Raw genomic sequence first — 71,003 nt, 5'->3', positions numbered from 1 at the left:
TACCCAGACATGGTGTACCCATCACTTCTCAGGCTGCTTCTGACATTGTTTGTCTTAGTTACTTGAGACCAACAAATTCCACATCACATTTGCACGAGATTTCTGGTGTGACAGAGCTTTTAATGCCAGATATATGCACAGAGTCTACTGGTGTAAAATATTTATATAGAATTTACAAAGGCCTAGACCTAGACTTTCATTCATTCAGGCACCACAAGTGTGGCTCAGGTTCTTCTTGTGAAATATGCAGAATATTTACCCCCTCAAAGGAGGAGGATGGTGATTGCTGGCTCTCTGCTCCCCAGCTTGCCCAGTGAATCACTAAAAGGTGCCAAACAGTGGGCACCAATCCACAGGGCCCAGCAGTGCCAACATCATGGCCCAAGGCATTAACAGCATTAGTCACAAATACCACTTCAGGGAATTGAACTCATTCTTACCACAGAACAAGAAGCCAGCTAGCTTGTGTTCATTATCTGCTCACTGTTTTACTGCAGATTTGAAGGTGTAACTCCTATTATCTTTCTTCTAGAACTGGGAAGAAGACAGGAGCTGTGAATCCCTGGTTTATGACAGCATTGAATATATTGCCACCGTAAGTCTTTGATCTCCTGTGCTCAGGACACCCCAGTATTTTCCCTTAATGAACACTCCTCCAAGCTGACCTTCATGTTTCACATATTCTCTGATCTCTCAGCCATTTTCACAGATCAAACACTGGGACAGGGACTTTCCTGTGTATTCAGTTCACCAGAGTGAGTCACAGGCTTTCATTTCCAATTCTTATTTAAATATACTGACAATGAACAAAACAGCTGGGAAGATTGCTTCTGTTTGTTCCCCAGTTTTGAAGTAAGCCTTAAACTGTCCCTGTGTCCCAGCTAATCTCAAGAGCTGGCATTAGAGCTGATAGCAAAAAAGGCTTGTCTTGCACATGTTCCCCCTCAGCAGGCATCCAAAGCATCTTCCAGGCAAAAGGTATGTGAATTCCTGTGCCTGCTGATGGCTGGAGCTGTGGGAACAGAAGTGAGAAGACACTCCTTCTGCCCTCCAGAATCTCTTTGAAAGACAAGGAATTAGCTGGGAGCTATTCTATTGTGCTCCCATTACACAGGCAGCAGCAGTAAAAGGGGAGTCACAGGCAGTTGCCCCTCCGGGGTTTCTTTTAAACTACAGGAGATTGTGAGCATCTGCCTGCAGGATGCTCTGGTGGGTACACATTGCACCAGGCCAGCTGCATTCTCAGAATTTCCACAAAAATTTTGAACAAGTAGCTTAGGCACTCTCTGCTTCAATGACATTTAGACTCAGTCAATTAGAAATAAAAGAAGTAGTGATATGGTTTCTAAGGGCAAGAAAAGACATTTCTTCATGGCCTTAAAAACCTGCAAGTGCTGCCTAAATAGCACCATTCACTCCAGTTAAAATCTGGTAGAATTCCCCTTGCAAAATAGGAGTAGGTGAAAAGACTATGAAAATCAGCACTTCCCTCCAGCTCTGCTGGCTCCAGCAAGAGGAGTCATCCATCCACCTGCACTCAAAAGAGCACCAAGTTCTCCCTAAAGCAGGCTCCAGAGAAGAGCCCTCTCCAGGAGTGAAAAGCCACAAGTGCAGTGGGCAGAGAGCACGAACCCTCGGAGCCAGGGCCTGGCAGGCACACGGGGGATCCTCCATGGCCCCTGCCCCGCACAAAGCCACCCTAATTGCCTCACACTCCCAACCAGTAGCTATGGTTACCAGATACAAAAGACAGTCCTGCTGCTTCCCTGTGGCCAGAGGAATTCCAGGCACTTGGAGCAAACACACCAGACAAAGAAACTGGTACAAGGGAGAGGAAGAAAAAAAAGAAGACAAAAATCACAACATATTTTGACTTTCACATTCACGGTCTGAGGTGGTCAGAGCAACAGAAATCTTGGGAGGCTTCAGAGGGAAAAAAAGAGACTGTTGGGGAATCAGAGAAAAAGCTGAAAACTTTCTCCAAATCTCAAAAATTACATAAACATCACCTATGAATGCAAGAAAATGCCAAGTGCCACGTTCAGCAGGCACAAGCAGAGAAAAGGCTCTGACAGTATTTCCTCAATGTTCTCCTATTTCACATCCATTTCTTCATGCCATGGATCATACTTTACTTGCTCAGAGGAAACCAAGCCTGACTTGCACCTACAGGTAACTGGCGTGGCGGTGCTGAGGGCAGGACAAGGAGACCACTTCAACCCCAATCATACTTTCCAGTAAAAGGCTGGACGTGTTCCTGACATGACCTTATAATCCCTAGATGACTAAAACAGATGTCTAGGCCCAGCAGATCTCTAGGCACCTATTCCAGAAGAAACAGAGATACCTATTTTTCAGGAACATAAGATATTGTATGTAAACAAGGGTGTCAATGGAAACCAAAGATAGCATTGGGAATTTGGAGAATCTCAGTGTACTCAAGCAGATTCTTTGGCTATAAAATAAGTTTTCAGTGTGGGAAAAAAACACAAAACAAAGCATTTCCTCATAAACTCTTTTGTTACCTCATTGCTTCTTGCACTTTGAGGATGGATCTGCTTTTTTCAAAATTTCTAAGTGGAGACACTCCTGTCCTGTGATCTCCCTCCACATTTTATACCAGATGGATCTGGCACTACACTCCTCAGGGTACCATCCTCTTGTGCTCAGATGTCTTTATTGAGCATACAGGATGGAAATAAAGGTCTGTGTTTCTTCTGTGTGGGCACAACCAAAATATTCAAACCTTTCCAATGGAGAAAATGGTTACTATCATAACTGAATACTTAGTTACATGAATACTTAATTACTTTCAATTCTTGTGAATAAATGCAAACATACACGTGCACAGGGAGAAAGATGAAAAGAAACAAGAAATAAATAGAAGGAACAACACGTCTAGAATGAAATGCCTATTTATCTTCCTGACAAAAGTTTTCAGGCTACAAATCGAACTGTAAGATGACAATTTGTTCAATATAAGGGCAGGTCACAGATTTGATCAAAGTTACTGCATAGTAGCTGGGTAAGAATCAGGCACAGAAGACAAAAACTTACCCCAAAACAAGAGGAAAAGTGGCAGCAGGAGAGCAGCATGGTACGGCCTGGAGGTAGTTTTCTTTAATTCCATGACAAGTGCAAGAGTGGCCGCTCTAAAGCCCTCCGGGGAGAGCCAGGAGCCGGAGCCCAGCAAGCCCCTCCTGTGGCCACATCACGGTGCGGGGCGGGCTCGCCCCGCGCTGCCGGGCCCACAGCAGCACCGAGCCCGCGGACAGAGCCCGCAGCGGAGCCGGGAGCGCCGGCAAAGCCTGCCTGGATCGCGCGGAGCGGAGCGGAGCGGAGCGGACTGAGCCCTGCCCGCCCCCGGGCTGCTGAACGGGGCTCCCTCTGCCCCTCGGAACGCCGGACACACCTGGGCTGTTCGCTGTCCCCGCAGCCGGGACAGGGCTCGGAGCCGCTTGGGACCCAGGCTCTTGGGAGGATGCCGAGTTCTGTATCGGCTCCTACTGACCAAGTCCACAGCAGGATCGAACACAGCTTCCTGAGAGAAGTGGCTTTGTTCAAAGAGAAATAAGACAAAAGCACTCTGTTTACCCCAAAAAGCAGAGTTAGTCCACATTAACCTTTACTACTGTCTTGCCAAGGTGGGGTGATACCACAGGTCAGGTGAACTCACAAAATGTACAGGAACCCTCTTCCCAACTGAGGAACAGTTACAGAGATCAACAGAGGTGCAAAACCCAGGCACCAAATCACATCACCTTTAGATACATGGGTTCAGTTTTACAAGTGGAAAAAGTTATCAGTGTGCATGTTTAATGACAGTACCTGGAAAAAGACAGCCCACACTCAGCCGAGACCTGCTAAGTCTCTCTAAATCCACATCACAATTGGATTAAACTAACTGCAATGAGAATTAAGTACATTGCCTCACCCTTCACTAACAACTAAAAATAGAACACAGGTAAGATGCCAGACAAATTCCTGGTTCAAACAAGAAATATGCAAGATAGCAATGCATTGGTGCAGACACACCTAGGCTGCACATGAAGAAATCAGGAGCAAAATTACAGTGAGTAATCTGCATGATCCCAGCATCCTTAAGGGCAGCAGAGGCTGGTGGGATTTGTGCATGGAAAAGGATAGTTACTGCAGGGGGTTTACCTTCAGTGCAGAAGCAGAACAGCCACAGCAAGAGCCTTTCCACCACCCAGACTCTGCAGTTCAGGAACAAATGGTTCATCTCACTGTCCTGCCTTGGAATGCTCCAAAGATGATATATCATGTGTTATCAACCTTATCTGGACCACCCTGCCCCCCTCTTTCATCTCTGGTGTCCTCAGTCTGTTTTCTCAAGATCAGCCTCAGTATTAGTTTCTTGCCAGTTACCACAACCATCTGGAACTCATTTCTGTCTCCTTAGACTCTGCTTTGGCTGTCAGGAGATGTAACCAAACACTGACATGTGTAGAGTCTTTCTGCTCAGAGTATTTTTGCCTCACCTGTGTGAATTAAGCTCTCAACAATCCACCTTTTCCAAATCCCAGCAAATGCCTATGAATCATTGCACAATTAACATGGCAACAAAGCACCATTCTTAGCCAGGCACTGCTGTAAGTCCAGTAGTGCAACACTTCACAACACCTGGAAAACACACTTAATCCATGGTAATTTATAGCTTCTAGGACTACCTGAAGGACCTGCTCAGCTTTCATGAAACAGAATGAGTATGACACAGAAAGTGGAGGCCATCCCACAGAGGCTGAAGTCTTGTGCAGCCCTGCTGTTCCTGCTGGGCTGTGTGGCCTGTCACACCCCAAACTCTGGACAGAGCCATGACAGAGTCTGTCACACTAGCCAGACTGAGGGAAGAGGAAAACAATTACATCCAACTTCTTCAAAATAATCAAAATACCTTAATCCATTGTCTACCTGTGAGGACATTAGAATTTAATTTTATCAATGTTCATGGTTGCAATTTTATGAGATTTTGTCAGCATAAATAGCAAACCATTCCTGTGCTGCACCCTTGGGCATACAAAAGCCAATGTGGGTATTAACCAGCTTAGTCCAATTAAAGGACCCTAATGCAACTCTGTTAAGGCCCTGATTTGTTAGGCTTGACTACATTTCCAAAAGAGCACAATTGGGTGGATTTGTTATCTAAAGCATAAGCTCCAAGCCCTTAGTCATCCTTGCTAAAGCCTTGCCCAAACTGGTCATGGTTTGTGCTACCCCCGCATCGCTGCCACCCAACGTCACCATAATCTGCTCTTTAACATAGCATTAAAAGCAGAGCCAAAGGACACAGCTGCTTTCCTTGCTGTAACACTCATTATGGGAGATTTAAGGACAGCATAACAGCAAGGCTTCTATTCTCAGCCTGAAGCAGGAACCTTGGCAAGCCGGAAATGCATGCCATGGAAATGGGGCAGCAGTGGGCAAGCTGGATTAGAGGAAAAAGGAGAAAGTAGGTTGGGGTACTCAGGAGAACCTTCCTGTCCACTTATTCTGCACTTTTCTCTACACTTGGCATAAACCAATCCTATACATCTTTGTACAAAAGTTCAGAGAGAATCATATAGCAGAGTACCTCGGCAAGTCTGCTTTTCACTCAAAGAACAATGTACACTCGCAGGAGTTTCACAATCTTTCCTCACACAGGGCTTAAAATAATCCTAATACTGCAGATTGGATACTGGGGACGTGTGAGAGCCTGCAAATATCAGTGGTACAAATAAAGGCATTCCTCTCTCCTGTCATGTGCATGCTGTGACTGCCACAGAGGACAGAGCCTCACCTTCCCTCCTCACTGTCTGGAACCACTGGGCACAAATCTATTTTACTGAATTGAACAATGGAAGCCAACAGCATCAGTCATGATTTTTTCCCAGCTTTATCCTCCAAGGGCCATTAGGCACAACATTACACTAAGCAGTCCATACTAACAGTGGCTGCAGGCTTGGGAAGTTGGGTAAATAAAGAAAAAACCTTCCAGTTCCACTCAAAAACTGTGCCAAATCTGAGTGCTTCCATACACTCTCCTGTTTTCTGACACTGCTGAAAAGTGTCAGGAATATTTTTTACTCCATAAGTTTTGGAATTTCAAGCCTCCAGACTCGCAGGCCAATTCTGTACACTGAAATGTTTAAACACATTTTGGTGCTGTAATGCTCAAGCGTTCCCCAGAGCCCAATCTCTAACTGGAAATTGGCTCTGTCCTGCTGCCCTGAACAGGCACTGTCCCCACTCTCCCATCAGCCCACTAGATGTCCCTTCTGCACTGCCAAAGTCACCAAAGGCCCCTGTGGGAAAGAAATGAATGTTCCAGCAGCCCCGGGGAACCGGAGCAACTGGACACATCCTGCAGTGCTGCAGAACTGTGCCAGCAGCACCCTGGACACTGCAAGACCTATTGCAACATCCCACAGCGCAGCGGCCAAGGCAGAGCTTGGGCTGGGAGCCAAAGCTTTAAAGTTGCTTTTAAAACCTGGCAAAATCACACAAAATGTCCAGTCTTGAGACACCCTAATTACATTTTTTAGACACAATAAATTTAGTTTCCTATCACTACCAATCAGAACTGCTGGCAAGCAAATCATGCTGCCTGATTAACACCACAGTCCTGAGCCTGTGAGACTGGTCAGTCCTGGGCAATGGCAGTGGGAAAAGTGGGCTCAGGGCACAGCAGGAGGGTCCTTGTCTGGGCACTGGCACGGGTGTGCAGAGGTCTGGCACAGCCTCACTTTCCTGCAGCATTATCATCAGCTTCAGATAAAACTGCAGTGCTGAGGAAGAGGAGGGGGGCAGTCCAGAGGACAAGGGCAGAATGAACATGTTTGCCTGAGGTCTGAAATCACCTCCTCTGCCTTGCAGCACTGGCTGCTTGTTCAGAGATCTTTCTGACACTCCTCATTCCAAAAAAGAGCTAATTGTAAGGACCATAACAAAGATATCCAGCATGTGCAGATAAACCATTCAAACACACCCAGATGGTAAAGGCAGGGCCACACTCCTGCCAAGCTCTCTGAGGAAGTCCCAGAAGTCAGGCTCTGACCATGGGTGCACCCTTTGATCTACAGAGACCCCGCTGGATGCTGCAGGTCAGCCTCGTGCCCTTTGATCCTCTTCCCTGCTTACATACAGCTGCCTGGTGGAGGTGAATCCCTTCCAAGGGGCCTCTCTGGCAGATGGGAGGATGGGAATGTTGATCACCTAACGGGAGACAGCCAAAGCAGTGTAAAAGGGGTCTCAGGCAAGATGTTCTGCAGTAAAATGTTATAGCAGGAAGGATGTGCCCAATACATTGCCAGGATCCGAGGGTGTTTTGAGAGGCCTTTTTGCTGCTGTTTGTGCCACAAACGATCCAAGGCGTTTGTAAATAGCTGCTTCCCGGCGGGGCTCAGGGAGCTGTGGCGCCGCTGGAGGGCAGGGCTGTGCTCCCAGCCCCAAAGCCCGCAGAGGTTGGATCAGCAGCGTTTGCTGCAGAGCTCCGCATTGCCAGAGCCCCGGAGCCGGGCTGGGCTTCAGGGGAAAACCGAAGGGACCGACACTCGAGGCTGCCCTGCAGCACAGCCCGGCCGAAGGAACTTCCTCCTGCTGAAGTTTGTATTCCGGGAAGGCCAAACAGGGGAGTGGGAGAATAGGGAATTTTGGACCTGAAAAACAAACACATCCAGCTGCACCGTGTGAGTTCTGAAGATGAGTGTAGCCTCCAAATCCTGTCTGTCATCTATCTTTGCCATGGAAATTACACCTTTGGATTCTGCATAAAATCGGCAAGTTTTGCCTCATTTTCCTTCCAGCTGCAATCTCTGCTTTTCCTCACAGGCTTCACACACACTCTGCTCAGTAATAAGGCCTCTGGGAAAACTGGACACTGTCACCAGAGTAGGTGACAGGAACTAAAATGGATGCAGATCACAAATGTGCCAAATGTTGAGGAATGAGTAATGTTCTCCAAGATGCCAAAGATGTGGGGCTCACTTTTGTGTATTTAAACCTTAATGAGCACTAAACACCTCTATTATCTCCAAATCTAATCCAGTCAACTAAAGACAGATTTTTCAGTATAAAGGCAAGAGACAACTAGAAAGAAATAGTAGGTGGGGATATTATCCAGTACTTTCAGTATTCTGGGCTGGCACACTCCTGCCTTTCTAGGAAATACTGGAAATATTAGAAAAATACTGAAAGTACTGTTTCACACCAGTATTAGCATTATTACTTCACAGACTGAATCTCCCAGAACAATGGCCCTACCTAACGTGGGTGTGCACAAGTGGCTGGATCTGCTCTGGCTGACAGGCTCTGGCAGGACTCACACAGCACACGCTGCCATTTTGCTGGGATGCTGAACCCCGGAGTCTCCATCACCAGCCATTTGTCAGATTGCTTAACAAACCTCTTAGAATGACCAACACAGATCTTCACAGAAGTGTTAACAGCATTCAAGCTTACTCTCGTGGTCTCCAAATGAGTATTTTTGTTTGCTTCTACTTGCAGAACTGGACCAGAGACAAGGGCTTCAGCACTTGCCTCTGCCCTGAGGGAAGCTCTGTTCCACTCCTCTTAGCCAGCATGGTTTATGCACATTTTCTACTTCATGTCTCACAACAGCAGGCAAACCAAGCTCCTGCTGGGCTTCTGTCAGAGCAGATATTGATCTGCAGCACAAATGCTTGAAACTCTTGCTCTGCTAACTGGTGTGCTGAATGTGCACAGGATCTCATCAATACTGAACAAAATCTGAAACAAAATCTGCTCAATGGCTTTTGGAAAAAAAAAAAAAGAATGGTTTCTGATGAGTTTGTATACAAATATTCAAGTGGATGGATGTAGAAACTTTCCAAGAACTGCTAAAAGCACCATGAAGCACCACTTTATCTGGTTTACAACCATTTCAGCAAGAGCAAGAATAAGCACCTAAGCATCTCTCTGACGAGGCACACATAAAGCTTCCTATGAGGCTGTATACAAAACATTGAAGTGGATGGATATAGAATCCTCCCAAGAACTATAGGGAAAAACATAAAAATAATTATAATACTTCAAATCAACTATTTAATGCCAATCCAGCCTTGCAATTCACCAATTACATGTAACATTTCTGGAAAGAAACATAATTGACAGCTTATTGGAACACTATCTATTTTATCCCCAAGAAACTTCACTGCATCTAAGCCAGCTTTGTATATACCCCAGTAAGAAGCAGCATCTTGTATATTTAAAGAAGTTTTCCAAGCCAAGGCCAGTGTGTCAGCACCATTTGTTATGCTTGAATGCTTTATGAGACAGAAGTCACAAACCTGACAGTTTAACTCTCATTAGCTTTGGGAGTGACTCCATATGCCAGCCCAGCCACACTCTCTGGGCAAATTATGAATGTTTTTGCTTCCAGTTCAGCTTTAGGTGCCCATCTACTACAGGACTTGAGCAAAATTTCCTCTGCTGTCTCTGGGAGCAGAAGGGAAGCCAAAGCACAGACGGCTGAGCCTCGCACAATGGCAGGGAGCAGCAGCAGCTCAGCCTTGCTCCGGGGTGTCCGAATGCATCAGAGTCCTGGCTCTGCTAACCCCACCCCCAGCCAGGCACTGGGAGCTCACGAGGGCCCGTCAGTGATTTTCAAAGGAAACCTTGGGCTGAAGGTTTAAACTCCATTTGATCCAAACCCTTTTTTAGTGCATGACTCTGAACCAGGGCGCTTTGGATATTTCTGCCAGTCTCCCTTCACAGGAGGTCACTGTGGCAAGCATGCTGGAAAAAATAGGATCCAAGAAGCAGGAAAATCTATTTGGGGTATGTGTGTGTGTCTGTGTGTGTTCTGAGAAAATGACAAACCACTGCCACTTGTAATATACGAGATTAAGTGAAGATTTCTTCAATTCCATTTCTGCCTCCTGTAAAGCTTGCTAAAACACAGGTTCCCTTGGCTTTTGCATTTCTTTGATTCAGGCCAGACAATGGAGATTAATCAGAGCCTAGTACCCAGTATTTCTGAGATTTTACAGCTTCCTTTCACTTAGGAAGGTAAAAAGTAAACTCGTATGGGCTGTTATAACATTTCCTCTTTTAACTTGGGGAATCATACAGGCATTTCCCTGAAATCTTGGATGAGCAAATGATTACTTTTAATTTTATTCTGTCTGTCAGAGCTAACCCTAAGTAATCTTGTGCACATTACAATCTGAACTAACTTCTTATTATAGCAACCAACTTTTGGGAGAACAGCAATGAGAAGAGTAAAGCAACCAAAATGCAGGAGGGAAGGCCAGCAATGTCAACACATCGTGTTTCCCCTTGACACGGTTTCTTCCCATTCATAAGAGGTTACATTCCTCAGGCAGGATTTTAAAACAGTGAATCCCATTCGTGGCTATTAACTTCCACACTGAGACACACTTAGCTGCAATTTCCTTTCCCCTCCTAACTTAACCCATTGCCACAACCTGTTACAATCAGAAAGCTGACATTGTATTCCCACCACTCAATATCCACAGAGATAGCACTGAAGTCAAAGGCACAGTTCATCCTCTTTCCATGACTTTAAAGCTCATAATCCTCTGTTACATCAGCCATAAAGACAGTGATTTGTTCAATCTACCCAGCAGACTCTTGTCTTTTTCTATTGCTTTGCAGAGATGGTGCTTCCACTACAGGCACATCCTCGAGGGCTGCTGGAATCTTGCTGCTAGGTCAGAACTGGCCCCTACAATGTAGGAACTAAAGAACTTATTTGGGCAGTAACACAGAGGAATTGCCACAGCAGCAGTGGACACAATGCTTCCCAGTTCATTCATCCATCTCCAGCTGAAATGGAGCTTCCTGGGGTGAAATGAGGTCAGAACAAAGTAAAAGGGAAGTGGAATCTGTCCAACAATAAACCAGGTGTCAACATCCATTGCACAGAGCCTGACCAAGGACAACACGGTCACTCTCTGTTAGCTGTGCTGGGATGTTGGGAATTTTGAGCAGATGTTAATAGGATGAATACATAGCAGTTGTACAGTCTCAGAATAATAATGCCTGTGAATGCCAAAAGCATATTGATCTCCTGAAGTGCATAGTCAGAGCACCTAATGGCTCTAGAGAGAGCAGGGAAACACTCAGAAGGGGAAGAGGGAAAAAAAAAAGAGAAGATGCTTCAGATTGGAGAGTTCTATCAGCTAAAAGAGCCTTGGGGCACACAGGGATGTTAAACTGCTGCTGCACAGACACATTCTGAGGGACCCAAGAACACAGGGGGGAAGTGTTAGTGCACAGGAATGGAAGAATGAATTTACAGAACTTGTATAATTATAACAGGTCTAAACCACTTCTTCTAGGTAGAATATTAGAACCAGGAAGAACCTTAAGAGGAAAATAAATCCTTACTGCACTGTCCTGACAGACCAGAACTGTGGGAAAAGCTAACACCAGTGACACAAAGAATGCACATACTGTTCAAAAGAAATTAAAAGGGAAATTCTTTCAACTTTAATGACCTCAGCTGTTATTAGTGATGCAGATCAGGGCTTTGTTCCAAAAGGAAATCTCGTAGCTAACTTGTAGTGTCTTTTTCAAGTGGGAGACATTGAAAGCTCCTTTTTTGCACCAGGGCTGTCTAACTGGGAAATTCAATTCATTCTCTTTGCTTTGGTATCTATTTATTTCAGCACTACACACACTGTCAGAAGCAAAATGTTATCCTTCACTGCACCTGAGGGCCAAGAGGTCCAGTGTCATATGCTCCATGGAACTGACCTAGTGTTTTCACCCTCTCACAGAGACATGCAGCTCTTTGAGGGAGGACAGGACTCCAGGACAACAGGACTGCAAATTACCAGCTTGGTCAGAGGGGATTTTCTTTTTTATGAGCTATATGAGCTACAAATCAGACCAAAATACACTAACAGAGATATCCTTGTAAAGTTCACTCCCAGCAGTGCCACCATAGGAGCATATCAGAATTCTAGCAGCTCTGGTCAATAGTATTATATATCCCCTGAACCACTAAGGACATTAAGCAAACACATTGAAGAGATGAGAAAAGATTCCAGTTATCCTGAGCTTCCCACTCTCTGACCACAAAACCACACTCTCACATCAAATGGGGAATGCAACTCAAGGGACATTTTAATCCTACACCCCTATTCTAATTAATAATCCTACTTTATCAATATTTGATGGAGCTGTTATTGTGTCTGCTCTGGCCACTTCACTTTTCAGAGAATGCTCTGAATTACTGTGCTCGATGCAATGCAGGAGCAATGTGCTCCTTCCAAGGCAGTACAGACTGGAAGCACAGCACGTCCTTTCCTGAGGCCTCTGCAGAAGCAGCCCATGGGATGGAGGGGCAGTGCAGCACTGCAGCTGAGCACCAGCGGAGGCACCAGGATCTACTGACTCAGCCCTAATGACCGCTCCCCACTGCGCCACCATCGGGTGGGAAAGAAAATAAACTCACATCCCGAAAACCAAGCCACAACAGACAATGGTGAGCACAACAGAGCCCAGCCGTTATGTATGTTGGCACAGAGACTAACAGTTAATAAGGCACAGAACCAATTACAAGGAGAAAAACTCACCGTTTTTTGCAGACAAAGTGTTGAAGAGAAGGAAGCAGACCACACTGTGCTAAACATGCCAAACATGCCTGGCCCTCACCACAAACCTTCACTCGTGGCACAGCCTCACTCATGAGTACCTGACCAGGGCTGCTGTTGGATTGCACTTCCACAGGGTCAGGAGGTTACAGATGGACGTGCCATAGCAAAGTGTGAAACAGAAAAAGAATAGAGGAGAGCCCCTCTGTTTGAGGCATCATTCTGTAAAATCCTGTTTGTAGTGAGCTGTCAGAAAAATGCCTCCATTTCTACAGGCTGGGATAAGCACAGGTACTTCACCTCAGAGACAGAGGGTCTGACATCCCCCAAGGAAGGGCTGGGGACCCACACCAGGGAGCAGGGCAGCTCCTGGCACTGGGCAGGGGGAGGGCTACAGCACACCCATGGCTTGGTGTTGGAAGCAGCCCTGGAACTACACTGCTTGCGGGAGTATTCATCCAAATTCTGAGTAGTAAAGCTCCTGAGAGCTGCCAAGTGACAGAATAATGCTTTGGATTGTTTGTTTCCAAGAGGAGAAAAAAATTGGGAAAGTACAGAAGAGAAACATCCCAAAAGTGAAAGGAACTAAATGTTATCAAGATAAAATGAAAAAGGCTTAATGCAGTCTATCAAAGACTAGGCACCCTGTCACAACACGTGCTACCCAGGTTTAACTGAGCAGTGTGCATTTTGAAGGACGCTCTCTTATCTATAAAAGGTTTGGAGATGTTACAACTTAGTCTTTTTGCCAGGAGATACTTTATTAAAATTGCTGTAAACAGTAACCCATTCAAGCAAAGAAAAAATTGCTGTAAACAGTAACTTGTTCAAGCAAAGAAGAGGCTCTTCCTGCCATGAGCTTAAAAGGATGTAAGCCTTCAATTCTGTTTTTGAAGAATGTTTCAGATATTGATTTTTACCTCATACTTAACATAAGTTCGGTTTTCTTCATAGTTCTGGTGCTCAGAGGAGAAAGCAGCAGCATTTTCCTGAGTCTCCTGAATCTTTAAACAGATCTTTTCTAACACCATGTTCTCTGGTTAGATCTTCCCAATACTTCTCCAGCAGCTGTAGCAAACCAAAGTATTTGGCAATACTGAGTTACTCAAATAAATCTGAGCCTTCTCTCTGTTCATAGGTCTCCCTCAGGGCCCTGAGTGGGTTGCAATAGTACAGACAGTTGCTCTAAATAGCTTGGATCCAAACACTCTACTTGATGATGATTAAATATATAAAATGTTACAAATCAGTGTTTGAAATGCAAAGGCCCAGGGCACCTCAGCAATGCTTTCCACACAGAGCAATTACAGCACTGGAAGTACTGAAAATACCATCATGTGATCCAGTCACAAACTACTGATGTGAAGAGAAGGAATCCAGAACAGAAAGGAACGGGAGAAAGTTCAAGAGGTACAATCGATGTTTTCCCTTCTGTGTAAGCCAGTCTTTATTGCAGACTGTATGAGGAAACAGATGTTGTACACACCCAGCTGCCACACAGACACTATTCCTAGGAAGGATCACAGCCTAGCCCATTCAAGGCAGAGCTTTTTTGCTGCTACTGTTAGATCTGTACCCTTCAAAAGTTGGGGTTTTTTACTTTGAAAAGGCTGTGCTTTACAAAGATGTTGCTAACAGAGGAAGTGAATCTATGACACTGCAAATTAATGATTCTTCGTTATATAGTTCTACTTTTATTTCTAACAGAACACTAATCCTGACAGTTAGCACTGATTAGTATTTTGGAAGTGGTTCTCAGGAGCTGCTGACTCACTGGGCCATGGTCCTCACTGTTTCAACACACTACAGAAACAGGCAAAGCAAAAGCACAGACCAGGCAAAACCCATCTATGGCTCATTAAGGAATTTAAATACATGAAAGTAAGTGTGGCTTTATAGTGCTTTAATTATGCATTGCATGTGAATTATGTATGGAGCCGAGGGCACACAGGAATTCTGGTGGAAGGAAGCAGCACTGTGCTCTGGCACTTCCTCCCAGGATAAGCCAGGACTGTGCTCTGCACCAGGCTCTCTCCAGCCTAATGGAACCTGCCGTTCCCAGACACTCTGCACACCCATTCTCACGGAAGGAGCTGTCTCATCCTGCTCAGCAATCCCTGCTGCCCCCTCAGAGGAGCACATTTCCATTGCTGGAGAGCAATTACTTCCCCTAGATCCTGCTGTGCTCTTATTTAGCCCAAGTACTCTTCAAGAATAATGTAATCCATAGGTACTTTAAACCTATAAAACCTAACTTACTTAATGTCAAGTGTTTAAAAACAGATCATGGCTCCCATATCAGTCAGTGCTTTGTAATAATGTATGGCATTTGTCTAATCTGCAGTTTTACCATTCTGTGGACTGTAATAACTGTTTTTGCTACTCTAAGTCAATATTTATACCTTCACCATTTTTGTGAGGCACAGACACTAATCATCTCTTGTAATGCCACATAACCTGGCTGTAAGGTCCCTTGGAAACAAAAGTCAGCTTCAATCATTAGTCAACACTAACCATTATCCCAAGTTCTGCTATTGCTACTTATAGTGGCTCTATAATAAATGCACACATACACAAATCATGCATGAGTACAAAAACGCTCTCCTCTGAGACAGTTTTACAGGCTGGTCTGTCCTTATGCATTTCCATAGCCAGACATCAACAAAGAACATCCCTCCACCTCCTCCTTGGACTGTGCCTCACACGGGGTGAAACACTAAGCCCTGCCCCCCGAAGCAAGTTTCGTGCAGAAAACAGACACTGTCAGCTTCAGATACAGCCCCGCACACAGGCTGACATTTGGTTTGTGCAGGGAGAACTTCTGAAACTCCAGGTGTGATTTTGCGGAAGGAATATTTGTGCTTTTGCCTTTCCCTGAGGCACAGTGCCCTTCCCTCGAGCGGGAGCAGCTCTGCAGCCAGCCCGGGCCGGCACTGAGCTGCAGCTGCCACGCGGTGGCAGAGGCTGGGCAGCGTCACCACAGCGCTGCTTCCCAGGAATGCGCCAGGAATGCTTATCCTCTGCTCAAGGTGACTCTCGGGATGATTCCTTCCCTCCTCATTAGTTACTATACATATTTATAAACAAATTAAAGACTCAAACAAACGATTATTCAATTAATGGCTTCGAGTCCTAGTGGAACAAACAGCATCAAACCAGTTCATCAGCTCAGGGGCTTATGACAATTTAATACAATTTAATCTTTTCTGCTCCTCTCTGCAGTATCATGTCTCACACAAGAGTTAAAACACCAAACACTGGCAGAGTTCTTTGTAACAGAAGGAGCATAAGGAGTTCTGAACCATCAACTACTTGCTTCAACTCACAATGAAGAGGAAATTGATTTGATGCAATAATCAAGTTAGGCTTGCTTCTACACCCCTCTCCCAAAAACAGGGTGTGTAATATTTCAATATTCAGCTGATAATTCAATTACCAGCTTACTGAGAGCAACTACAAAGACAGTGTATGCTACTGACTGTGATTTGGATCATGTGAATGGACAGTATTCCCCACAAGGTGCCTCTGAACGCCTGCTTTGTGAGACCCTGCCATGCTCCCACTTCAGAGGAAGCTGCACATTTTACCCTTTAAAGATGCTACAGCAGCTATGACTCTGTATAGCACATTCTATGTATTTTTACATCACACCAGGTCAACCATGCCCCTTTCCCCCTCTCTGCCACACCATTCATGAATCCCCTAATAATGCAGCACAGCTTCATTCTGCCCTCAGTGTTCCAGCCTTGCCTTCACAGTTTGGCCCATTTCCTTTATTCAAAAGGAATGCTCTGTTGGGTCAGATCAATTCTCCCGTGGAGCCTGGTACTGTCCCTCAAAGTTCTGTTTACTGCTATGAGTTTTGTCATGGCCACCAGAAGAAAAGTTTTACACATTCAGCACTTGCCAGATGGGGTGAGAACACAGCCAGAGCACTGAGGGCAGCACGGTCTCCACAACAACTGAGCTGCCAGGAGTGCCGAGCTGTGCTGCCCTCTGTCCTAAACAGCACCTACAAAACAAGATTAAAGCACTTGTGTTTACAAGTGCTCCAGGAAGCTGCTGGCCTGCAGGTGAGCACAGCCACTGCCTCAGGCTGGCTCTGGCCAAAGCAGGTGAGAGTGGGACGGTGTGACAGGGCCACAGCCCAGGGGCTGCCAGGGGAGCGCTGCCTCGCTCACCAGCTGGTTTAAGGAACACCCTGTACCACAACTCCACAAAGCTGAGACACTCAAACAAGAAAGTGAAATCAGAAATTAACAACTGGAGCAGCACATATTGAGGCACGCATTCTTTTTTTTAACCTAGACCTTTGTTGGTTTTAATAATTGATATAAAGTAACAGATGACTCACTAATTGCACTTCTAAATTGTAACCCAACCTGGAATCAATCACACATGGCATAACTTCTGTTCTTATTTGAGGCTAAATCCACCACAGCGCCTTCAGTAGCCGCTCTAATAATTGCACCAGTCATAACCTGAAAGTATTTCCCACTTCCTCAGTTCCAGTTTTTCTTGCTCTTCAAGCTGATCCTCATCCCTATTGCTTAAAAGATCTCTAAAATGTTACCCTGCAGAGCCTGCTCTGGGACTAGAGGAGCCCTGTGCAACATTTTGTGTGTGATTCCTCCTCTCCCGGTGTCTAATCTTCCTCCAGTACCATTTTATCTCCTTTGCTCTAGCTCAAAGTCAGAGAATTCAGGGTTGCAACAGATAGTAGCAAGCACTGTGTAAAACTTGGTGAAGAGTTAGGTACACAAATGACTGCCAGCATAAATCATATCATCTTTTGTTTGCAGGCCAAATTCTCAGTTTTTAAGCATCTGCTACACTGGATACTTACCTGCTTGATTCTCTCCCTTCCATGCCTGAGATACACTTTAAAATAAAAATCAATATAGATCTTGTAAGGATTTTTCAAAATAAAACTCTTTGCTATATCAATCTTATGAGACTAATTTCCCATGTAAAGACAGCTTTTTCTATGAAGATTTTTAAAAGACATGCACACAAAGTTATTTTTTTGCAATTCAAATTCTGTCCTCAGCTATCTTTGCACAGACCCCATTAACTTTAGTATATGTCTAAAGGCAGAATTTGAAACCCATAAAGAACTGGGTCACTGGACAATGGTAGGTCTCAAACAGACATTTCTGAGTTATAACAAGAAAGAAATCCCTCTTCCCTCGGGCACTACAGGAGCATTCCCATTTGTCTGTAAACAATACCAAACACTTGAAATCTGACAGGCTGCATTTCATCCTTGCTCACTTAGGGCTTTCCCCTGTCCTGTAGCTAATGGCCATTCAGTGCTCAGTGCAGCACTTGGGGCAGAAGAGCAGCCCCAGAGCCCATCCCTGCCTCTCTCCAACCTTCACACGGCACCAGCCAGCAGCGCCTTGCAGAGCCCCTCGTTTGGCTGAGGGTGCAGTCACACTGAAGCACACATGACAACAGCTTAATTATTTCTATGGAAAAATCTGTAGGAAACACATATTATTTCCATTCTAGTTACATATTTTAAAAAATAATTCTTTCTATGCCAGTATTTTGTCCCAAGAAAGAGCACAATTATTGTTAATTACTTCAACTTTCACCAAGGTAACTCTTAATTCCATGTTGCCTTTGGTACAATTCAATCCCCATCTTTTATTGACTATACTTAGAGCTATGAATTCAATTTTCTTCCTTTTCATTCCATGAAGCCTAAAGACAGATGTTAACTTTTTTCCAAGCCTCAGATGTTCTTTTCCTTGTTAAATGTATATCCTTGTAGTGCAGTGCCAAAGCTCTTCCAATCCCCTGTATTCTAAATTAATCCATCAATCCCCTTTCCTCTGTGTTTTTGCCCTTGGCAAATCATTAGCCCAAGGGAGAACTCAACAGAAAAAGTCAAGATTTCACTCAGACCACAGCTGAAAACATCTTTCATGTACCTCTGCAATAACTTCACTACCTGAGGTGCCATCTCTTGCAGATTTTTCCCTCCTCACTACATTTCCAGCTGCACTGCACAGCCACTCATTTCACAGCTGCCCCTTCCATCCCACCATCCACCCAGCAGCCTTTCTCCACGCAGTATTTGCGCTGTGTCTCTATTTGATGCAATCAATTTCAAATAAAACTGTTCTTATGTTAAGTTCTTGGACCAGTCCTTGGTTTCCAGCTATTATTTTCTGTCTCTTTTCAAGGCCCACACTAATATTTTAAGGTCACACAGGAGATTTGGCTAAATTCATTCATCACTTTGAAATCTCTCGATCCAAGACATGAAAGCAGTAACTGAGATTCTTCGTATTTGTTTCTCCTTTCAATGCTCAAGCATGACAAGATAAAAGTCTGTTACAACGGCAAAGCAATGTCTGTTCAGAACCAGGGTGACATTTCAGCCACAGGCTTGCAAGGGAGTACACAAAATGTAAGTCTAATTGGAACAAGGTGGACCTCTCCCTGCATGGAAAGTTATTAATGCACACATGCTTTCCACTGCCACTCTAATGCTGAAATCACTCTTTTGAATGAAAGTTACTGTTTCACTTTAGCACCACAAATCTCCTGATCCTACAATCTTTGGCCAAAGTTCCCTCAGGGGCTGCTTCAGCACAGCATGCTGTGTACTGATTATTTTGGAATAAAGCTCCCCAGTCTTTCATCTTCACAGCCTGTAAAAAATCAGTTTTGAAAAGTATAAAAAGTGATATTGAATATGATTGCCATGCACATGTATGCTAGAAACTGAGTTCAAAAAGGCACTTAACCTAGAAAATCTGGCAGAATTTCTGAAGCACTTAAGTGACTATATTGGCCATTTGAGTGTTGAAGCACATGGAACGCTGAAGGATTTTGAAGTTCTGTAACTGTTCTATGTAACACACATACAAAGAAGAAAGAAAAGTCATCAGACTCAACTCTCTCTCTCCTCATACCTAAAGGTTCTGCTGGTCAGGGCTGCTCTGGAGCGCGATGATCATCAGCTCTGGGAGCTCTTTCCACCTCCACTGCAGGGCCCTGCGCTGTAGAACAGCCACCTGCCTGGGATTGGGAAGAACTATTGCAGGGAGCTGAAAACTAACTTAAAACCATTTGTCTTGATCTCTAGAAGAGAAAGATGGAAATCATTGCCCACCACACTGCTTGTGCAGCCCAACCTGCCCAAACACAACATGAAAGTGCCTTAATTTGTCCTCAGTCGCTGAGGATTCCACAAGGAGCTCAACCCCTCACATGGAAACCCTATTCCTCAAATTAGTTTGGGAACCTGCTTTTCCTGCACTGCTTTGGATTTGGCAGCGGGATGTTAAACCCTCCATGGTCGGGCGCTGCGTGAGGGGCCGAGGCCCCCCATCACCCCTGCCCGGCTCCCTCCCTTCAGCGCTGCCCCGGGCCCGCCTGGCGCCCCCTCAGGCGGCGGGGCCGGGGCTGCCAGACCTATTCCCGCTCGCGGCCGGGACCGGGGTCGCTGTAGCGCCGGTGTCGCCGCATTACCGGTGCCCGCCTCGGAGCCCCGAGCGCGGCCGGGGCCGGGCCCGCCCTGCCCTCACACACCTGCCCAGCCCGTGCACTCAGCGCTGCGCACTTTGCGCCCGGCACGTTCGCGCCTACGCCGTTAGCGCGGCGGGAGCCCTCAGGTGCGGCGCCCGCGCTGACGACACTACGGAGAGTCCGTAACACACATCGACCTCTCGGAGGGGCTCTACGCAAGCGGCGTTTCCAGGTGCGGCCCAACCGCTCCCGCACCGCGCGGCCACGGAGCGCTCCGAGCGGCAGCGCCGCTCCCCAGGCGGCGGGCGGGACCGCGCGGGCTGCGCGGGGAGCAGCGGCCGCAGGTGGAGAGCCGGGGCGGGCCGAGCCGCCCTACGCCGATTCCGTAAGGCTGCGCCGGCCTGCAGGAAACGGCCGGGTCCGCGGCGCTACGGAGCCGGCGCAGGGCGGCGCGGCACCCCGTACGCAGTTGGCGTAGGGCGCTCTCAGGTGCAGGGAAGGGGCGGGCGCGCGTTGCCCGGCAGCCGCAGCCTATGGGGGCGCGGGGCGCGGTCACGTGCGCAGCCCCGTTCGGCGCTGCGGAGCCGGAGGAGCCGGACGGGGCCGCGGAGCCGGGACGGGGCCGCGGGGCAGCGCCGGGGCCGGCGCCGAGCGGGGTGAGGCGGGCGGGCGGCGGGGAGGGGTCGGGGCGGCGGGCGGCCCGTCCCCGGGGCACCGCTCCTCCCACTGCACCGGGCACTGCGGGCAGGAGGCAAGGGCAGGACACGGCGCGGGGGGCGGCGCGGGGCGGGGGGCGCTGCTGCGCGCGCGGAGGGGCGCGGTGGGCGGGGGGGCTCGGCGGGGCCGCGGGCGGGGGCGGCGGGGAGGGGTGCGGGGCTCGGGGCTCGGCGGCGCCGTGCGCGGGGGCCGCCCCTCCGCCGGCCGCGTTACCTGCTCGCGGGAAGCGCACCTGTCCGCGGTACCTGTCCGCCGGCCGCGTTACTGCTCGCGGGAAGCGCACCTGTCCGCGGTACCTGTCCGCCGGCCGCGTTACTGCTCGCGGGAAGCGCACCTGTCCGCGTTACCTGTCCGCGGGGCGCGCAGGTGCGGCGGGGCCGGGCCGCTGCTCGCGGTGTCCCCGGGCGGTCCCGGCCAGGTGCGCGCTGGGCGGCTCCCGCCGGGCTCGGGGCTCGGCCCGAAGTTGGCTCCGGCGCGGTCGGTGTCGGTGCAGCGCCCTCCGGGCCCCGGGCAGGCTCCCGGCTCCGAGCACACTCATCGGTGTTATGGTCCACGGTTTGTTTGGGTTTTTCCTCCTCCTTCATTCTGTATTTGCTTTGCACTGGATTTTGTAATCATTAACCCGCTATCCCTTCCGGAAGTGAGAATGTGGAAGGGATAACCGGGGAGTCACATGCCTGCCACTGAGTAGAGCAAAACTTGAGTTTTGAGTCAAAGTGGAAATATGCATTATCTGGCTAAATGTCTTATTATTTATTTACGTGGCTCTGAAAATGCTGCCTTGTGATTTACAGAAAGAAGAGAGTGAGCATTCCAAGCAGCTCCTGTACAGAGTATGGCAGAAGAGAAAATTTGTAATGTGGGGGGTCCAAGATACATTGGAATTAATTATTTTCTGTATCCGTGTCCTCCAGTTTGTTAACAGTTTTAAAAAGTTTTATTGTACTTTGTGGTGACAACTCAGAAAGGCTGAATGTGGTTAAAGCAAAGAAAGATTTAAATGGGCATTATTGTGCAGAACATCACATTTCAGATGTCCAGTTCCAAAAAATGTTTATGAAACTGTAACTTAATTAAAATCGCTGGGCTGTTTAACTTAAATTAAAATACTTGTGTTCTAGCAGACATTTGAAGCCTGGCCTTCTAGGGTAAAGACAGAGAATTAAAATAATTTCCTCCATTCATGCAGAATACTTTAACATCTTTAAAAAGAATGGAGAAGAAAGGACTATTTGCAAACTTGATCTAGTTTTCTTTGATTTTTAAAGACATGGTAACCATTTTTGAGACCTATAGGAAGCAGCCAGCCGTGGTGGCCGAGAGGAAGGAAGGAAGGAGTACGGAGCAGGGCTGGCTCCTTGGAGGGGAGGCCTTAGAACAAAACTTTTGGAATGGGAAGCGAGGAAGGCTGGGCAGTGTCTCTGGAGAGGCTGCACTGCTGTACTCCTGTGTTTGCTCAAGGTCCTTGTTCTCTCTCTGAAGAGCAGAAGCGTTTTCCAAGGATTGAAGGAGCCCACCTCTTCCATGGAAGGTGTGCAAGCTGGGCTGTGGTTATTTCCTGCCAGTGTAGAGGAAGGAGAAATCTGTGTCAGCAGACTGCAGCGGGCTGTAGCTTCTGCTAAATTCCTGGTCATTTTCAGGAGGTTAGACTTGTCTCTGGAAGTTCTTGGCATGTGGAATTGTCTTCTGTCTGGAGCTTTCCAACCATTTTCCTTTGCTCCATGTTGTGTAGAACGCAGGCAGAGATGTGGAGAAGAGAGGGTAGCATTGGTAACAGTGAGGGTTTCATGTTTTCGGGGCTCTGTTCCTCAGAATCTCACCTTTGATGGTGCCAGTCTGGTGCTGCTTTGGCATGTGTGGTTCAAAGAGAATCTTTAGTCTTGCAGGTTTGGTTAGTCCTGGTTTTATAAAGGGCTTTCTTTGCATGGGCTGTTAATCCAGACTCGTTGTTTCTACTAACTGTTGGCAGCATTTTTCATCTCTGGACAGAGAAGATGCTGATAAAGTGCCAGTTCTAGCTTTGTGTGCTTGACAGGCTAAATACGAGGTGGAAATGGACTAGGACTGGATTTCTTGTGGAACTGGAGAAAGATTCTACATAGAAATACTGTGTGTTGGGGGCTGGGGGAGCCCCATGGATAACTGGTGTCAGTGTTGCTGAGGAAGTGACCAAACCCAGCTTTGTGGCTTGTCTGAGAAGCAATTTCAGACACAGTTGGTTTCAAAACAAAGGCTCAGAAGTAAATGAGAAGACAGTAAGCAATTGGGAAGGTACAACAGAAGATGGCATAAGGCAAGCCATGACAGACCTAAACATGGGAGAAATAGTTTAAACAGTGTGGATATGTGGGTTTTGGTGACTCTTGTTTCTGCCTTGTGCGCAGCTTTTCCATGGATGTTCATTCAGAATGCAATGCTTAAGGTCGCAGAGCTCTCTTCTTTTGAAGCCCCTCTGTTAATGTTCCTCAAAAGCCTGTGGGTGGACTGAGATTTTTTTTTTTTTGAACAGTGAAATCTTGTTTGGAAATAAAAAAAGAAGTAAAAAAAAGTAGTCTAAGAAGCTGCTTCATGTTGTGAAAAACCTCACTGTAGAATCATAAAAGCTGCAGTTTTTCCACGTTGCTTTGTAGCCTGGCATGTAAATAGAGCTCTTTGAAGAGCATATCCATGGCTTGAAAGGGGGAGTGGGAAAGGCTCTGGCTGGTTAACAAGCTTCTGAGTGTGTGAAAAGGCACCGTGAACATGCTTGGGGAAGTGTCTGCTAAAGCATGGAACTCTGTCCTGGGGCGAGGGACGTACGCCTGGAGTGGCCAGTGTGCCCAGGTATCACTGTGGAAAGGGCAGAACTGTGGCAGTTTGTGTATTTACAGACTGGGCTGCGAGAGGGGACACCCGGGGCTGGTGGAGGGAGGTGCTGGGATGATCTGATCTGATCTGAGGGAAATGCTGGGGAGGTGAGGATGCACAGGGTCAGTCTGCACCTCTCTGGGGAGTTCAGGTTTATGGTGTCTCTCACCATGCCAACAGCAGACTTCAGCATTTTGGGGTCTGTGCCTTACCTTGTTCTGTGCTAGAGAACGAGGACTTTTCTGAGCAGCCACATGAGGAGCACTTGGCTGGTGTGGTGTCCTGGATGTGCTGTAGCTCAGCAGAATTGGCAAGTGAAGATTGCTTTGCTGCTGAATATGCTGCAGTGAGGAAATCAAAAGGAAAATTCCTGTTTAAAGCAGTGTGAAAAAATTGTTAAGAGATTTAAAGAACAGAAAAATAGACACCCTTTTGTAGAAACTATACTTTGACTATGTTTGTTGTGATTGCGGTGTGATTTGACAAACAGAAATTTTGTACTTGATATTTTTAGAAAGAGAAGCCTTATCTGAAAGGCATTGCTGCTATCTTTTGTTAAAAGCAGTAATTGATATAAGCTTCAAGGCCAACAACAGTATTTTTTCCAGTTGTACTTCTGCAGTTCTTGGCACTTGTGTAGTTTTTCCTTCTCATGTGCAAGTTTTTCACTGAGCACGGATGACAGAAAACAGTGTCACAGTTCGTGTCAGTGTCAGCTCACAGAGGGACAGTGTTCCTATTTAGCTTCTTTGAAAACCTCAATTCATGTTCCTTAACAAAAAACCTGCAGAGCAATTCTTACGAATGATATGAGCAAGTAAACATCTTGCACTCTGGTTCTTTTAGACTTTATTTATTTAGTAGCTAAATTACCTTATGTTTCTGGTCATCATGGAATAAGAGGGGACAGAATTCTTGGAGCCCACCCCACGTTGGTCTGCTGTGTTGTGCTCCTAGCTCTGCTGTGCAATCCACATCCTGACCTCTCTAATTTCCTGTGTGGTGTCAGGATGTGGATGAGGTGCTGGCTACAGGGGAAGCCCCAGAACACAATGAGGGTGTGTCATTTGTTCTGCTGTTTGTGAAGGTATGTAAAGCACAGCCCTGGGCTGCTCTGTGCCTCCTTTGCTGCTGAAACCCAAGAACTGTGGGACTAACCCAGGGCTGGCTTTGCTGTGCAGCTGAGCCAGGCTGCTGTTTCTCTGGGCCACCTGCACATCTGCCCATTGGCTTCTCCAGTGATAAAGACCAGGGATTAATTACTAAACCCTATGCCCTTGTGGTCTTATGTTGTTGATTTTTCTATAACTATGCAAAACTTTGTAACTCTTCTGTAGTAAAATATTGTCATAACCTCTTGGAAACTTAAAGGTGTAAGTGGATGTTGAAGAGGAATAATCTTATGAAATCCATTTTAGGGCTCTTTTGGATTGTGGAAACTTGAGTGGTCCTGCCACATGTGCTGATTTACATTAGTTCCCTTATGTTGTGGTTTGGTGTGCTATTTCAGAGCCCCAAGATGCTCCTGGTGATTGACATAACAAAATGTAAATTATACGCTGTTTTCCTAAGGTCTAATTTATCTGTCGTAAGGTTTGTGTACCAACAGTACTGAGCTCTTCTTACAATAATGTTTCTCTTTCATGTAATGCCTACACAGGGGAATTAAATTACCCTTAATTGTATGCTTAAAAAGAAAATAAAATTGGGGTGTGTATGGCTATGCCAGTAAATTAAATTTTGCTGCTTCTTGTTCTTTTTGTGCATTTAGTTTAAATTGTCTTTATTGAAAAATTTTATGTTTGAGTATCTGGTTGGGAAAAACACTCTTACTCGTGGGTAGCTGTGAGATGTCACAAACTTTAAGAAATATTATGAACCAGAATTCATTTAGATTTTAAAGCAGACCTTGGCATTTGGCTTGGCAGTAAATGAACTCAATGGTGAGAAATGGATGTTGCCCCACAGAAATTGCCCCCTGGTAGGAGCAGAAGAGGGCAGGCTGAGTTTAGGACCTTGTACTTTTCTCTTTTTCCTCTGATTCTTGTGGGGGAAGACACTTTGAACACATTTCTTGTTTTACTTGCAGCACAGCAGATTGGAGTGTTGGCACAGCGTCTTAAAGTGTTGGGCCCTCAAGAGTCTTTGGTGTTCCCTGAGACAGGGGGATGATGTTCCATGGGGGAATGTTCCTCTGGAGCTGTTGGGCTCAGTGATGATGACCCTAAAGCAAATGTTCCCTAATGCCAGCTCTCAGCTGGCAGGATCTGCCTTGTGGAAAGGCCAGCACGGCCCCACAACCTCTGTGCAGCTCGTTGTGCTTCCAGAAATGAGCTTTGGCAAAACTCAAACTCTCCCTCGAGAGCCTGAGGAGGCCTCAGCTGTGGCATGGGTTTTTGGGCACACAGCAGCTGATTCCTTCTAGCAAGATTTTGCCAAAAAATTGTTTACCATAGTTCCCCTGATATTGTGAAATTAATGCATCCTTTTTTGTCGCTGTTTTGCAGGGGGTAGGTCCCATAACAGGCTTGTGGCAAGTCATGGTTGATCTTGAAGGAGGCATAAAGTTTTTTTCACTTGTTGCAGGCCTGCTTTTTTTTTTTTTTTAGGATGTAGCAACCAAAGCTGGGTCCCAATTTAGCCCTCTCCATAAACATGGTATCTTTCTTCATAACATGAACTAACATGAAATCATAAATGTGGTATCTTGCTCACTAAAGAAACTGAAATTCAGCAAGGAAAAAAGCTGCACTCCACTGAATTTAGCTGCCATTGTTGAAATAGGTGATGTTTTAAACTTGCCAGCTGGTATATACCTGAGTAAAGGTGTTTGATTGACAAGGTCTTTTTACAGCCTGCTTAGCAAGACACTGACCAATTGGACCAAACACATGATGTGGGAGAGTATGAATAGATCCATTCAACAAACAAATTGAAACTTGTATTAACAAAGAAAATAAAAAGCATTTGAGTTAGCTGCCTCATGGCAGTCAGCTGGTGCTGCATTTCTGACAGAGCAGGAGCATGATCATCAAGGGTCCAGTGGCGGCACCTTGTGTAGGGAAGGTCTGTGGGACTGGCTGGAGGTGTCTCTGTTAACCATGAAACAGATCACAGCAGTGATGTGGAAGTGCTCACTAACGTGTGCTAAGGTTTGATCATTTTGAAGCTGAATGCACATGACAGCCATTCGTGTGCTGTTCCTTCCCTGGCCGCGGTGGCAGCGGCCCAACCTGTGTGGCTGGTTTTCCCAGCTGAGGAAGCTGTGTGATGTTCTGACAGGTGTGACTGATGCTGGGGCTGGCTGAAGACAGCCATTTTCCAGTACGAAGACAAGGAGATAGATTAGTAATTTATTCCTATTTTTGATACAGCTGTGCTGAAAGGGACAGCTCTTTGCATATGGAAACTTGTTCTTTTTCTCCAGGTATAGGGGCTAAGTTTGCTCTGTGACACTCCTGATGCTCTTCTACTTTTTCTTCTCTGCTCTGCCTGATTGCTGTATGTCTCAAACAAAGAGATTTGCTTTAATGGAAGACTCTGGAGTAGAAGGGGAAGCTGTAGGTGTGCAGCCTGTGACTCCAGGGAGTGGAGTACTGGAGAACAGGCACAGCCACTGGAAAGCTGAGGGCTGTGGTATGATGGAACAAACAGCAAACATGGGGCTCTAAGTAGGATAACATGGGGCTGTAAGTAGCATACTTGATGGGATTTCAAGGAAACAGAAACTCAGAGCATTTGGATTCCTACTCTCTGACCGGGACTGTTCTTCCAGTCCCAATCTCTTCCCCTGTACTCTGATAGCTGGTGTAGCTCAACAGAAGATAGAAAGGGAAAACATAAATGTCCAAGAACTGATTTCTCCCCACCTGTGCTTTGAAGGATGCCTTTTGCATGTCATAGGCTCTCAGTGAGTGTCATCTTTTCAAAGAGCTAAAACTGTTTGGTGAGCAGTTACTCCGTGTCCTAATGCTTCATGATCTCTTGATTTGATGGCTAGGTAATTGGACTTGGCAAACAGATTAGGGCTTCTTTGGTTACCCAGTCGTGCTCTCCAAGTCTTCAATCATGCAGAGACTTAATCTGTTCCTTTAAAGTGCTCAGCTGTGCCATTTGGGTGACCTTAAAGAGCATCACCGGGGCTGAACTGCAGTGTGGTACGCGGGGATGGGGCGTAGGAGAACTGGGAGCACTGCTTCCAAAACTGGAAATGGGTAAAGCTATTCAACAGCAGGCACTGAGCAACACTGTGTTCCAGTGAAGAATGTCTGGCAGTTAACCTGCAAGTATTGATTAGGGCAGCATTTGGCCTCTTTTCAGGTTCTGCTGCAGACTTACCACACAATTTCATTTCTTCGTGTCTGAAGTTCCCCCTATAAAGATCTGAAATGCTTTCCTGTCTCACAAAACTGTTATTTTAAAATCACTAATAAATGTACTCTGGTAAATATGGTGACAGGTGCTCTAGAAAAGCCAGGAAGAAAGGCAAATACTGGGAAAAGGGCAGGGAGACAAAACTGATAACTTCTTTGCTTCTGGTGGGTGAGGGTGAAATTGGTGACTGCCAAAAATATGAGCTCAGAGAAGTAGCTTGTTCTGCTCTGAGCCCACATCTGTACACACCTCCTCATCTCTACAGATGGCCAGAAGGCTGAAGAGAGAACACAGTTGTCTAAATTTGTGTAAGAGAAAAGAATCATGACTCCCACCTTGGAGGCACATAAGAACCTCCTGTAACTGGGGAGTTTTCAACAATTTTAAAAATTTAGTTGAATTTTCAGTCTTAGCAAATTTTGTGGAACCTGACACTGTTCATAGTTGCTAAATAAATAACTTCTAAAATTTTAGTTTGTGTTTAAAATTGGTTGTCTGGAACGGCAGTTTTTATTCCTTCAAAACTGGCCTGCTAAGGAATGTATTTGATCCAGAAGTCATCGTTGCATGCTTATACTTTAGTAACTTATAAAATGCTTTTCCACTTAAGATTTCATAGTTCTTCATATTTTAGAAATAACAACCGTCACAATGATTGTGTTGTTTGGATAAATCATGATAAAAGGCATGAATATAAAGCCAAAATATTTTTGCTTTCATGTTTCTTTTCTCCTACCATTAGTGTGGGAATGAGATTGTCTTTTACACTGAATATATTCATATGGTCTGCTTTATCTTTCAGGGAATTCAGTAATTTTCCTTTCGTTAGCTCAGGAGATGAAGGATATTTTTTAAAGCAGGTAGTTGGGAGTCAGCACTATCTAAGTAGTGATCTCTTGACCAAAAATGTGGTTTTGTGGATGTGGCCTTATGTAATAAACTAACAGAAGAGAGCAGCTTACAAAGTGCATCTTGGACAGGTCTCTGATCAAGCCCATTCTTTGCAGAGGGGTTGAATACTGAATGTCCCTGAGTTGTGACTGTAGATACTGTTCCCTTCCACCCCAAACACTGAGGAGCCTGAAACTGGAAACCTCCTGACCCTTTTAAAAACAAACGAGCAATTTTGTTTAACTTTTTGCTGCGGGTCAGGAGCCTGAGCTTCATGCCAAGTTTCAGTGTGATCCAAAGTAACACTGCAGACTTATGGAAAACCTCCTGCAATATGGAAGCGATGAAGCTGTGACTGTTGAGGTGCTGTGATTTATTACAGCAGATTCTTAGAAGGGGAATAAGAGATGTCCTGCCCTAAACATCCTTCAGTAAATTACAATTCTTAGAACTTACCAAGTGTATAGGTGAAATATTTAGTGTTCCTTAATATGGTCTCTAGATTGGTGTTAAAATAGCCACGTTATAAATGGATCTGCTCTTTCTGTGCAGTTGGGTGGTAACTGGCCTCTGTTTTGGTTCCTCTTGAGATGCTTCCAAGTGTGCTTTTAGTGGTGCAGCAGCAGCCCTGTGCCACTGTCATAACAGCATTCCAGCCTCTGTGAGGAGTTGCAGCAGCACCACATGAGGATGCACTGGTCTCTCCCTTGCAGGATGAGGACACTCATCCTTCCAGCACTGTCTACAAAACTTTCTCTGGTGGCTGTTCCATGAAGTTTTGAAGGGGAGCAAGTGTGCTGCAAGACTGTTAAGGGTAAAGAGGATTCAGAAGCATTTGCAGAGAAATGGGCAACTCCTCAGTTGGGCTGAGCTGATTGGGATCAATGGATTGCCCAGGGAGGCAGAGGGAGTCCAGGAGAAGCTGTCAAATATTTCTTCTGGAGTATCCATTTACGGATGCTTCTGCAGTTACTGCAGGGTTTGAATATCATTGAACTGGTGCTTCTGCAGTTGCTGTAGAAACTGTTGGCTCAGGCTGTCTCCTTGCAGCTCTCCTTCAGAGGAAGGACTGCTCAGGGAGAGCTGGGCTGAGCATGGGACTCACTGGTACGTTCCCTGTTTCTTTCACACTGCGATCTGCAATCTTTATTTTAATACAAATCCCTTGGCTAGCTTTTCTCTTGCTTATAAATGTTTGATCTGTATGTGGTACTCGCAGTAAAGGAGTCCTCTTGTGCCAGAAGAACAAAGACTTGCTTTCTGCTGGTGCTGGGACCACTGATTTGCAGTAGCTGCCTGGTTTTAGTGCCAGTTTTAGCAGGTGCACCTTGTCTCAATGAGTTCTCTTTGCCCTCATCACACAGCACAGTAGCAAGTCTCATGCACAGTCTATAGAAGACTGAATTTTGGCAGAGAGCTGAGGAGTTCAGCATTTACTGTACTTCCCCTCTCCTTTCTTTCCCTTGCTCTGCTTTCATTATTTGTGCTCCTCTTGTTACAGCTGGACTAGGTGATCGATGTAGCTGATAATATTCTAACGAAGTTTGAAATATCTCCTGAAAAGATCAAAGTAGCCATCCTGAAATAACTACAGGAGTTAAAAACTGCTGTTGGATGGCTGGAGCTCAATGTGGAGCAGTCCAAAGGGGTCTGGTTTGGGTGCAGGCAGGGGAAGCCATGCACTCCTGCTCAGCTGGGGGTTCCAGTGGTTTTCCTGGTTTGTAAGAAGATGCTCTCAGACCCTCTCCATCCTTTACATCTGATTTTGGGTGTTTTAGATGGTCACTCAGTATCTAATGTGAAAGCTGGGTTTTGACTGGTTATTTTGTTGTTTTGTTGAGAGAGAGAAGAAACTCCCTTCTCCTCCACAGCCTGCTCTTCTGTCATTTGGAGCTTTAGAAAAAGCAAGTGGCAAAGAGTGCCTTTGGGTCCTTTCTTCTAAGCCAAGGATGTGCTAGAATGTGCTGTGCAGAGTGCTCAGTGCTGAGGAGCTGCCTGCAAAGCTTCCCCTTGTCTTGCACAATGGCTCAGGCCCCTTCATAGTGTTCTGAAATGTTCTTGTTTTTTGGCTTGTTCTTCCTGAGAACAGACTGTGTGTGTCCTGCTACCTGACAAAAGAGGGGCTCCACTGGGCTCTTTTGGAAAAGACACAAGGTTCCTGAGTCCTCGTCAGTTTGACTTTCAAAAGAGCACAGTGCTCAAAAAATTTGATGCCTGAAAGTAGGACACACTGTGAATTAGATTCCTGAGTTTAATCATACCATATTCAGGTATTGAATTGCTAATTTGACTCTCCTGAATGGACAGGTAATTGTTGTCAAGCGTTTCCTGGGACAGTTTGCCAAGCTGACCTGTGAGGAACCCAGGATCCTGCAAGAGAGACTGAATAGCAAAAGCAGCCAGGAATGCAGTGTCTGGTCAAATTAAACTAGTGAAGCCCAAGGAATGCTAGAAAGGGAATGCTAGAAAAGGAAGAGGATGCTCCATGTTTGGTGTGTGTTGTAAATGAAAAACTCACACTGTTCCAATGCTACCACTGAGTTACTGTGGCCCTGGGCAAGTCACTTGAATTTTTGGGCAGTGGGGTCTCTTCCCCATGCAAACAACACAACATTTACACCTATCACAGCAATGAGAGAAGTGATGTTTGAAGAGTTGTGAAATTCTTGAGTATCTAAGATCTGATTTTGGCTTTTTTGCTAATAGAAGTACAGTGAAACTTGGTAACTGCAATCAAAATAGAAAAGACTGCGTAATATTTTTTCAGTCTCCTTTAAAGTCCAGCATGGAGGTTGCCATCTCCCCCAGGTTAGCAAGAGGAGGGTGGGCAGTCCTGTCTGGTTTCTGTCAGACAGAGAAGTAATTTCCAAGATTTCTTTGGTTTGTTACCTCTGAGGTGTTTTATTCAATTTACTCTTTGTGGAGTTGAAAAACAAGCTTTATCTCTTGAGTCGCTGCAGAAACTTTGCAGGGTTTGACAGTTCCACAAAGCACCTTGGTGACACCTGCATGTTTTGATATCTCACTGCAGTATTCAGGAATGAGATCAGTCTAGAAATGCAGTATATTCTCCCCATGCTAAATGGGAAAAATTGTCCACAACCAGTTGGACTGCAGCTCTGTAAGTGGTGTTATTCACCAAACTGTGCTTATCCTTCAGTGGGCAGAATGTTGGTTCCTCTGTTAGCTTTTAACTCTCGTGGCAATATTCCAAGAGGAAAAAACAGTGCCTAAGTTTTGTTCTTAGCACAGAGATAAACTGAATGTCTCTGTCATTTGTCTGAATCCATGTGGTGAGAGGCATGGGGTTTTTTTCCTAACAGTTTTGCAGAGTACTAGGACTGGCCATGATTTGGATTGCACAAGACACGTGCTGGGTTACTTTAAGGTCTGCCAAGTTTTAATTTGCAATTTCTGGAAAATTTAGAACAGAAACATCTGAATGTCTGCAGAAATCATGCTTCTAAATTTAACTTCTGGATTTTGTGTTGGTAAAGCATGAAATTGCCTGGTAGTATTTGTCCACTGAATTTCAGGGACAGCCTTTCCTTCTGTTGACAGTGTTGCACTGGTGGTTCTGCTGCTGTGTTCCTGGTCCTGCAGGGTGTGAATTATAAATGCTTTGGAGCAAAATGCTCAGTGGAAAGGAGTTAGCTAGGTTTAATTACTTTCTGTTTATGTCAAAACAAGCAACAAGCCTTTGCAAGAATGTTCTTTTACCTTGTTATTGTTTTCTTCAATGTATTTCTGCAGTTAATAAATAATGACCTGACTTTCCCAGGCCAGTAAGAACTGTTTCTGAACACCCTGTTACAGCAAGTGTAGGAGTTTGCAAATATCACTGAGAAAGCCCAATACAAGGACTTTTGTTTCCGCCACAGAGGAGCTGTGCAAAGTGAAGACCTCATAAACCAGCAGAACCAAGTGCTCTTTCAGTGCACAAAGTATTTATGTTTTTGGTTTTTTTAAAAAAAGATTATTTTCACTAACACAGAAGCATCAGGTTATAGAGTTGAATTCTGTTTAACTGTGGAATAGGATAGATTGATGGCATTATAATCTCACATTCTTATATCCCTAAAAGTGTAGTTTTGGACTGAAAACCAGGCAGGTTTTTTGTGCTGACAAGAGCAGAGTTCAGTATAATGACGGTGTTGACATGGACACAGATTTCCACAGGTGGCTAAGCAGGCAATAAAAACATTTACACTCTAATCTGGACTGAGGATGAAAGGGTTTCTGTTTCTCTGCCCACCTGAGGAGAACACCCTCAGTCTGTGGCAGCTGGTTTCTAATCCTGCTTTTGATCCTGCCTCTGCATCCGGAACCGTGTGCTCTCCTACCCTGACAGGTTGTGGCTTCCCAAGTGCAACTCCTTTTGAGAAATAAAATAAACCCCATCAGTGTTGCATTTAGGCACAGCAGGTTTTCTGTTGTTGGGGGAACTGAAGTGGCCAGACACAAATTGCAGCTAATGGCCCAAAATAAACTAACTGTGATTGTTTTTCTCTAGTCTTTCCCTGGACACTAATTCCAAGTGTTACTTTTAGCAGCTCTAGTGTATGAAAGGAGCTTTGGGGAGAGAGTGGTCTGTTGTTGAGAGCTGATGTCCCTGCAAGGCTGAGAGCACTTGGAATGCTGGTATCAATTGGTCAGGCTGTTTGCTCTCCCAGCGAAAGTGGGGTTTGCCCCTGCTCGAGGAGCTGCAGCAGCTGTGCCACATCCTGGTGTGTGTGCCAGCCTGGCTGGGGGCAACTGCCCTGCCCATGGGGTCCCTGCCCTGCCCAAGGGGCTTCCTGGAGCTCCTGGCAAGTGTGGTGCCTCCCAAGATGTTGATCCTGTTTTGCTGCTCAGAGATTGGTTGCTTGATGCTGGTGGGAGGACAGGGTGTGTTGTCTGGTGGAGAATGCAAAGGCTGAGGAAGTTTCTTTAGCAAATGAAGAGCTGGAAGTGTCTTTAGTGATCTTGTGAGTGGCATGATGGAGATGACATCACTATCTATAAAGAGAAATTAAACTAATTCATAGCCCTGTAGGAAATGTAAAGGAAGAGGCCAAACCAGCTGAGTTGTGTCTGTGGTTTAAAAACATCATCCACCTGGGATTGGTGTGTTTATCCTGGGAGCCCCTTTTTCTCCCCCCAGAATTTATTTGAATTTCAAAAGATAAAAAAAGATTAACTGTAGCTTCTCAAGTTTGAGATCAATTACTTAGCACAGTTCTGTTCTCCAAAGATACTGGAGAATACAGTATTAGACACCTAATTTAACTTTTTTCTTTTTTTAAAATTTCAATGGCCTATTAAAAATTAGCAAACAAAAAAAGTCTGTGGAATTCATTACTTATCTCGGGATGTTCCTAAGGATAATACTAATATACAGAACTTAGGCTGAGAAATTAATTTTGTAACCTAGCTTGTGGTCTACAAACTGAGCATTTCACCAGTGATGGTCCCTGCTAAAGTCATCCTTCTTTTCATTTCCATGGCTGTACTGTGCCATGTGAACTGGAGAGGGGAATAATAGATGAGTTCTGCAAGTGAAGTTGGCAGAGCTGACAGCACATGCGTGCAGTGGAGGTCTGCTGAGGCAAGAGGATGCTGGACTGAGCCCATCTAAAATATTTTTAGACTCATGGTTTTCCAGGGAAATAGGACTTTTGTTTTTATTTACTAATTCTGTACATCTCTAAATATGTTTGTGGGTCTTTTTCTTTCTCGTAGCCAAGCTGAGACTTCCTACTCCAAGATCTTGTCCAAGGCCCATGGTGGACTTGGGTCACAAATGACAGTTCTTCTCTGCCATCTCAGGCTGGTGTGGTGTTTTACTTTGATGGATATTGTTGCTAGCTTTCATGCCTAAGTAACCTAATTCAAATCTTTTGGTAGGATTATAATGCATTTGAAGCAACTAATTGTGTTCTGAGGCTGAAAATGGATACCAGGGTACAGTTCCTCAGTGACAAAGCCCAGTGCTCTGTTGAACGGGTGCTGAGTTCTCAAGGGTTTCAAAAGAGCCAAATTTGTTCCCTAAACAGCCCAAGATTTGTGTTACAAATTGTGTTTCAGACCTTTCTGTGGCATTGCATGTTGTGACATTGAGTCAAACTTAAAATAATGTGATTGGATGGGCAAGAGATGGCAAGAGAAAATACTTAAAACCTTAAGGTTTTAGTAACCGAGAAACTTTGACAATGTGTTCTTTGACAAAACAGCCAATTAGTCAGGAAGTAAAAAATTATCCTGAACTTGTTCAGGAGTCAGAGTGGAACTAAAACATGGGAAAAGTCTGATGGAGGATGTGCACTGGCTGGGAGCACAAGAGCTTTTTACACAATACTCACAGAGTCTAGTGATCTTCCATTCCAAATCCTTTTAAATCTTCTCTCTTTAATTAAAAAAAAAAAAAAAAAAAAGTCACTGAGGCAGCAAGACTGACATACTAGAAAATGCATTTCAGAGTAGAGTCATGAATGTTTAAACTGGCTGAAAGGCAAACCAAGGGGGTTTGCAACACTGCAAACACAGGGTCTCTATAATTGACATCAGGGAAGGAATTCTGGGGAGAAACTTCCTTAAACTTGCCCGTTGGGGGTTACTGAAATTTTAGTCAGAAGGAGAACATTTATTCTTAAAAACTTCTTAATGCTTTGACACTTCATGTAAACACTGGGAAAACACAACTCTCAAACATGCATTGCATTGTGTTATTTGTAGAATTACTAAATTTGCTTTGTTTATAGGCAGAGCTTTAGAGTCCATGTTGCTTTTCTCCTTCCTCTGACTAATTCCCAGGATATGCATTATCCTGGGCAGCAGAGCAGGGGACAGACAGCAGAGCCAAAGTGTTTGGCTGTTGCCTCATGGAACTGACGAAAAGTGCAAACCACCAATACAAGCAGATCCAGTTCTACTGTAGGACAGTTTGGGCTCCAGCCTCTTTCTTTTTGTGGCAATGGTATTTTATTTATTGCCAACACAGAAGGAATGCCATGCTTTCCAGCCCTTTCCATGAGTGTGCCTTTGCCTCCTTGGCAGCAGTTCCCCCATGCTGGCTGCTGGGCTGCAGCTAGGGTCCACCTGCAGAATCCCATATTCTATGGGATATGAATCACAGCAGCAAGGAAACTGGGGCACTGCAGCTATTTCAGTGAAGCTGAAGGGTGCTGGGGAAGGAATGTCCCTGTTCTGAATCTCCTCAACACCGTGCCTGTTTCCTGGGGTGGTTTCTGGACCAGTGGAAGCTGAGCAGGTAAAGGCAGTGCTGACAAATCCAGGGATCTGGGGAGTCTCTGGGAGTCTAGAGATGTGCAAGGCTTTGGTGCTGGGCTGTGAGGCAGGACAGGGCTGGCGTGGTGAGGACCCAGCATGGCACAAACTGGGTGGAGGAGGCAGAACTGTGATTCTCTTTTGGAGAATGTGATGTCATTTCAGGCATAGATCCAGAATTTTGCTTAAACCAGCTCTGTCTCTGGGAAAATGACATTGCAGATGGTGAGTGTCATTTCAGTGTAATGTAATTCTGTTATTAATTTAGTTAATATTTCAACTGTAAATGAATGCAGTCTGAGTTAAGAATTTCAGATGATTTTGAGCATGGATGTCACATTATGACTGCACAGTACCTTCATGTTTCCTTTGACCAGTTTAGCCAGGAAAGCAGGAATGCAACATTAGGGTATCTCAAGTCACAAATCAGTTCAATGTTTCACAGACAGATTGAGAATCCAGTGGTGGTTTCTGCCTTGTCTCAAATGAATACTTTGCTATTCATTATTTATGTACTATCTAATCTGTACATTTTTATTTAAGACACCTGCCAAGAAATGCACTCTTTAAGATATTTTGTCTTCTGCAGTGCTCAGTTTTACAGGCAATTCAGCTTTGCATATTTCTTACTGTTTGAACAGGAAAAACATTAAATTGTTCATGTGTCAATTTGTTATTTAAGTGTCAGCAGCCAGTTTGTAAAACTTTTTGCACTTGGTCTGTCTCTAGTCAGTCTTGGAACTTGACACTCATACCAAGAAGTGAAGGCAATCTCAAAATTATTTCATTAGAGACCCTCTGTAGCTCTGGCTCTGCTGGGGGTTGTACAGGTTTCAGGGAATGTGAAGCCAGATAAAAATCTAGAGGGAGATGTAAAAAATACCTTGAGGTCTGCAGCTGGTGTGCTGCTCTGAAGGCCACCTGGTGAGTGTGGTGAGTGTGGTGAATACCTTCCTGTCCTCAGCAGTCTGTAGTAGGTTCAGTCCCAAGAGGATTTATATTCTTTCCAAAACTCTTATCTTTCTTATACATTACAATTCAATAGCTGCAGTTATTGCTACTAATGTCTATTTCTTTCTGAGACTGGATGGTGTGATTCTATCTGAAATAGAGCATTTTTTTCCTCAAATGATTGCATATGTGCTCACACAGTGCCTCTGTTGTTCCTTTTTTAATCTTCCTGTTAGGCTGGTAATGATTTCCCCTTAGACCATCTTCTCACCTTCTTTCCAGAAGCTAAAAATATGAGCTACACTCCACACATCCCTGTTTCCTTTACCTTAATGCATTAATTTAGATTAAGCAATTGCATGCCTTTGATTCTTCAACTTCTTTAATTCCTGTACCAGTGTGATTTCCTTTGGCTCTTTTTTCACTCCTTACTGCACAGTGGAGGGGCCTCCATGTGTTCAGTGATTTTCAGTTGCATCTGACCCGAGGGTCCCGCCCTGGCACAGATGGATTCTCTCCAGGAGCTCTCCAGCAGCTTCCTGCAGCTGACAAGTGGGCAGCTGTGCTCCTTGCACTGGGAGCTTTGTCAGAGTCTGGAGCCTGGAAGGTGACTTTGATTTCTCTCTTCTGATGCTTACATGTGCTGTGGTTCCAGATCTGGTTATCAAGTTTGTGCCTACCCTGTCTTGGTCACTTAGAGCTGGGTGTGAGGGCTGCCTGGCAGGGGCTGCTCCCAAAAGGTTTCTGAGCACAGGAGCCTTTGACTGAAATATTATGAGACCTGAACAGGCAGGAGTAATCCCAGACTCCAGTATGTGTTGTATGAAGTGTAAGTTTGCCAGAGGAAGTACCTTTTCAGCTTCTAACTATAGCATTGCTTTGTAATTATTCATTTGGATGGAAAATTCCAGCCTTCTAAATGTTATCCCAGATGCAACTTTGCCAGGAAATGCATTACATGGAAAATAATAAAATTCCTATGAATACACGGTCTCCAGGTGAAACTGGATGCTGAGCATACTGCTGGAAGCAGTCTGAGCCTTGTTAAATGTGTGTCCCAGTGTTACAGGACACTGCTCTCCACAATGCTGCTGGGACTCTGAGTGGCCAGGATTTCTCTTTGTGTGGGGAAGGGGAAGTTCCATTCAAGGAGCTGGGATTTTAAATAGTGAATATCTGCACAAGGCACAGGTCAGTCATATTTTGCAGATTTCTCTGCTCCTCTCTGAATCCTCATGAATTGTATTTCTTATCTGTCCCCCCCTGGTTTGTTGATACTTTTAACATGAAGGAAAACTATTTTGATATTTCTCTGTCAGTTATTTTGACATTAATCAACACTGCAGATCTTGTTTTGTTTGGTGTCTGGGTACATCATAAAGAGAGTTGCTGAAAGAGTTCAATTACAATATCAGCATCTCTGCCAAATGTATTGAGCTGTTCTGAAAAGCGGCTTGTCTTTTCTGACCCAGATACACAGTTTCCAACTGTGGGAGATGCTGCCAGAAAGACTCTTGGCAGAAGGCCAGCAATAAAATTATACTGCAGAAAAACACAACATATTTTCAGCAGCATTTGTGTGGTGTGATGAAAAATTACCTGTCTCCTGAATGCAAAGCAGAGGCTAAAATAAACTTCCAATTTGAAGTTGCAAACCTCTCACTCTGACTTTTGAAGGTAACAAAAACCAGTATACATTCCAGTTATTTTCTATTATTGTGTGTGATGCACCTCAGGCTGCTTTGTTATTAGCAACCTCTGTTGTTCGTGTTGCCCTGTCAGTATAAACTCTGTCTGCACGCTGCAGTTTCCCATGGCAGACACTGGTCGGGGTAGATTCGGAAGGTGGAGGGTGTTTAATGCTTCGGCTGAATATTGTTAGCATTTGCCTTCCTGATAGAGCATTTGAAACCAATTTTCATGGTGCTCTACTTGGCCTGGCCAGGAGCCTGGAGAGCAGCTCACTGAAGTGAGGGGTTTGGAGCTCTGGTGTCCAGTGACCCCAGTTTCCTCTTCTCTGTTGCACCAGTAATGCTTCTGTGCAAGGTGGTGCTGCAAGGGGATACTGGGGTGCCAGACAGTTCATGTCTCCTTTCTAGAGGCTCAGAGCACCCTAATTCTGGTATTTCAGTTTCCATGGAATGCAAGTACCTGTTTGTCCTGCCTTTTCACTTCCCTGTTCACAGGCACTGAGGTAGCTGAGCAAATTCATCACCCCTGGCTGTTTAACTGTCTGTCCCCTGGGAATGCAGCTGCAGATGCAGCAATATCTCCTACTACAAAAGCCTCATCTCAAATTCTTTTTGCTTGTCTTGAGCCAAAGCATAAACTTCCTCTGTGAAGGATGGGATGTTTAGTGGAAACGTTGCTACACTGTCACGGTGTTTTAATAACATTTCTAATGTGTCAAATCCCCAGTGATTTTAAATCACACTGCAGGCTCTGCGCGGCTCCACTGTGACCTGGTTTGGAGACAGAGATTATTTACCCTGGTTTTACACTTTAGGGGCACATGATGCAGAGCAGAAGTGACTTTTTCAAGGTCACCAAGGTCTCAGTAATGCAAGGAGCTTCCTGTACAAGTTTCCTTGCAAGTGTGGGTGGCTGCCCCTAGGTAAGACAGCAACACATTTACATATTGTGCTTTTTAGTCTGAGCATCAACTGTTCCTTCCCTGAGGATGCAGGAGCAGATATCCTGCTATCCAGTCTGGTAGTGGAATGAGGCTGTTGGATTTATGGAATTGCTGCTCACTTCACATAATGCTTTCTGATGTATTTGGTGCTGAGCTGTGTTATGCTGCCTTAGTCCATATGGTTGGAGCAGATTTGATTTTGGTTTTCCTTAATTTAATTCTGTGTGCTGTCAAATGTACTTTATTCTGTATATTGTGTCTGCACTTTTATAGTAAACTCCCTCCTGTTTAGTGCTTTTGTTGAAAATGTTTTCAAAGTCTGAACTAAATTAGGGTTTCACTCCTATGTGTGTTTCTGAAATATCCGTAGGATGTTAATGACTTGGAAGACATCGTGTATCAGCTTTGACTCAATTTTTGGGACTTTCTTCCAGTTTTCTGAATTTTATAATAAAGATCCCTTTGTAATTCATCTGTCTGTGCCCTGCCTTCAGCCACTCACTGCTGAAAAAAAGGCAGGTAAAGAGCTCATAAATGCCTTCATCCAACAACCTTTACTTGTTTGAAAACAAGAAAGCAAGTCACTGCTGCATACACTGCTAGGGCAGAGTATGGAGAGGTGCTGGTGTTTTCACTTCATCAGCCCAGCAGAGATTAACCCCTGCTGTGGCTGTGACACATTCATTTCCAGCCCGTTTTGGATTTTTCAAGAAGCTGAGAAGCACCTGGCGCAGGCAGGGCTGCCCCCAGCAGTGAGTGTCTGCAGACTCCTCTGGCCAGCAGCCTGCTCAGCACTTAGGGAGCACCAGGACTTGCTCAGCCACCTATCTCTGGCCATCTGCTTGCCACAGCCTGGGTGAGCTGATAAGCAACAGCTTGCAGTAGTCATGGGAGGGAGGCCGGCCTGGAGTGTTGCTGGAGTCTGGAGACATTGCACTGGGCATATGCTGAAGTCAGCAACACATTCCAGTGCCCTTCTCTCTGCCTGGAATTGCCAAGTTACAGCTACCACAGAAGATAACAAACCGAAAATGTGAAATGTGGGAGTGACAGGGAAGAAGAGTAGGTGAAGATAGCTGGAATTCAGTTTGCAGAGAGTAATAATTTGAAATAGATTATCTAGAAATGTGTCTCATAAAAGTCTCTCTAGTTTGCTATTTGCTGACTCAAGTTAATATTATTAAAAAGCAAAACGACCTTGTAAAGAGTCTGGCTGGTTCTGGAGATGGTGAAAGGCTGTTGAGTGTGGAGGAGCTTATGACTAGTTCACAAAATAAATACTGCCAAAGCAGTGATCTTTGCTTACTTTTCCTCCCAGCTGCCCCTGTCTGACTTCCAGGATCTCTTAAGAGAAAGAACATCCCCTTTGTTGATTGCTTCTGGGAAGCAGTCTGGTGGAGTGTTAATACACCTTGGTGGGCACAGAGCCTCTGATGAGAAGTGGGGTCAGTCAGCATTTTCATTAGCTTGCTTTTCCCAAGTATTTTTAGTATGACTGCACTTAACTCTCTTGGGGTTTCTTCCTTGGCAATTTTCAGCTGCTGGAGGAGACAGGTCCCTGCATAGAGTTCTTGTCTGTCTTTTTGTTTTACCCAGTTCTACATCCTCAGTTTAGTGGTGTGACTTACAAGCAACTATCAGGCCCTTGCTGCCAAGGCTACTGGTGCTGTAAACCTGCCTAATTTGTTCCTAACCAGGGAAATAGGGAAACAGGATCTGCTGTTACCTTTTCCCCTGTCACATTCAAATCTCTGTGGGATGCAACATTTTAATTATTCCCTGTCACATCACAGGTTTAAGTATCTCCTCAGCTTTCAAGTCATCTCACCTATCCCTCTGCTGTTGCCAAACATGCTTTTAATTTCTAACAATGTCAGGCTTCTCTGACACACAATATGCAAAGTGTTGCTGGAGAAGGGGTTCAGCATGCAGGAGAAAAGGAAACATTATGTGTGTGTCAATCTGCAGAAATTCACTGACTGGGTTTCCAGTTGCTTCAAAATGTTGCTGGAGAGCTGATGTAACAATATGTGTAGAGAAAGGAAAACAGAAATTTTCTGCAAGGACTGGAGCATCTTGCCGTGCAGTGAGTTTATGCTTCACTCTCTCTCATTACCTGCTCTGTTCTTGTGCTCTTCTCTGTCACAGAGCATTTCTTTGCAGTTTTATGGTGCCAGTGCTGGTGTTGTTTCCCCGTTTAGTACAAGAAGGCTGCTCCTGCAGGATCCTTTCCATGCTGTGCTGGGAAAGGCAGTGCATGGGCAGCACAGGCGGTGTGGGTGATTTCAGCTCCTTGCAAGTCTGACGTCTGCAGTTTGTTAGAATGTGCTTGTCTGCCTTTAAATAACAACTTGCAGTTATTGCAACCTGAAGCCTTGGTTCTCGTGCAGCACCTGACTCAGGATTGAGGGCTGCACTGAGGATTTCTGTAGAGAATTACCTTCTGGTAATTAAATGTAGTTGTTGATTCCTAACGTGCGTGCAACACAAAAATTGAGACTTTGTGAGCTGGTTTCACATGGAGCACGTTTGCCATGTTGGATTTCCTGTCTTCCTCATCCCAGAAGCTGGGATTGCCAGGTGGCTGACAAACCTCCCTGGGATCAGCTCTAACTGGCATGGGAAAGTCGTTACATGTGTGTGGGCACATCACAAAAAAGTTGCTTTCAACAGTGACATCTGTTTGCTCAGATATAAATGGATCAGTGACTGTCCCATCTGGAAGCTGGGGTGCTTTGATCAGTGGTTTGCCTCATGTGCTGCATCCAGCACTTCTGGAATCAACACGCCATCACTGCTGATTTCAAATTGTTTCTCTCTTTTTGCAGGTGAATTAGAGAAAGTGACTCCCAGAGCACCTTGGCCGTATGAACTCTTGAGCTGTCAAGGGACTGAGAGGCTTATGAAGAGGTTCTGTCAGGCAAAACAGTGCTTAGCAAAGACACCAAGGAGGAGGGAAAAGGAGAAAGGGAGGGAGAGAGAGCTGCAACACTAACAAACCATGGTAGGTATTTGTTGTCTTTCACAGGGGTGCATTAAAAGTGTTTTCTGCTGCCAGGCCTGCATGGGGCCTGATCAAACCCAAGAGGGGATTTTCTGACCTTGCACTAACTAAGGGATGCTACTGTGTGCTTTGAGCAGAGCAAGTGAGGTTTGATGTATTGTCAGCCTCTTAAAGCCAAAGAGTGTTCTTGTGAGCCTGCAGTACATGAATTATTAAATACCAACGAAGGGGGATGCTCATAAGGTTTTCTAATAAAACTAGCATTAGCAGGCTGTAGCAAACAGCATCAGTGACCTTGAACTCACAGATTTCATTACCAAATGCTCACGTTCCTCTTCCACCTCTACCTGACAAAAGCAAGTTTTGATTATTCACATCCCTGTGTGTGTGATTGAAGGTGCCTCTGTGCACACTTTGTGGCAGTGTAGATGAAATGTGTGTACCAAATATAGCTGGTGTGTATGGTTTAAGTGAGGAGTCACTGCTCATCTGCCTGGGTTTAGCTGCAAATAGAAATCCCTGAGATGTGGGATTTGTAAAGATGTGCAAGTATGAAGTATTGTCATGGTGAGATTCTGAAATGTGTTCACAAAAAGGCAATGAACCTACTCAGCTGCTGAACAATGAGTGGAGAATAGTTTAAATATACTTATATATTTTTAAGTCCTCTAAGGTTTTTTATTGAGAGAATGGAAATGAGAATAAATGCAATAAATTTTAAACAGAGTTGCTAACATTTGTGTAGCTGGTTGCTGCAGATAGGCTGTGTGTTTATAATTGTATTTAAAAAAAAAAAAAACCTAAACCAAGACTTTTAGCAGTTACAGAGGGAAAGGGAGAAAGAACTCTTTGCAAAGCAGAGTTGTTAATATATTTTAAATAGTGTCCCACTCTGTCATTTTTTTTGGCCTGAATTGTAATGACAAGTTGATCTTGTTAGCCTCTCTTCATTAGAAAAGAAAATGTGTCTCACAATTAGGAATTAGCAGTTTGTTTCTGTTCCACTGCTGTAACTGACATTTTGTAGGGTAGAAGATGGTGGGTGAGTTGGTAAATGCAGCTCGGCCGTTTCCCTGCAGCCCGGCTGTATCCATGTTGTGGATAACCACAAGAGGGACCTCCTGGAAGCCTTCTGCAGCCTATCAAACTGCAGGGGATAAAACCAGCCCCTGACAGATGAATTGTTACTGTCCAAATTATCCACCTGGGTAGGAACACGAAAATTAGGAAGGGAATGATGTCATGACCTTCAGTGGAAGAGACACAGGGAGTGCAATAAACCAGGAAATCATGGACAGTTCCTTAATAAGGATCCAGCCTAACGGCCTGTGAGGTTGTTCATAGGCCCTTTGTGTCCTTAGGAGTGGGTACAGCTACAAACCCATGAAAAAGGGGTGAAAATGACACCTAATTAAGGTGCTTAATGTGTAGGAGGAACAGAGAGAGGGGTTTGGCTGGTGATTCTGTTCTGGGAGGCTTTCAGCAGTGACTGATGTGTCTGTAGAGACCAAGACTTATTGCTGCCCTTGCCACAGGTCTGTGCTGTGATCACAGCTGGTCTGGGGCACTGTTTAGATCCAAAAAGTCTCACCTGAATAGTGTGCAGCAAACCCAAAACTTCCTAGCACAGGTTACCCAACTAGTGAAGTTTACCTCCCTTAGCAGTATCACTCAGGACTCTGAGTTTCACTGCAGGCTTTTTTAATTAGCACTCTAATGTCTTCCTATTCATTTGAATGTTTTTTAAAAAGAAATTTCAGTCTCTTACCATTTCTCTTTATTCTCATCTTCATTCATGCCTTTGCAAATCCCTGTGCAGTGGCTGAGCCTCTCAGAGTTCTGTGCTGCCTGTGAGGGATTGGCTCTTTGGCTGCCTGTTCCAAGCTGTGCTGCTCTGGTCCCTGGCATAAACACACGAGAGGTGGCTGCACTCAGCACTTCCAGAATATGTAAAATTGTATTTGGACAGTATCAATGACTCTTACAAAGCAGGAGCCATCTCTCCTTGCCTGCCCTCCTTTCCACATGCTGTGCCCAGGCTGCACCCTCCCTGCCAGGCAGGATTCCCATTCAATGCTCCAGTAAGTTTGTTCTCTTTTCTTCCTGTTTCCCACTCCACAACAGAGATCGATCCGATCTTTTGCTAACGATGACCGCCACGTAATGGTGAAACATTCAACCATTTATCCATCTCCAGAGGAGCTTGAAGCTGTCCAGAACATGGTCTCAACAGTAGAATGTGCCCTTAAGCATGTCTCTGACTGGATGGATGAAAAGAACAAGTGTGCAAAGAGCGAGGGTGATGTGGAAGCCAAGGAGGAAGCTGCAGAAGGCACAGCCAAGTGAGTGAAGCCTCAGCTCACAACGTGTCCCTGTGCTGCTCTCAATGGCTCCTTTCCTCCTAATAAGAGCCGTAGTGTTACCTGGCTCTGCTGCAGATGGATGTTCATAGAAGGAGGGGGATATATTTGGACTTTTTGATGTCAGAGCACGTGGGGGGAGTGCAGGGAATGGCAATAAGCCCAGTGTGGGCAGCAGTTGCTCTCTATTTCTTTGCTTATTTTACTGTGATGCTGTGAAGTTGCATTTAGCAGACAAACCTTTCAGCAGTTTTAAGCAAATACAATTCCCTGGAACACACCAAATTGACAGCCATGTGCTTGGGGGCTCCTGCAGTCTGATACAAAAAAGTTTTTATAATCCAGCAAACAGAGTTTCCTAAGCCTCCATTACTTTCCATTATTGCCACAGTTTAACCCCTGCTGGCAACTCAGCCCCATTGAGCATATTAGCTCCAATCAGCATAGATGCTGATTTTTTAATAAAAAAATAGTCCAAGTGGGCAGTAAATGCTTTGGAGACAACTGGATGAGACAAGAGCTGGTGCTGGCCTGTCAAAGAAGCATTTCTTGCATTTTACTCCATGCTTTTAAACAATCCTAGTCTACAAAACTGGCTTTTGTCACAGTCTTTTTTCTCAGCACTCAAAAATTAAGTGTCCCTGTGTTGCTTTGAAAATTCTTTACCGTGACTCTGAAAGGTTCCCCTAAACTGTAGCTGGAGAATAAAATCCCCTTTAATTACCCTAATTCGTTTCATTTCCAGGGATCAAGGTGGTCGGACATTATGTGGTGTTATGAGAATTGGCTTGGTTGCAAAGGGCTTGCTGATCAAAGATGACATGGACCTGGAGCTGGTTCTCATGTGCAAAGAAAAACCCACAAAGACCTTGTTATGTATTGTTAAAGACAATCTCCCAGCTCAAATTCAGGTGAGTTCATTTGCAGCAGTCCTTCCACAAGTCTGATAGCACTGCAGGGGCTATTTGGGGAAAGGCTGGAATTTGTTCCAGCAAGAAAGACAAGTGAGGTAAAGGAATATGCTCTGAATCTAGGATGGCATCTGGGGCGTGTGACGTGTTTAATGTGATGACATGAAGTCCTTACTCACAAAATGTAACCTCTTCCTGCTGTTGTTGCCCTGCTCCTGTTTGTGCTGTCAGTTCCCTGAGGGCAGCTGACCTCTGTGTGTGCAACTAACCCAGGGTGGGTTTGGGTGCTCTGGTCCACCCAACATCAGCTGAACTGCAGAAATCTTTCCTGCTCAAGTGTGTCACTCAGTCCCTGTTGTTGTCCCCTGCCTGAACCTGCAGTTCCCCATTGCAGCTGCTTTGCTTGGGCTGTTCCCACATAAACCCCTCTGTGCTGCCAAGGTGAGAACATGTCACTCTAGGTGGTCACTCATTTGGGCTCATGTTAATCATGACCTCACATTTTTTTTATGTATGGCTACTCAGTTCTGATGCTGGCATCCAGTGGGCAGCAGTTGCAGCTTGTTTAGGGATACTTCTGAGGCTGAGGAATCAGTCCAGCTTCCAGGCTCACCAACACTGGTGCCAAGGAACTGCCTTCAAATGTTCCACTGCAAGTGCCCCTCTCCAAAGCACAACCAAGCTCAATCTGCTTTTCTTCTGATCTGCTTTTCTCCCCATTTTACCATTTTGGACAGCTGTTAGTTCTCACCATTAATTTTGTCACACAAAGGGCTTGTTCTACTAGGCTAATGTTGTTCCTAGAGATGTGGCCCTATCCATAGCTAAAAATACAAAGGATCTTTTGAGTAATAAAGAGTAAATTTTACTTGTTTGAAAATGATAGGGATGTATTGAGTATTAAAGAATAAACCTTGTAGTGAGGCATGAAATGAGGAGGGCTGAAAGTGAGAAGTTAGTATGTGCTTCAAAGAAAGTGAGATAAAATGAAAGAATAGACATAATTAAAATATGTGAAGACTGAATAAATTCAAGAGACGGGCAGGTAAGATCCTGTGAGGAAGGATTGTGAGTGATTAAAGAGAAGATGAGGGAAGAGGACTCTGACTCGTGAAATGCTCCAACTGTTGTGGGCATGGCAGACAAGGAGAGGTTCTGCAGGGGGATCAGATGCTGTAGGTGAAGGAGGGTTTAGGCCCATTAGTGGACAAAAGGAACAAGTAAGGCTCAGAGACTCAGGAGCTGCTGCTTTGCTGCTTTGAAGGCTCATGATGAGCAGATGCTCAGCCATTTCCATCCCAACAATAAGGGAGCTGCAGAGCAGACTGCAGCAGGGAAGAGGTCAGAGCAGACATCCTACCCACCAGTGTGCTGAACCAGGCTCTGCACAGAAGGGGTGGCTGGAGGCCTCTGGGCCATCTGTGGCTGCCCTTGTGCTTCTGGAGGGTGAGAGAGGTCCCAAAGGGCCGCTGAAAGACGTGAAGAGAGATCACTGCAGAGACTGTGATACAGTGCATGTTAATGGAGTAAACTGTAAGGCACTGGCTACAAAAGAAATGTTTTAAATTGTTTTTAATGAGGGAGGCAAGGCTGCCTTTGTTACTGCAATGCCCTGTAGCCTTCTCATTAGCTGAAACACATACACAGATTCTTCACTTTTTCAGTTGATTTGGGAGAGTCTTGAAATCTTTCTTGGTGACTTTCAGAAACTTACAGAAGAGAAGTATCTGGTGGAGGAGCATGTAAATGAGGCAGCTATTGTTATCCATAACACAAAGGAGCCCAAGCTCACTTTGAAGGTGATACTCACATCCCCTCTCATCCGAGATGAAGCAGAGAAGAAGGAAGGAGGTACACAGAGCGTTTTAACTTGGTTTTAAGACTGTTCTAGCTAAATATCCTGACTGTGCAGCACAGGGTTAATTGGCAAGTAGGTTTTTAATTGTGCATCATGTATTGACTTGACTGGCTATTGCCACGATGGCTTATATTATTTGTGCCTTAAAAAGACAGCAGTCACTTAAATTTCATGTAAATATGTGTAGTTTTCCTTTCAAGCAATATTCCTACAGTGTTAACTCTGACATACAATTAGATCTTAGTTCTCCTTTCTTTCAGACTTGCTATTTAATTCTTGAGCACCTGGCGCTGCACAGTCTTGTTTGCAAATTAAGTCAGTCAAGTGGGATTGGTTCATAGTTTCTTGAAAAACTCATAAAAATGTTTCTCTTTATGTAAAAGCCCTCTCCTGCAAAGCTCGCCAGTGTGTCGTCCTGGCCCTCAGTTTTTATTGATTGATGATGTGTATGTTTCTGGCTTTAAGAATTTCCTAACTGGGATGCAATTGAAGTTATGGTGCTGTGATACAGCACTTTTGCTTCTGAATTGAACGTTGTACCTCATGTCCTTAGACTAAAATAGTTCTAGAAAACTGTCACATAGTCCTTTCCGTTCCTTCTCCCTCACCGCGGTGTCACACAGTTCTGTGCTGCAGGAGCGGGGCCTGTAGCACCAGTGAGGCTGGAAACAGTGAGCAATAGAGAAGAGCAAATGTAGCCATACTTTGTTGTATTTTTGAAATCTTTTCAGTAATTTCTGCTTCCGCTTCCCAAACCTATCCCTAGAAACTTTGCCACTGGATGATGTCAGACCTTTGACCAACTGGCCACTCTCTGTCATGACAACTGAGGCAGCTGGGCCCGTGTGGGCTAGGGAACTCCCTGTTGCTCTCTTCCCATTTCTAGACTTGCCACAAGTCCTTTGCTTCCTCCCTTTCCCACATGGAAAACCAACGGGGTGAGAAATGTTGGTCAGTTTCTCCTCCTTTTGTTGGAGGCGATGGCAGGAAGGGATCCCTTTCCAAGTGACATGTAACGCTTTGGCAGCAGCTGAATGTAGAAAAATCTTACAGAACAGATGAATGGCAAAGATCCCTTAATTACACTGGCTGTTTATTCTGAAATTAGCAACAATGCTGTTTCCAAGACCATTAAAAATAAACTGCATATTGCTTTAGTTGTTGAGCTTCCCACAAGATGCTGAGACCAGCCCTGGAGCTGCTGCAGCTCATCCATGTTCATGAAAGAGCCCGAAGTGTAGGACGAATTCCAATGGTGAAGGATCTGTGAGATTCCCACCGGGGGATACGGTTTTACACAAAGGCTTCTGCCCAAGTATTTTCTTGTAAAAATTGATGCTGTAATGCCAGCGAAGTCCAGGAATTTCTGAATTAATCTCAGACTAAAGGAGAGTTGAAATTTTATGCTTTCTCATGCTTAAAATGTAGGTGGTCTATTTTTTTTTCAGTATCTTAAAATATTTTCAAAGGTCTCTACTTTATTTTTGAAATATAAAATGGTTTTACCACCTCTCCTGAAGTGGTTATACACTGTCATTCTGTGCAGCTGCTGAGAACAGGGAGTAGGGTCATGGATCTCATTTTAAAGTCCAGGTTCCTTGGCATTGATTCATCGCAAAGAACAGAGACATTTATCATATTCCTTTTCAAGGTATATGGAGCATTATGCAGATGTCACTGAGTTGGTAGGGATACATTTTTTTTTGTAATCTTTCCAACCATTTAGATTTGAATCACTTAGAATCAGACCAAAAAAATTTCATGTGAATAGGGAGAATAATTGGAGAAAACTGGCGAAAACACCTTGATCTCCAAAGCACTGCCATATTTTTTCACTACCACTGAACAGTGTCAGCCAAATATAAGCAGACAAAGCAGATATCCTATGCAGTTTTAAAAACCTGTTAGTTGGCTCCATGCATTCTTTTGACTGAAGGAGCTCAAAGTGCTGCTGACCTTGCCTTTCATCTTCCATGTAAGATAGGCCCAGACTGCCTGAGCCTGTGGAAAACTGACCAAGGTTTCTGTGGTGGGATTAGCACTAATCTGTCCTCTAACAACCCAGGTCAGGCCAACGGCCCTCGTTCCCAGTGCTCCCATTGTTCTGTAGGAATGCTGTGTGTGCCTTCATGCCCTGATGTCAGAATGTATTGAAAAACATTCCTGGATTTCTCTTCAGTCCCCACCTCTTTGGAAAAGTGTTCATGTTTAAGATGTGGTGTACGTCCTATTTGTTTTTGCTGCTCCTTAGCAAAAATAAATAGTGGCTCAGTGTGTGTGTGCATTTTGGTGTTTCTCACAAACAGCTACCCATAAAGCTCTGCTTTCTCATGTTGAGAAGTCAAGCACCTAAATTTGCCTGCATTGTGCATCCGTTTAAATTTTAAACTCCTTAAGAAACTGAATTTTTATAGTCACAGCATCAAATATAAATTGGGCTTTCCAGACCAGAACCTTGTATCCTGAAACCAGTTGTTACTGAGCATACAGTAAAACAAATAATGTTATTGCAAACAAGCTGGCTCACCAAAGTGGGGCTGAAGTCCCGTTGCTCCTGGAGCAGGACACGGCCAGTGATGCTCCCAAGGAGCCAAGCAAGCCCCAGCCTGCCCTCCCCTCTCTGGAGAACACAAGGCTCCTCGTAGGGCTCAGATGAATGGAGTTGGCAGCTCCTGTGTGAAGAGAATGCTACAGCAGTGGGGAGAGAATTCCTGAGGGATTGGTTCTGCGTTGCATAGTGTGAGCTCACGTCAGGGCTTTAGAATTTACTCTTTACTAAACTCCTTGGATCGCTGCCCTTGTTAAAACTACAAGGAAAAAGGAAAGCTTTGCAATCCCGTTTGAAAATTTTGATTTGGTCTCACTTTCCTGACTGGCAGAGCATGAAGAAACATGCCATTCTCCCGAGGGGTCTGAAGGGAGCCCGCTGCAAGCCGCTCGCCCTCTTCACTGCCTGTTCTCTTCATCTTTCTGTTTAATAGAATCTTGCACCCCAAAGTTGGCAGACTGCAACATCAGGACACTGGGGCTGAACAAGAAATTAGCAAAATTCTCCAAGATATTTGTAAATTAGGCCTTGGGAAATAGTCTTAATCCTGTAAGAAAATGTATGGTTCTCAATTGTTGAAACACATCTTAGGAGGTTTTTGGTTCATCTGAATGACAGGTGACATGTATTCTGTTTGGTTTGTAGTTGAAATGAAAAATTAATTTACTTTATCAACAGCTGCAGCACTCTTTAGCAAAGCCTCATATAACACTGAGCCCCAGTTCATTGCAAGAAAATAATGATTTTGCAGTCAGTCACCTTTGCCATTTCTAACGTTTTAAAAGAAGATTCTGATCATTCATTGACAGTACTTGTTTGATACAATACTTGAGCTTTAAGCAGATGTTTATATTGTCTGCAGTGAAGTTTTCTTAGAGAGCTACCCAGATGGATGTTGAGTAATCCTGTGCCACAAATGTCACTCCTGAAAACAAAACTGCAAAGGAAATTTAGAAGCAAATCTTGTGTTCCAAAGTGACCTTTTGTGCTCAAAGAAAGCCAGAGCTTGGAGACTTTGCGGCTTTCATTTGGACACTGATTTGCAAAGCAGACAAGAGGAGTGATTTAATCCCAATCATGGAATGCTGTTGATGAGGGCAATAACAAACAATGCAAATATCTGCTGTGAAGTTCACAGGGGTTAGAAAATAAGCTTATAGCACTTGAGTCAGCAGCTGTGAACTGCAACCATCACCTGTCAGACAAGATACTGGTTCTGTTCAGTTTTACACTGGTGGGGTTTTTTTGCTTTGGGCTCTTTTGTTCATCATAACATCAAGTGCTTTTACCAGAGCAACCTTCCCAGGAAATGGCTTAGGAGAGGCAGCCTTAACATTCAAGATGCAATTGCTTGTGCAGCCAGTCCCATTCAAAGGAATCCATGGAAATGTCCTTGGAGATGGCACTAACAAACTGATGGTACTTTTTCCTCAAAACCTGTCCTGGTATTTTAGATGTCTTACTGGATTTTAGCAGTTTTCCATTTGGAATGGATTTAGTATTTCATTCACCTCTGCAAAGGTCTCTAAAGACCTGAAGAATTAATCATTATGAATAATGGAAAGATTGTATTTCCAAATTATTTATTTTTAAGTCAAGAGTAACTATGTATTCATAGGAAAATGTCATATTCAAGGTTTTAGTTAAGCCATGGATTCATTTTGTTATTCCAGATGTTCCCAACATCAGCTAAAACTAGTATCTTTGTAATGTGATTTCACAGAAATGTAGCATCTGACATTTATATAGAGTTTCCAGAGAATCTGGATGTCACAAACTCCTTTGGATTGAAATAAAATAAATACAGAAGGACTGACAGAGATTTCCCCTTAATGTAGAATTGGATGTGGCTGCTAAAAGCAGTTTGTTACAAGTTGGTTGATAAAGGGGGGGAAGGCAAAAAAGTGTAAACCTGGACAGAAAATGTCAGTGTCTTGTCTCTCAAATCCATCTTCAAATTTCCTCTGTTGGTTTCAGTTGCTGTTGGGAAGCTTTTACACGAGGGCACTTCTTCTCAAATACATTAATGACCTGGAAGTTACCAAACCCATTCTTTCATATGCTCTGGTTATATGAAAGACTAATCAAACTAAAGTATTGAACTAGCATTTCTGTATATTTCTTCCATTCAATTATACTGGCTAGTACTGTTAATACAGTAATATTTCAAATATATTCAATGTTTCTCTTTGGAATTCTCAACAATTGCATGGATGTAATTTCATTTTCTACCTATTAAATTTTTTTTGTTACCCTCTGAGATTATCTTCCTCTTGTCCAAAGAAGCTTTGAAATTCGGTGCCACCTTTGTGGAATAAAAGTCACAAAGAATAAGAGGGAAAAAAAAGCCCAGTCCATCCCAACAGAAAAAAAAAAAGGAAAAGTGCTATAGAGCTATTTTCTGCCCTGAAATGTGTTCTACATTTTTAATAAGATCCCAGATTGTCCGTAGCAGTGGCCATCTTTATTATTACTATTATTTTACAAGGAGTGAACGCCTTTGCTTCTGTTGCACACGTGCACATTTACTATCTTTAATGGCTTGTTTAAATTAAATAACACCGTGCACTTAAATTCTGGGAGTCTTATTATCTCATTGAGATGCTGCCGCTCTTTTTGTATTGTGACAGAAACCCCTTGGTCAAATTGTATCTGTCTCTTTTTATCCCATTTTTACCAGTAGATAATGTTGCGATGAAAGATCCTCCGGACTTATTGGACAGGCAGAAATGCCTGGAGGCCTTGGCGTCTCTGCGGCACGCCAAATGGTTTCAGGTTGGCTCTTTGTTCTTACCTTGTTGTTATTGTAGCCTTGCGAGGTTTTATTTGAGACAGTTTTAATTTTAATGCCTCTTTAATTCTGACTAGTCCCTCCTAGAGCAAAGGTCTAGAATTCACACCCAGTGCTGTACTGTGCAAGGGCAGACGTGACAGGGAGACAGTCAGCTGGTCCAGAGTTGTCATGAGGCTACAAAAGCAATCTTGACATTTCGCTGCCTTTTTTATACATCTCTCTAAATTCAAGTGTACTTTTATATAAGTGTTTTCATTTTGCATGAAGCTGATTAAGTAATAATAATTTAAAATCTATCCCAGGACTCTGTGCATTTAAAAAGAAAAGCAGAATTGAAGACCAGGCTTTTGCAGGTGTATTGGAATCATTTTGTTTGTTTTAGGCCAGGGCAAATGGACTAAAATCATGTGTAATTGTCCTTCGTATTCTGCGGGATTTGTGCAACAGAGTCCCCACATGGGCACCGTTGAAAGGCTGGGTAAGTACAGAAAGAGCTGAAGGCCACAGGGTCATGTCTCAGATCTCCTGAGAGCTGCAGCAGTGTCTGGACTGGAGAAAGCAGAGTCTTGTATGAGACTCCTCCTTCTACCCCTGTTCGTTTGCTCCCCATTAACTGCTCCCTGTGTAGAGAGAAGGCAGGTAGTCCTCGAGTCTGTGATGCACTGATCCCATGGAAAGGGACACATTTTTGTGGGCCTCGCACATCCCAGGGGATTGGCAACAGACTCCCACTTGTTGCCTTCCATCCCTCTTGTTTAGTATTGTAAAACTGTCCTGCTCCTGTGACAATGCCACTCCTGCCAGTGGCTGTCGCCCTTTCGTGGGCAGGTTTGCTCTGCGTGCCTGGAGAGGAACGCTCTGTAGGGCAGCAGAGATGATGTTTCTCTTGTGTGGAACTGAAAGCCCTCTAAAAGGAGAACATTCATCTGGCTTGATTTTAGAGACCTCTTCTTTTTGACTTTTTGGGCAGACAGTGAGGACACCAGCTGCTCTCCAAAAGGTGACTCAGACCAGGGAGACAAAGATGTGCCCTGCACGAGGACATGGCCTCATCTGGGGCAGGTCTCTGTCCCTTAGACCTGTAGTGGGTTACAAAGTGTCCTGATGTGAATGTTCATCCCCTCTACCTCCCCCCCATTTTTAACTTTCAGTCACAGTTACCCTTGTGTCCATACTAATCGTAATTTAATGTCTTCTAGCCACTCGAGCTTATATGTGAAAAATCTATAGGTACTTGTAATAGACCTTTGGGCGCTGGGGAAGCGTTGCGACGAGTGATGGAGTGTTTGGCATCTGGAATTCTGCTTCCTGGTAAGGGGCCAAATGAACTCCAGGAACACAAAGCGATGCTCAGCCCACCTAAACATTTAGCTGTTGCTGTAGGATTGCATGAGAAATGCCTGCTGTGAAGTCTGAACCTGCCATGAAGTGAAATTAATGTGGTTTTTTTTTAAATATAAAATTAAAAGAAAGGATTTTGCACAGTGGTAACTGTGTGAATGATAGTGCCACTGCAGAAGAAGTTCCCAGGAAATGTTAAGATTTGTTATAAATTAACCCCTACCTCATTAAGGGGTTGCAGGTAAATAGACTTAATGATTATCTGGTTTCTACAGATTCCTTGAAATCTACATATATGTCCAAATTATGTGTTTTCTTCCTGACCTACTGATTTCAGTTAATGTTATCACCCATGTGCAGTGTTTACTCTGATAAGGTCTGTGGCCACTGCAAGGGTATAAAACCTGGGTCAGTTTGTATTGTGTGAGGCCTGAGTCCCTGCTGGAGAAGGGCTGCTGCCCTGTGTGCAGCAGCTGGGCTCAGCTGCTCTGTCAGTCCCTGTTTGCTCCCTGCTGCTCGTTCCCTCAGTAATCCCCGTTCCTCTCCCTGCCAGGGGGCCCGGGGCTGCACGACCCCTGCGAGCGCGAGCCCACGGACGCTTTGTCTTACATGACAGTTCAGCAAAAAGAAGCCATTACACACAGTGCTCAGGTAGGGAACTCTGTGTGTGTGCAGCAGTGAGGAATTCAGCTCATTAGCACCATTTATTCTCTGCCAGGATGGCTTGTTTTCATGGCAGTCCTGACAGTACTTGGGCTGCACTATCCTGGAAAGGTTAAACCACGGATCAGGAGTGCAAGAGTTAAATGTGTGTGAAATCTTATCCTGGCAGAGGCAGCAGGGTGCCTGTGCACCCACCTCAGCTCCCAGCACAGAGCCCTTGGGTGGGCTCCCTGTCCGTGTGCCCTGCATTCTGTGATACAGAAATTCAGGAGTTTTATGGTTTTAGACATTAGTATGTCCCACAGCTATTGCAGAGGCCAGCTGTAAAAGCTGTCTTCTTGTCTGTCAAAACCACAGGAGTAGTTTTGTGTCTAAAGACTTACTAAAAAACTTGAGCAACTGACGTGAAATCCTGCTGTGATTAATGTGCGTGTCTACTGTCCCTTTCAGCACGCGCTCAGATTATCAGCCTTTGGGCAGATCTATAAAGTTTTGGAAATGGATCCCCTCCCATCAAATAAGTCATTTCAGAAATATTCCTGGTCAGTAACTGACAAAGAAGGTAGGTATTATTTGTTCCAAAAGTCACTACTTGAGCAGTAAACTAGGAGTTAATTTAGAATGGGTGAAGTTATGAATTATGTGCTGTGAATGTGAAGTAGAAGCTATTCTTTATTATATGTGGGGTGATTTTTGTTTTTTCAATATTTCATTGTGAGAATAAAATCTGGAAGTTTTGGTCTCCAGAAAAACCAAGAGATGAGAGGCACAACAGCCATAATATAGCTGATGATTATCTTTAAGCACAAAGTCCCTTGGCATGCAATGAGCAGAAGTAGTGTTTGATTCTTATGCTGGCGAGGAGAGATACTGCAGATGTGTCAAAAAGCATATAATGAGTGTCAATAATAAGAATTACTCAGAAATTATTCCTAGAAAACAATATATATCTAATTTTAAAAATTTCCATTTGTATTTTTTTGTAAAAAAATACTGTTGGAGGTCTTGCTTAGACTAAATGTGGAAAAGAGCACTGCAGGTTTGCAGTCCTTATCCCACACCTGGTACTGGACACAGAGATCCTGCCTGGTCTGGCAGAGTGAGCAGTAAACCAGTATTGACTTTCATGTAGCAATAATAAAGCTGTGACTGATGGATGAGTTCTTTTCTCTATAAACAAGCAAGAAACAGTGTGGGACTAATCAGACTCCTGCTGTGGGATCGTGTTTTCCTAATGGCATATCCATATTACAAGGAACTTTATACCCTAGGTACAGGCTCATCTGCTCTGAAGAGACCGTTTGAAGACAGTGTTGGGGATGATAAAGATCCAAATAAAAAGATGAAGCGTAATCTGAGGAAAAGTAAGTGCAGCACTTCTCCACTCTGTTTTCAAAGATCTATTGTACAGGGGGAGCTGCTTTAAAAGCTTCTCTCTGTTGGTGTGGTAGAGCATGTGAAAAAGTCTTTGGAACAAAATTGTTGTCTCTATCACCCTGCATTTGGAATGTCAAACACATCTCTGTGCATCTGAATTTCCCCTGACATGCTTTACTAACTGAATGATTTGCATTTTTAAATGGGATTACCCATCAAGTTACACCAGAACTGAAGTTGCCCAAGCAGCTGAGGTACTTTATTGGTAACATCCCTGTATTGTGGGGTCTTTTTAAAGTACTGCAGTGACTTTGGTGAGTGAAGATTGCACTCTCTTCACTCTTCCCCTTCCTGAGTTAGGTGCTGGTCTCTCAAGACCTCCCACAAGGAAAATAAAATGCATCATCTGCAAAACATTGATGTTGCACATATGCACAGACTAGAAGTCTCCTGGCATTGTTGGGATCCAGTTATTCTGGGGGCTGTTTGCATTGTGCTACTTGGATGCCAGTTCTGGATCTGGTTCCCCATTAGCTATAAAACTTGTTACTCCTTTTACAGCAGGCAGGAGGAATACAGCTAGCTGCAGCAGAATGTTCTTAATATAAAAGCAGCTCACTATAGTTGTTACCCCGAATTAGAATGGCTTATTAAGGACTTAACAGTGTTATGGCTCTCCTCACCCTCTTGAGAGGCTGAGGGATGGTTTTGCTCCTTGATACAGACAGAAGGCACTGAAATGCAAACTGTTTCATTTTTCTGTTCATCTTGTTTTGTTCATTTTCCTTTCCCCTCCTTCCCCTACCCCTTCTACTATCTTGTACTAGTACTAGATAGTAAAGCAATAGATCTCATGAATGCTCTGATGAGGCTGAACCAAATCAGGCCAGGGCTTCAGTATAAGCTGCTGTCACAGTCTGGTCCAGTCCATGCCCCAGTCTTCACAATGTCTGTAGATGTTGATGGTACGACTTATGAAGCATCAGGACCTTCTAAGAAAACAGCCAAGCTCCATGTGGCAGTGAAGGTAAGGCAGCCTGAAATAATCTGCTTACCCCACATCTTGGGATGGAGAATGAAATGTACTTAAAACTAGAAATATGCAAGCTCAAAATTAAAAAAAAAACAAAAAACAAAACATTAAGCTGAGCTGCTCACTGTGTGCTCTAAAGACAGCTGGTTCAAAGAGCATCACTGGTTTTGTGCTAGCAGGGGGGGGAAGAATTTCCTGGGGCTCTACAAGGTCAGCTCATATTGCAGTGGACTGAATGTGGTGGTGAAATTCTGGATGGGAGGGGTTTATTCTGTTCTGTTCTACTCCTTCCTCCTGTTAGTTTGGAAGTGCCATGTTGGTGGCTGCTTCTTTCTCCCCCTCCTTCTCTGTGTCCATTCCTGGCTTGTGAGCTCCTGGAAATAGAGTTCTGTCTTTGGTGCCTGAAGAGTCCCCTCTGTGTACTGGGTAAACCATGATTTATCCAGTTAAATTTCCAGTAGGACACTGGTGTCATTCAGAGACTGGTCACGCTGCTATTGCTTCCTGTAGGTGCTCTACATGACAGCAGGACAGACTGGAATGCCCAGTGTGAGCATCCACCAGATGTGGTGTTTGGGGACACAGCTCAGTGGTGGGCGTGGCAGGGCTGGGGTAATGGATGATTGGACTCAATGATCTTAAAGGTCTTTCCCAGCCTAAACGAGTCTACAAAAGAACATCTGTTAATAGAACTGCTCTTCTGATAGGAACAGGCCCATCTATCATTCTGTGCCTCATTTTGTTTTGAACAAGAGTTTCCTTTTTAGAATCTTCATCTGGCAACTTTCTGCTTTCCTTTGATTTCAGTTTTGAAAATCCCATTGTCCTATGTGCTTTCAAGTTCAAAGTGTCCAGAAGCATCTGAGGGCATGTGTTATTCCTTCAGGAAAAGTAGCTCCCTGCATGTGTGTCCTTCCAGATCCTTTGCCTCATTCTTTTATTTTTCCTACGTCCCTGCAGTTTAAAAAACAACAAAAAAAAAGCCCAAAAACCCCTCTTGCCCTGAAAAACTGTGACTGCTCTGCCCTTGAACCTCTCTGCGTCAGCCAGATCTGTGCTGGTGCCGACCCAGCTCTGTTTTCTCTAAATTTGCACATCAAAACATCCGCGATTCAAGCCAAGAGGAAATGGGTGGTGTGGTCACAGTTGCTTTTTTTTTTCTTTCTCTTTCTCTCTTTCTTTCTCTCTTTCTTTCTCTCTTTCTCTCTCTCTTTCTCTCTTTCTTTCTCTCTTTCTTTCTCTCTTTCTCTCTTTCTTCTCTTTCTCTCTCTCTCTTTCTTTCTCTCTTTCTCTCTTTTCTTAGCAGACCCAGACCCTGCCTTCCAGTCTTGTAAGAGGGAATAATGTGAGATTTCACTTTCTAATCTGACCTTTTTAAAATGCAGAAGCCCTGGAAACGCAGCCAGATGTACCCCAATGCACGGCAGCTCCGCCAGGGGTTTCCCCAGGCAGGTCTCAGCTCAGGGTTTGAACACAGTCATTTCTGCAGACTTTGTTCTTGGCCCCAAATTTTCAGCAGAGTTTCAGGTTCCTTTCAGTTTCCCTTGCCCTATGTGTGGTAGCTCTCTGCGGCTGGATCAGGAAGCTGGTTAAGGGAGAGGCTGGCCTTGCTCATGGAGGATGTTTTTGAAGGAACTGAACTCCAGAAGTACCATCTTGTACAAGGCTTGAATTCTCACAAGACTGTTTGTCACATTTGCCCACAGTCTGTCTCTTGATCTGTCCATAGACACAGGGGGCAAATCATGCATGAAACTATTACCTTATAAGGTCATTAAACAGTGTCTTTAATTTCTTACTTTACAAGGAATTCTTGAGATTATGAATGATGCTCATGAGTATCTTTGAGACTAAAATTCTGCTTTGTGTTGATTCCACTTTTGGAAACCTGAAATTATTTTCCCCATTGATATTGTATTCCCTACTGATAACCGCTGAAATGGATATCTCCATTTCAAATAAGAAAAAAACTAATATTCTAAGGAATCTGCCTTTTTTAAGTGTATGGTGGATTGTTTGTTGTGTTGTGATCAACTTTGTATTTGCTCCTGTTCTGCTGCCTCTGTCACAGTTCTTTTCATGGGGCTTTGTTGTAGGTTTTACAAGCAATGGGGTATCCAACAGGTTTTGATGCAGATGTGGAGTGTGTAAGTTCTGATGAAAAATCAGATACTGAAGGTAAAAATGAAACAACGTCTTCAATCTCAAGCAATAATAATACTGGCAATTCCACAGCTGACACCTCCGCTACCCTAGAGGTAAGGATTGCATTGAAAGTACAAAAGATGGAGGTGTAGGGTTTAGGGTTTCACTTTTCATTGGGGTTTTTTTTCTGTTCTACTTGTCAGAATGGTAAAACACAAAATTCTTCTAGTTGGGAAACAATTTCCAGTGTGTAATAATGGATAACTCTAACTACATACATGTTTAGTCCACGGAGAAATTTCCTGGGTAATGGAAATGGAGTATTTTTAATGGAACTGCCCTGTTTTTATCCATATCTGAGAGAATTCTATTGCAGACTGATCTGGTGTGCTGAGATCTCAGCTTTACCTTGCTTTCCAAACAGTTACAGACATTTCTACTAAGACACGTGACTCAGTCTGAGCTGGGTAGTGCCAGGACATAATGAGGTGGAAGAGCAGAGACGTGTGCAGGGCTGGGAAGGCCGGTCTCTCTCCTTTCAGTGTGAAAGCCTTTGAGTTCAAGGAACTTGACACCATGGCCCCACCTTCAGCTTCGCATTCTCTCAGGGTTGCAATTCCAAGTGCAGCTGGTGTCATGTTTAGTTTGTGCAGGCACCAGATCAGGCCATGAGGACAGCAGCCCTCACTAACAGAAATAAATGGGTGTGACTTCTGGGACACCATTATTGGTGCTCCTGCCCTTCTTTAGAGACTTGCCCTTTGCCGTGCCGGCATCGCAGGTTGCTGCAGCCAGGGCAGTGTTACCTGTGATACAGCTGTGCAGAGGTTTGGCTGCATTTTGAAGGGAGAAAGGCTCTGAAGTAACACCCTGCATGTCTCTCTAGGTAAGAACTCAGGGTCCCATACTCACAGCAAGTGGTAAAAACCCGGTGATGGAGCTCAATGAAAAGAGAAGAGGTCTGAAGTACGAGCTCATCTCCGAAACAGGGGGAAGCCATGACAAGCGCTTTGTGATGGAGGTGAGAGGGGCAGAGGGGCAGCTGGTCATTAATGGTGCAGCAGAGTCACTTGCTGCTGCAGCTCACATTTTTGCTATTTTGCCTTTTGCAATGCACATTGGTGGTGGTGATTTCTCAGGTTATGTACCTCTTTGTTGCTGTAATGATCCAGCTGGGGAAAGGAATAGCCTTTCTACTTTAGGAAAATACAGTGAGAATTCAAACTGGATTCAGACCAAAACTTCATGACAAGGAAGACTCCAGGGTATGGGTTAAATCCAGTATCCAACAGATACGCTGGTCCTCTTTGAATTGCAGTTGTAGTTTCCAGATTCCCAGTATCTGTGACACACTGGTTCCCAGGATAACCTTGGTATCCTTTCAGATACCAAGCAGTTTCAGATCTAGAACCAATAGAAATTTGTCACATAAAGCACTAAGGATGTTTTTTCCTACTGAAGTTCTTTATGGGTGGTACATCAGCTGAGTGGGTGCAGCATGGTGTCCCTGTGCATCAATACTAGGCATAAACTCATGTCTTAATTTTCAGGTAGAAGTAGATGGGCAGAAGTTCAGAGGTGCAGGCCCAAACAAGAAAGTAGCAAAAGCAAGTGCTGCATTAGCAGCACTTGAAAAACTGTTTTCTGGGCCTAATGCAGCAAATAACAAGAAAAAGAAGATTCTTCCTCAGGTAAGAACTGTAACTTGCTTTTTGGACCATTATCCCAGGTCTGGGTTGGGTTTTGATACAGAAGGCAGCATTTTAGTAAAGTGAGGTTAACACAGGCTGGTGTTGTTGTGAGCTGGTTGTTTGGGGGTGAGATCCTGGCCCTGCTGCAATCATGTGGATTCAGGAGAGTAAGGGAGATGTAAAACCAGTGCTGTAGGTTGAGGGAAGTTGTAAGGAAGTAAGAAAGACAGTATGGAGGAGCAGCAGAGAGGCTCAGAAGCCAGCAGTGTTCAGTCATGCCCAAATCTGAGGTAAATAAGTCACAGTCTGAGGGAAGGGACTGCCAGGGCTGAGCACGGGGAACGTGCTGGGCTCTGCAGGCAGTGACAGGGCCAGGGACCCGCTGTGTCCCTGTCACTCACATCCTTTGGCACAGCACTCTCCAGTCTGTGCTCAGCCAGCCTGGCACATCAGGATGTTTACAGAGCCCTCTCAAAGGGGATGATTTAATGCAGGTGGCCTTGTATTCCTGCAACACTCACTCTCTAAACTGCTATTTTTTGTCACTCTGGGCAGACTAAAGGGGTCGTCAATACAGCTGTTTCTGCAGCAGTCCAGGCTGTTCGAGGCAGAGGACGAGGTGCTTTAACACGAGGGGCGTTCGTTGGGGCAGCTGCTGCTACTGGATACATAACACCAGGTGAGGTACCACACTTGTAGCTGACAGTTTAGTATTTGTCTGCTGGGGTGTTCTTTTTCATGTGTGTTATTCACCTGTGCAGGTGATTCCTTTAACCATCTGACATGGAGCAGAAGGCTTCATGGGGGTTTAAATAAATCAAAGAGCTGGAAAACTGGCAGACTGTATCCTTTATGAGTGTGCAGCTCAAAGCTCTGTGTGCACAGAGCACACAGTTATGGGCATAACGGCTGTCTTGGCTTTATTATTTTATTATTTGTCTTCATTGTTCATTGTCATGGCACAATTCCCAAAACTCTCTTCCTGCCTAAGAACCTTCTGGATCATGTCCTGGTTTAGCAATAGGAGTGCTTTTTCCAAGAATCCTTTGTGAATGTGAAGTCAGCAGGCTCAAGCGTCCCTGAGCTCCCAAAAATCCTCTATGTGAATTCACCTGGAAGCATCTAATAGTAGCTTCTGTGGTGGCCAGAAATAAAAGAATTTCTTTTCATACTCTGGCTGATGAGGAATCATCATCTGCACTGCATTGTTCTGATTAGCAAAAACAGATTCTGAAGTTCAAGGGCTTCTGGTTCCCATTTCACATTTTCACAAGAAAATGTTCATTAAATGATCACTTTCTCCATCCTCAAATTACTTTTCAAAGTGCATTTTCTTTGTGACTTTACAGCATGTCTGAGGTTTGTGGGTGACATGTGAAAGGAATCCAGACATTGTTTTCGCTTGTTCTTAGCACCACAGATTTGTAAGGATGAGATACTGGAGATGTCTTAGTCAAAGCAAATCCAATAGTAGCTTCCAAAAAATAACACTTCTAGTCCTCATGCTCAGGCTTTTAGATTACAGCATGAGCTCTAATTAGACCCTCCAGCAGCTCACACATGCTAATAGCACAGCCCTGTTGTTTGGGAGCCTTCCTGCCTGGCACCTTTGGCAGCATGTCATCTTCACTGTTCCTGTATCGTCCTGTCATTTTAAATATTAAAACCCAGTAATTCATTTTTAATGGCTGTTAACATTGTTTTTGGAACTGTCTGTCTGCCTGAGGAGTCATTTAAGAGACACTTTAACCTGCCAAGGGGCATGCTTCTTGCCAGTGTGGAATTACTCCAGAAATAAGTTTCATTTCCCAGTTGCTGTAGTTAAGCTTTTATTGGCCTTGGCCTTCACAGATTATTTCTCTCTATCACCTATTCTCAGAAATCTCTTACTTTTTGGAGTGACACCAGCAGTCTCACCAGAAAAAGAAACCCTGTAAAGCCTTCATGAACTACTGACATGTAGAAACCAATGCTGGTATTACCTGTGTTGCTTTTTCTCTCAGATACTTCAGAGTCACACTCTGCTCTCTGGAGGAAACGATCTGTTTGTGTGGAGGTGTTCACGTGTCTTCTGTGGAACTCTGTCTGTTAGAAATGGCAGAGAAAGCCAGGAGCTTTCCTAAGGGGGACGTGACATCTGCCACAGGCATCCAGCCTGTTTTCTTTTTAAAGGAAATTTAGGGAAGTGACTGTTCTCTGCATAGACTGCATTTGTGTTTTAAGAAGAACATAAGCAAATATGAGATGTCTGTGTCACGCCAACTCCATGCTCTGACTTGAGGGACTGAGTGGAAAAGAAAATGCTGAGGAAATGAAATAGGGAATTTTAACTCTGTGATGCTGAGGCTTGAGAAAGTCCCTGGCAGCATGTCCTTCTGGCCATCGCATAGGAACATTTCAGTGTTTTCAACAATATTTGTATGTATTGGTGTGAGTTTGGTTTTGCTGTGCTCCTGCTTCAGGCACAGGGTCCCTGCCCATGTGCAGGTGTGCAAACACTGAGAGAAAGGGCAGGGAATGACCCCTCTCCCTCCTGTGTTTCCCTGCAGGCTATGGAGCACCATATGGATACAGCACAGCGGCACCAGCCTATGGTACGTACAGCCCTGTAATTAACACCTTAGAAATTATGCAGAAACTGTTGTGACAATCCAAATGTGGCAGTCCACGTAAAAATTCAAAGAGATTTAAGCTGTTAAACCATGACAACAACACCACTTTTATGCCATAACCTTGTGGTTCTTTTTTGGTTGGAGTAGCTTTTTGCCTCTGCTTTGCCTGGTCTGTGGAAGGACTGCTTGTTCTAATTGCCTGTTCCCTTCATACTGGAACCCAGTCAAAGTAGTTCCCTTACTTTTTACAGCTAGTCTGTGCTCCATTCAAAGACTACCGAAGGGCCTATTTCAGCATCTCTGACTCAGATTTAGCTAAATGGCAATACAGTAACATTGGTGAAATGTTTGCTCCCAAGTGTAAGTGACTTGTGGACAAAGCTCCCTTAATGCTTTCAACTCTTTGAAGTCTATGGGCAAATACCCCCCCACCCTGCAGGCTAAAACACCACTGCTTGGGACACCAGGATGGCTTTTGGGTAGTTGGTACTGGTAGCAATCAGTCTGTGAGGCAGCCAGGACACGGTCATTTGCCACAATGCTTTTCACTATGAAACATGTTCTATTAGGCTGGCAAAGCACTGGTTTCGTGGAGATTGTAAAATGAGCTGATAACCAGAGAGCTGTGATGGAAGGGTTCTCCTTAACTCGGCTTCTCCCTCCCCACTGGCTTGTTTTATGCTGGACTAACAATGCATTCCTCTAACCGGCCCTTTTGGTTACTTTGAATGAGGTTTATGTGGCAATGGGAGCAGGGCACTTGGAGTCAGTGATATGTCCTGGCACACACAGTGTGAGCCCACCAGGACCAGTCCCACCAGCCTCTCCTGTGGCAGGGACTGGTCACAGTCTGCTGCTCAAATGACTGGCATGTTTCAAGGCCTGGAATTTTTCATATGGGAAACTTCTGCTTTTTAGCATTTGTAATAAGCTTTTCCTCCCAAATCTGTCTAACTTGGGCAGTACCAACTCCCCTGATATCATTATAAAAGTTTAAAATATTTTGAAATGTCAATTACATGACTTTTCTAGAGGTAGGAGCTCATACAGGGCAAGAATGCTGCTGCTTTATGGAAGATATTTGCTTTGCCTGACTGGGACCAGCTGGTCCAGTTCTGTACTGAGAGGGAGAATGGGCCCATGGGCTGTGTTCAGTGTGGAATTCTCCCTCGGATTTGGAGCAAACCTTTGTAGTTTTACACCTGCTGACTGGCCCTGTCCTCTGACAGAAGGGCAGCTGGCAGCAGGGCTGTTCCATGGAGTGTTGTCCTTTGTGGTGCATCACACAAGGAACAGCAACATGTTTTCTCAGAGAAAAATGAAAGGGAATTTAGTTTGGGATATGGATTTTTTAAGAACCCCCTTGGTTCTTTTCAAGCAACAGTCTCAGAGTATAACTAGGATTACTGGTAGCTGCATGTCCGTGTTTTTACAAGCAGTGACACACTGTGACATGAGGAATCCTTTCCCTGCTGAAGGCAGCAATACAACTGTTACCAAGTTTCCCTGCAGCTTTTCTTGCTTTTTTTTCATTCATTCCTTCCTGTTTGGGATTTTTTTTTCTCATTATGCCTATTTTGGGAGCTGGATTTTAAGCACTTAGGTGTATATATGTGACATATCACTGACTTCAAAGCATTGTGGAATTGGATGCCCCCATTCTTCACATAAAGAGTTTCTGTTCTTAATGTATTATGATTGTGATGCAAAGTTCTGGGATAATGCTTTTTGGCTGTAAGGTAAACATGTCTCTTTGCCTTTGTAAGCTGTTGCATGTTGGGAAACTTCACTTTGATCATCTGGTGCTCTGAAATACCTGCTGTTGCTGCTTTGTGATTTCTAAATGGATACATAGGTTAAATACTAGAATTTAAATAGGCAAGATTAAAAAACCAAACAAACGTTTAATTGTGCAGAAGTTTGTGAGGCCACAAGAACTCTAAAATAATAATGAAATCAGGCAGATGTCAATCTTTCCAGATTTACCTACCTCAACTCAGGAGAGGAAGTGCAGAATAAGGAAGCAGATGCAGAATTTACTGTAGGTGCTTGATTTTTTGGCTGACTTACCTGGATGCTGATCAAAACTGCTGAACAGTTTCCCTGTGAGTTGTATTTTATGCACAGCAGTGCCTGTCTAGAATATCTGCAATTGCAACTGGCCTGTGAAATTACCTCAATGTAGAACAAACTAGTAGAGATTAATTACCATAAAGATTATGAAATAGAGCTTCAAATCCAAATACACACTCTGCTTTTGAGAATATTACTGCCTTAATTTTACCAAACACCAGGACAAAAATAAAGCAGAGTTTAAGCTATAACCATCTGTCTGAAACAGTGCAAAGTGGTGAAGTGTTACTGTTTATGGGACTCTGTACCCTGACAGCACATTGACTGACTGATCTGGAAAAGGTTAATGAGAACACTACTGTAAGCTCTTATCTGACTTTCTTGGATTGCTGAACTTATTTGGAGTCCTCTCCCTTTCTTCTCTCTGTAGGTTTACCCAAGAGAATGGTTCTGTTACCAGTTATGAAATTCCCAACTTACCCCGTTCCCCACTACTCATTCTTTTAGCAAATGGCAGAAGCTAATTCCTATTGATTGAACAACACAGTACAGTACAGAATGTTAGAAGAAAAAAGCCTTTTTATCCTGTTTTCTTTGAACACATACTTGAGCAAAGTCATTTGTAAAGAAACATCTTTTTCCTACTTTTTGATTTTAACAAAATGCAAATTTAGTTCTCTAAAACTTGAAAAAAATGTTCTGTGAAATGTTACCTCATTTTCAAATAACTTATACCAGCCTTCTGTTATAGGGAAGAACTAGAAGCTTAAATCTTACGTTTTAAATGAAGTATCCGATTATGTAAAATTAAATTTGTGAAGGATGTATAGAATATAAAACACTGATCACAAATAAACTGTTTTGTTGTAACACAAGAGTACTGCCTGTTTCCTAATGCAGTCACACAGACTCAGTTAATGACCTGTATTTGCTGTAGGGTTATTAAATGCAGGGCATAGTTCTTTAAAAAACAAAAATAAAAATAATAATAATTTTAAAAAAGATAGAAACTTTACAGTTAACATTTAACTTTGTAAATATTATGGTGTGTAATAAACTTAGTAAGATATGGGTTAAAATATTGTTTTATCTTATTTTTTATAGTTAAGCATCAGTACCTGAGTTTCCTTATAGATCAGCATACTGTAACTGTGATTTTAGACACAGTCTTAATTATCCAAGAAGACTTTTCACTCATACACAAAATGCTGAAAAACAAATGAAACAAAGGGAATTAGTCTGTCTCTGTATAAGGCTGCATTCTGTGAAACAAGTATTAAACAAGTATTAAAGGAAGTTCCCACAGAAGGATGCAATTCCAGGGATACACCTTACACCCGTATTGCCCAGAGAAAGGACAACAATAGTGTTACAATCAGGTTCTTTAGAGCTCAAAAACTACACGTTTTCTGTTCTTTTCTGTTTTTACAAAAAAAAAAAAAAAAAAGAAAAAAAATTCCACTTGTTCTTGTGGCCTTCTTCACTTTTAAGATTGTCTGCCCACCCTTGATTTTCCATCCACCATTTCTACAGAAAGCATTTTATTTGTCAATTGTATATTAAACCAAAGGTTCTCCTTTCCCCCTTACATTTATAAGAATCTAAAGCAGCAACAAGGTCCCCATGAAAACTTGCTATTTAATTGTCCCAGTTCTTGTTGAGTGCTGCTGTGAAAAGTGACACACTTCAGCCATAGGCCAGTACTTTTTTATGAGTTGGTGCTCAAACCCAGAGTCCTCTTTTTGATGAGGAGTGTGTGCACCTGTCTGAAATTCCAGGATAGGCCCCAGCTCCACGACTGGAGTCTCCATGGATTGTGGGCTCTAACAAGGGATTCCAGTGTCTTTATTAAGGTATCACCCCACAAATAAGCAGCATTGTTGGTTGCACTCTCTCCTCAGCCCCCGCCCGTTGCTTTTCCATAGGCTGGCTTTAGTTCCTGCTCTTCCACAGATTTGCCTTTACCCCCTGTTCTCTAACAGACGCTGCTGCTGAGGCCAGGGGAGCTGTGTCTGTGTTGAGGGTGTTGTAAGAGCGGTGCTTAAAGCAATGTCAAGTTCCTCCTCCCCACATCCCCCTTAGAGGGAGGGAAATATTAGAAAAGCTGAATAAGGGGTGGCTTATAGAACAAGCTGCTTTCCCTGGAATTCACTGCAGCTGTTATTCTTAAGCTGAGTATTTGTGCTTAGGAATGTGTTTCCATTTCCATGGTTCTCCCCCTGCCGTAGCTCTCGCTTCCGTTTGCTGTTGGTGGTACTTTAATAAAACGTAGAGGATGGCCCGGGAGGGTGAGCTTGGGTTCACCCATGGAACACAGAGCAGGGCCGGGGATGGAGCCAAATTGAGAGGTGCTCAGAAATCACTGACCTGTTTTGCTGGCCTATGGATGAAAGGAAGCCATCACGGAGCAGAAAAAGCATGGCTGATCAGAGCCCATTTTTGTTAATCAAATATTCATTAAAGGAATCTTTCCTCTGCACACATTTTTTCCCCTCCTTCTCTTTTGGAGTTCCCCTGATTGGCAACTGTTTGTAGTTTCCTTTTTTTTTTTTTCCTGAATCCCCAGTTTTGTAAAATTCCAAACAAAATATTCTGTGAACCAATTCTATACAATGAACATTTGTAAGCCAAAAGCTTGTTCTTATTTCAAAGACAAGAAGGGCGCTATGCTCTTTTCCAACATGATGGCAGTCATTTCAAATGATTTATAGAAGTCATTTTTTATTTTTTGTCATTTGTTGGGAGTTACTAACCACATTGTAAACTTGCCCCCTTGCTGCATATTTTACATTTCTCTGCTTTACTGAAAATATGAATGAGCTATCAGTTCTTTGTTTAGAAAGTGGTAACCTTGGAAGTGTTAGATGTTTCAATACCTTCAAAGAATTCAAAGTGCCCATTTTACAATGAAAATTCCACTTGCAGCTGAAAGAGCAGAGAAATTTAAATGGAGCTTTAGCTTCAGCCAGTCTCAGCAATTAATGTGAGGTTTTTGCTTCTCTGCTCTTCTCCCACTGTAGGTGGTTTTTTCATTGACAGTCCCTATTGCCAGCCTCTCAGCATCGCACCTTTTATTATTCACTTGGGCCCTCAAGATTTCTTCTCTGACTTCTAGAACCATCAGGTTGTGTGGCTCCAAATGGCATTTTGTACATGTCTTAAAAGCAAGAAAAACGTGGCTCGTTTTGAGGTTTCTCAACTTCAGACATGGGATCTGAGCTTTTTTCCTTCTTTTTTTTTTTTAAGTGTTTTTCTCACTTCTTGAACTTTGCTCCATGTAATGAAAAGCAATACTTAGTCCAAGCCACAAGTCCTCTCTTTGGGTACATAGCAATAGATGTGTATATACTCCTGGTTATTTCTTTACACTAGAAGGGGAAGGACTGCTGTGTTGAGGGGGGAAAACCAAATGCCAAACCAAGGCACAACCTGGGTCGAGTGCTGCTTCAAGCACTGAAATCTGCCTTTACTTTCACTATTGAAGTCCTTCAGAATTTTGATACTATGCTGTATTTGCATGTTTCCTATAAAAGTTGCTACAGAGCTGTGCAATGGTCACTCCTGAAGCAGCAGTGCTTTGTACCATTGTGCATGTCAGCAGACATGAAATGTAGCAAAATGGCAGAAGAAAACAGAACATAATATTTTTTCCCAAAATGTAACTGAATGATATATTCTCTTTTTCCCTCATCATTGATATGAGGCACAAAAATGGTAGGCCTGAACTTGAAAATCAAGTGGATTGCTTTTGTGTCTCTTAAAATCATCACCAAATGATAGGAAAATACAGTATTTGGGAAACATCCAGTGCAAAAAACTTTGCTGCTCTAAATTTACTGAGATATTTCCCTCTTGAATATTTGTATGTTGATATTTTGAGATTGTCAATCAGCAATAACTGAAAGGTTAATGTTTTTTTAAATGGTATTGGAACATCTATATGTTGCAGCTTAAGACTTCTAAGCAGTTTTCAGCAGGTTAATTCCACTTTATTCTCATTCTCTCCGGACCTTCATAGCCATATGCACTTGTATAAAATAAGCAGAAATGTAGTGACTGTAAGCTGAGATCGTGATATAAAAGGTAAGAGATTTTATTTTCAGCTTAAAGAATATTTTTATTGCTTTTTTTTCTAAAAATCTCATATACCTGTGACAATCTTGTATATGGCACGTTTTTATTATGTCTTGATAACTCAGTGTTTAAAGAGGTAATACATAGGTCTGAATCCCAACTTTGTATTTCTCAAGGCCAATTCAAATACTCCAGTTTCAGTTAAAAAAATATTACCTAACACTTAAGAAATTGTTTGGTTTTTTCAACGGACTGTTCTCCTTCAAATATTTTTCTCCTGTGTAGCATAAAAAGCTGTGTTGATACCGCTGTGTCAGGCACTGCATTCCTTGCATCCCTGTGGACACGTTTGGGTAGGTACCAAAGCCAGGCCATGGCCTGCTCTGAATAACGCACACCTTGGTTCTGGCTAAGTGCAATGGGTGACACTAATCATGAGAGAAACTATTTCCCTAAACTGTTAAAGCTAAACTCCAAATGAAGAATGAACAACTTTGATGATATTGCAGTTAAAATCTGCAGAGATCAAATTACATTAGGTCAAATTAATTCAGGAAGCAGCCAGGTTTGCTTCCCTCCTGTGGGTGCAGTGCAGGACAGGAGGGCAGGCAGGCAGGGATTTATCTCTGCGTGAATCCTTTGCTTAGCTGTGCTTTTCTACAGCTGGAAATTAGGATACAGCCATCCATAAATAATTCTTTTCAGTTCTGTAGTAAATGTTTTAACAATATTTTACTTAAATAAAAATGGGTTTGGATTATGACCTATT

General features: G+C 44.1%; 2 protein-coding genes across 5 annotated transcripts in view; one reads left to right on the top strand and one right to left on the bottom strand.

Annotated features, from left to right (window-relative positions):
- The window catches only part of CRB2 (crumbs cell polarity complex component 2), a 33,024-nt gene extending 29,814 nt beyond the window's left edge, over positions 1-3,210 (bottom strand). For both annotated transcript variants that reach the window (XM_059486627.1, XM_059486625.1), the window contains exon 1: positions 3,058-3,210. In XM_059486627.1, the coding sequence (XP_059342610.1) occupies positions 3,058-3,130 (73 nt within the window). In that variant the 5' untranslated portion in view covers positions 3,131-3,210. The remainder of the gene's footprint in view (positions 1-3,057) is intronic.
- Positions 3,211-20,644: 17,434 nt separating this feature from the next.
- Positions 20,645-70,168, top strand: STRBP (spermatid perinuclear RNA binding protein). Of its 3 annotated transcripts, none has more exons than XM_059486154.1 (18): positions 20,645-20,725; positions 42,579-42,754; positions 44,879-45,096; positions 45,860-46,025; positions 47,732-47,876; positions 53,112-53,206; positions 53,608-53,703; positions 54,425-54,536; positions 55,120-55,217; positions 55,680-55,791; positions 56,501-56,593; positions 57,434-57,633; positions 59,736-59,897; positions 60,671-60,805; positions 61,335-61,475; positions 62,031-62,154; positions 64,025-64,069; positions 69,181-70,168. In XM_059486154.1, exons 2-18 carry the CDS (start codon positions 42,752-42,754, stop codon positions 69,273-69,275), a joined length of 2,040 nt encoding a protein of 679 aa, XP_059342137.1. In that variant the 5' UTR covers positions 20,645-20,725; positions 42,579-42,751; the 3' UTR covers positions 69,276-70,168. The 3 variants fall into 3 exon arrangements, with proteins under 3 accessions (XP_059342137.1, XP_059342139.1, XP_059342138.1); XM_059486156.1 differs by lacking the exon at positions 69,181-70,168 and adding an exon at positions 66,591-69,073 and having other exon boundaries at positions 53,115-53,206; XM_059486155.1 differs by lacking the exon at positions 69,181-70,168 and adding an exon at positions 66,591-69,073.
- The last annotated feature ends 835 nt before the right edge of the window (positions 70,169-71,003 follow it).

The sequence above is a fragment of the Ammospiza nelsoni genome, chromosome 20 (assembly GCF_027579445.1).
Source record: "Ammospiza nelsoni isolate bAmmNel1 chromosome 20, bAmmNel1.pri, whole genome shotgun sequence".
Taxonomy (NCBI): Eukaryota; Metazoa; Chordata; class Aves; order Passeriformes; family Passerellidae; genus Ammospiza; species Ammospiza nelsoni.
This window is presented reverse-complemented; position numbering and strand designations above follow the sequence as displayed.

Excerpts from the sequence above, each read along its gene's own strand:
- STRBP (XM_059486154.1), top strand. Across the intron at positions 54,537-55,119 it reads ATCTGGAATTCTGCTTCCTG|GGGGCCCGGGGCTGCACGAC; the intron begins GTAAGGGGCCAA and ends TCTCCCTGCCAG. Across the intron at positions 62,155-64,024 it reads TACTGGATACATAACACCAG|GCTATGGAGCACCATATGGA; the intron begins GTGAGGTACCAC and ends GTTTCCCTGCAG.